Here is a 72,089-nt window from a genome sequence, read left to right as displayed (position 1 = left end):
TACTTATCTCAGGGCCACTGTTGAATTTTGTATCCTGAATCCCAATTGAACCTAATCATTTACCAAGAGAAGTCCTATTCAGCAATTCTCAGCAAGCAAGGCAAGTGAAGTATGGAAGGCAAAAAACACAAATTATATTCTTCTATCTTAAATTTTCTCCTTCAAAAGAGAGAAAGCAAAGGGTTAATGCTTTCGTTGCTTCTATAAGTTGCTTGGCAAGATAGATAAGAAACGAGAGGAAGGCTGTGACAGGCCCGGCTGCAAGAGGGGGTTCTGGGTTTCTGTTTCCTGACAAGCGAATTCCTCATCCTGAGAAATGGACCCAGAAAGTCCTGGGTCAGCATCAGAATAGGGCCATAAAACTGTAACAGGCCCAGGCTTCGGGAAGGGGGTCTGAGTAGGCATCAGAATAAGGCCATAAGTGTCGCGCCCACGTGTCTTACCGCCCAGCAGTAAGAGGCAGACGCCAGTGAAGCCTTCTGCGGTAAAGTTTATTGCGCGCACAAAGATGAGGAAGAGGAAGGGGGCGGACCCCGGCAGTCTTTCTGCTCTTATGTGCTGACTGGCCCCGCCTCCGCCGATGATAGGTCGGCGTCATGATCACGCAGGGTCCTGGGCGACTGGATTCGTCAGTCCCCAGTGTTCACGTGCCGGCCCCGCCGCAGCTCACTGCGCATGCGCTAGGCTACGTGACACGCACGAAGGTGTGGCTTCTCCGGCCGGCGCCATTTTAGGCACAGCATGTGGCCAGTGCATACAGATGCAGCTTGCAACATCTCTCCCCTTCTTACACAATAGAAAAAATAAGCTGGTATGGGCCTGTCTTAGGTTGTAGACTCAAGGCGCACGATCCGTCATAGGGAGGCTGCGTAGCTTGACGTAGTCCCTGTCTTAGACCGATAATTGTCTGGGTCTATCTTACCCGTCATGGGCTACAACCGCGGTGGTTGTAAAGAGCAATGTCTTGACAAGGCAGTTATAAGAGTGACTACCCTCTCGCGTGCAATGGATAAGTCCTGCGAGGTGCAAGGGCTAGTCAGGTGCATCATGCTCGAACTCAGTGCAATGCCATAATGGCCTGAGGTGCAGGAGCCATGATGTCCATGCTCTTAACTAAACCCGTTGAAGCATGCTCAACCATACCATGGGGGAGTCACCATACTGCATGGCTAGTAGGGCTTGATGTATTACCACACGATCTCGCTGAGCGCGGTGTCTCAGATGACACAGGCAAAAAAGGCATAAGGCACAGCCTGCACACAAGAGCAGAATCAGCACAACCACTCCCACCCATTCCTTAATATGGGAAGTGATGTTCCAAATCCAAGTGGCCAGGGTTTCAGCAACAACAGGATCCACCCATGTAGAATTAATCTGGACAATGGCAATTCTCAACTCCGACTGTAAAATATCAAATTCTCTCGTCCAATTTCCTAAAAGATAAGAAGAAAGCTGGCAAGAAAGATTAGCAGCCGTTGAAACATTTTGAAAAGGAATAGAAGTAACACATAAACCTTGACACTAAAATTCTCAGGAAATGCTTGAAAATAAAGCGTGTCCTGTAGGGGGAATAAAAAATTACTCACATTCTCCTTAATATCATCATAAGGGAGAAAAGGCAAATCCAAAGAAGAAAAAATCAAGGAAACACTCGGGCTGAGTGGGCGACCGGTAAGGGTCGTAGAAAAACACTCAGAACTCCTCATCGTGGCTCAGCAATCACGGTCTTCACAAGCGCCATACAGACCATTAGTTGCACCATCAGCCGTGTTTGCACTGGGCGGGGCACCATTGTCCTGTGGGATTGTAGGAGGAGTTTCTGATTGCGGGGTTGCATGAATCTTCCCCAAGTCAGATCCTCGTGCAAGCGCTCCAGCGGTTGCAGAAACGTCAGAGGCGGTGATGGACAGGAACGAGTCAATCGAGCTGGAACCCAAACCGGAACTGGGGCGTCCTGTGGAAACACACAAATGGCTCCTCGAGCCTGCCTAACAACTGGGTCTGGGCCCTTCCATTTGGACTCCAGAACATCCTTCCACTTGACCCAAGATTGCTCTTGCGCTGTGTTAAGGGAATGACGATCTGCAGCACTAAGGCCTTTCTCATCCAGCTGTAAAAAATTGATGGTGAAGAGAGCCAGGGCTAGAGTGGCCCGAGGGCTCTGACTGGCGAGGCCAAGCGATTCCCAGGTGGTTTTTCGTTTTTGCAACAATTCCTTAATAGAGCGGTGAGCACGTTCGATTATCCCCTGACCTTGTGGATTATAAGGGATGCCAGTCACTAATTTGACGCCCATCTTCATGCAAAAATCACGAAATTTGGCTGAAGTATAGGCGGGACCATTATCAGTCTTAATACATTCAGGTTTACCCCACTCGGCCCATGCCTCCAAGCAGTGTTGGATTACCTGCGGGGCAGATGGCGTCACAGCAGGAGGAGCCATTAGTGTAATGGCTCTAGAGCCCTGAGGCCATGGGCCGAGCGTGGCCGGCGCAGTAGCACCGCCATTCTCTTTCTTCTCCTTTTCTGATCCTCCTCTGTCTCCTGCGGGTTTGCGTTCTAAGCGCCTATGCCGCCTATCCCGCTTGTACCCTTCCTCCGCGTCGGACGTCTCCGAACTTGATGAGGAAGATACTGCTTTCAATTTCACCTCTATTTTTTGCTTCAAACCGGTTCTCCTCTCCCGCTCTGTTTCTGAGAGACTATCCTGGGCAGACTGAAGGGCTTTGTCACTCTCTCTGACCGCTCCCCTACGGAGGGCATAAACCATCTGCAAAAATTTCACCAGAGAGATCTGTGCGCCCATGTCTATAACCAGAAGCGGTGACTCATATACCTCGCTCCTAGTCACCCGAAAGTTCTCCCTCTCAGAGCTCCTTACCTGTCTTTTGGCCGCAGTTCTGACTTCCACCCGTTCGAAACGGGAGGCCCCCTCCAGGTCCCGGGTTCCCGGCACCAGTTGTCGCGCCCACGTGTCTTACCGCCCAGCAGTAAGAGGCAGACGCGAGTGAAGCCTTCTGCGGTAAAGTTTATTGCGCGCACAAAGATGAGGAAGAGGAAGGGGCGGACCCCGGCAGTCTTTCTGCTCTTATGTGCTGACTGGCCCCGCCTCCGCCGATGATAGGTCAGCGTCATGATCACGCAGGGTCCTGGGCGACTGGATTCGTCAGTCCCCAGTGTTCACGTGCCGGCCCCGCCGCAGCTCACTGCGCATGCGCTAGGCTACGTGACACGCACGAAGGTGTGGCTTCTCCGGCCGGCGCCATTTTAGGCACAGCATGTGGCCAGTGCATACAGATGCAGCTTGCAACACATAAGGCCTGTCACAAATGTATGTTAAGCTTGTAGTGTGTGCCTATAAGATGCCTGTACTCCCGGAGCTCAGGGCTTCTCTCCCCTGTTGGAGTAGAGGCCCATTCACGAATGTCAATAAAATCCTCTTGCTTCTTGCAGCCTCTGACCTTGTTCTTGAGCTCTTGGGCGGTGACTCTCGGGGTCTGTAACCGACTTTGAGTGGAGTATTTATTTTAGGTGGAACATAGGAATAGTTCAATTTTTACATGAATTTCCAGGTGTCTCAGAACATTGTTTTTTGAAGGAAAAAATTTCACAGCGTTAAACACACAGTAATGATAAGGAGATAAAAATGTTGATAACCCTAATAATAACAGTGCCTATTTAGTATGTGTTTTGACCCATACAATGCCACAGATGGTATTGTTTTCCTGCAGGACCAGTGCAATCCACGGAACTCAGTGAGTTCTCGTGAGCTCAGCACATGCACAGTTCACTGTTGTCCCCTGCTATTCTAAAGCTATTGCCACAGTGTACAAAATGGCACCCTGATGTAGCACTAGTATAGTTTTTGATCTGCTGGCCGTCAGATCTGAGGGCTACCCAGACATGTCTTGGGTGGGACCTGTAGAATGCCACATGGATGTAGTTCACTGAGTCAGAAATGAGTTTACTTCCAGCTCAGTGTATGATCAGTCCTTTCCTTTGCCTTTGCCTCTTTAGGCAAAATGGCGCCCAATTCGGCTCCAGGTGGCTGACTGGGCTATGAATTAATAATTGTTTTTCCATCCATTTAAACGTGTCCTTACCCTATTCCACCATCTTGATTTTCTGCGTCACTAATTTCACATAGCATCTGGTTTACAAAAAGCTTTCCCACACAAGCAATATTCAGCTACAGTTGAAAACAATTGCTCTTGCACCAAATAAAATGAATGTGCATGTGACTGCAAGAAGATTCTGTTTATTGGTGAAGTGCATATTCCCGAAAAAGCAACACAGGTGTTCCAATGGCTGAACTACTCCAGTGGGTCACTAAGTCGAAATAGCATCAGGATTACAAACAGCACTCCAGGAAGCTCTGTTATGTCACTTTCCATCTGAAGCCCATAGAGGGCACTGTGTTATATTGAAGCATGCTGAACAACCTCCCCCCCCAAAAAAAAAGGTTGTAGATAGTCACTCAACATGCTAAGACACCACATCCAGAGAGAATATCACTGTGCAAGGGATTTTCACTGAAAAAATTGCGCTGGCACCACAAATGCTGAATGTGCATGTGACAGCTGTGTTACTCAGATGAATGGCATATTGCCGAAAGAGCAGAACATCTACATTTGTGTAAATAATGTCACATACAATCAGGCCTACAAGCAACGCACCATGTCACCCAATTTTGTTTTTTCTTGGCTAATGTCCATAGAGCACAGTGTATTGAAAAGCAGCATGATGGACACCCCACAATAAGGATGTTGTAGATTCTGACACGTTGCACTGTGCTGCTTCAGGAATCCTGAAACTAAGACTTTAATAATATTTCTTACAGTCTACCATGCTGCTGAGTCTAATAATATTCCTACTATTACCATTAATATTGACGTGATCAGAAATCAGAAGGTTCCTTCATACCTTTGATCCACATTGACACCTTTATCCCGAGACCATAATGCTTAATCTAAACTTATCCATCATAATCTATGCAACATTGCCTTTCCTTTCTCAGCAACACTATCTTTTGCTTCTGTGTCCCCACTGTAGATTACACCTGACATACAGTTTATGTGAGTAATATACATTTTCTATTTCCTAAAATGTGTTTGTGGATGAACGGCATCTGCCAATTTATCTTTCTCCTTGACACACTGAAGATTTATAGACTTGACTAGTGCAAAGTCATTGTTTTGGATCCTTTTGCTGATTTGTTTTACATTTCTGTTGCCTAAGTATTTAGAATCATTAATACCATAGCTACTTGCCAGAAAGCATTTTTATCTAATTGTTACTATTCAGTCCCTGTGGTTATGCATTTTATGCTTTTATTTGAGTGAAATATTGTATTACTAAACAATTTTCTCTGAAGAAAGCATATTTGCCAGGTTATTGCAGAAGCTAATTAGGAACCCACATGATATTTTGGATGCAAGGACCCACCCTGTGTGTGCCTACATTCAGGTGTGGTTGACATCTCAAGAGTTGGGTGTGGAGGATGGAGTGCCCTGCCTTGAGTGCTCACCCAGCTGGGCTTCCTAAGGGACCCTGGACAACAGAGAATACCGGATAATGCAACACTGGGCTGAGCCCTGAATGACCCCTGTCACAAGCTTTGCTCGGGTACAAGCACTGGTTTCTGCACTGGGAGCAAGCAGGGAGGCAGAGCAGCAATGATTCATCTGTTCCTCTTGGCCTGTGAAAACATTGCATCAAGGGTCTGGTGCACTAGCCCAGTGGCTAAAAGTCTTTGCCTTTCACACACTGGATTGCAGATGGACACAATTTTATGTTCCCACAGTGCCACTTACCATCCAGTTCGCTGATTCTGGCCTGGGAAAGCAGTCAAGGACAGTCCAAAGCCCTGGGACTCTTCACCTATGTGGGAGACATGAAAGATGCTCCTGGATTCAGATCAAATCAGCTCTGGCCTTTGCGGCTGCTTGCTGAGTGAATCATCAGACAGAAGAGCTTAATATCTGTGTCTCCCCATCTCTGTAATATCTGCCTTTCAATAAAAATAAATAAATTCAAAAACAAACAAACAAACAAACAAATCAATGTGGTGTGGGAAAAAGATCACAACACAGCCCCTGGCACGTGCTCTCTGTTTAGTCCACATTTTAGTTTCATGTTCAGTAGAAATGGCCTTGTCCCTCCTGTCTCAGAGTAAGCTCATCTCCCCAGGTCCGCTGTTCAAGCTGTTCTCTATCTAGGCAACCAACCTGTGAGCCTGTTTTTCTGTGAGGTCTTCAGGTAAGCCTGCTTTCTTTCAATATATTAATGCTCCCTTACTGGGGTGATAGAGGCTGGGGGTGTTTCCTTGTGTCATCCTCAAAGATTTAAATGTACTGAGTGGGATCCAAACTTCACCCCAGGGCTGAAGAGGGAACTGGCCCTAAATGACAGGTGTAGGTGGGTGGAAACCAGACCCTTTGACCTTCCCAGTCTAAATGATGGGACTGTCAAGCTCTCAATGTAAACCCTTCACAGGTGATCTGATTATGTTAACAGGCTCTACGGAACACATTCCAATCTAATCAGTTCAGGGTTGGAAGGCCTTGGAGTTTCTCAGAAGAACTCACAGGACAATGTCTGTTTCTACACAAAAACTTCCAGGTTGAAAATACTGGGGCTGGGGTGAAGCTATTTGCACCACAGGGAGTAAATTGCATACACAGATGCAAGAAGTGGGGCACCCCCAGGTCTGCATTGGATGGCACCTAAGAGTGAAGAGGAGAGAGTCCAATCAGAAGAGCCACCAGCTGTGCCAAGCTGAGTCAGAGCAACCACTGGCATGCATGTGATCTATGGCTGGGAACAGGCCTGGTTGGGGAGCTAAGAGGACAACCCTAGCTGGGTTGAGGTTCCCAACAAAAGGCGTATAGCCTGGAATGGGGGCTGCATTCCGATTGGTAAATGATTGTAGTCTCCCTTGGCACAAGTGTGGCCTGGGATTGAATGCGCCGAGCCAGGCCAGACCTCAATACCCTCTGGTGTCCGAAACATCCAACAGCAAGGACCAGTTTAGGTTGAAGGCCAGTCAGGAAAAGCCACTGTTCCTGCTATGACAGGAGGTGACAGAGTTGGCTCATGGACCCGCTGGTATGCATGAAACCTGGCATTGGTTTTGAAGGAGGAACCTGGGCAACTCCTCTGGCAGGACGCAGACCCGGCAGGTAAGCTCAAGAAACATGATAGGAAACAGCCCAGAACAGGCCATGGAAAGTTACCCACTGGCATACATTTGGCAGAGGTCGGGGGAAGACCAGGCTGAATCTGTCCACATCATCCACTGGCAAATCCAGGCACCAGAACAGTGTGGGTTGAGCCAGGTTCAGTTGCAACAAAGACTAGTGCACAATACGGAAGTGTACAGGAAGTGACTGCAGTGACCAACCAGCAAGCATGAAAACAAGGAAGGGAGGGAGCAGAGCCAGCAGGGGAATAAGGGGTGGTTCCTTTGCTGGACAGCTACTCCCACTGGAGAGTGTGGACTGGGATGGGGGTAGACCAGACTAGGCAGGGCTACAACATGCATGCGCCTCATGTGACTAGATCAGGGAAAAGCCAGCCTGGGCTGATTATTCCTACTGGTGCAAACAAAATTGGAGTGGGTGAGGGTTGTTTGAGCTTAGCCACAGCATCAGCTGACAGAAGCTGGCACTGGGAGCTAGTTCTGTCAAGTCAAACCACAGAATTCCCTGGAGAGTGCATAATCCGGGAGTGTGAGAGGCCTGGGAGGGAAATAGTGGGCTCCTCCCTCTTGGGTTACCACTTCCACAGGAGGGCATAAAAGCTAGGACAGTGGCTGGGGTGGAATGAGGTGTGGGACAGACTGAACTACTGCTACACATACTGGCAAACCAGGGTAGGGGGCGGTCCTGGTGGGGGTTATTGTGGGTCGCTCTCACCAGGATGCAGCTCCCACTGGTTTATGCGAGGGTCGAGTGTATGCTGGGCAGAACCAGTCTGGACTGCAACACCCATTGGTTCCAGTAGAAGGTGGGGCTGAAAACAGAACCAACTGAGCAATTGCAACTACCAGCTGACCGGATGATGGACTGTACTGGGCCCTGTGCTTGCTGGTGCATACAAGTATCTGGCCTGGGAACACCTCAGACGAAGTTTCTTTGGTGATCCCCCCAATCAAAATGCCAGACTCAGAACCCTAGCCATGAAGGGACAGAAGATGGAACAAGTTAATCAACCACCTCAGCTATAGGTTGGCAACAAAATACCGGGCAAATAGAGACACTATGATGGACAATGTCAATTAGCGGATTTTTCAACAACCTCATCGTGTTTGGAGAGGCAAAATTGGCAGCAATTTCAAAACTGGTGACCTATTGAAACCACTTCAGCGAGTATCTCGGAGCACGCCCCACATGCGGGACTTGGGGTGAGTGGGAAACCGGTTGGGGCTTCTCCCTCAAAATCTCCCTCTACCTCAGATATATGAAGGAAACAATATGGAAATAATTGTCTTTCCCACTTTTCTGTAGCCCTTGACCCTTTTTGCCCAAATTAACTATGTAAAAATTGTCAAAAAAAAAAAATGGAAAAAAAAAAGCTGGCTGTGTCCTTCTGTGCCAGTTCCCTTGACTTATGCAAATGATATTTACGTGAAGATGTTGGGCCCATTTAGGATCATCTTTCTTTGTTAGGGTTGTGCAAGTTCACTTTGTGGGTTCCTGGGGAAAATATGCGACCTGAAGAAATGGGGGGCAGTGCTTGTTTGGCAACTGATAAAGTTTATTTCCAGGGTCTCCTTTTTTATACATTTCATGAAAAAATGATTCAGACATAACTCAGAATTAGATCATCTCTAAGAACACAGAGACAATAAAGAAGCTAACACGGCGACTTAGAGTTATTGAAACAGGGAATAGATAGTACTGTCTGTTCTTGATTGACTAGACAGAGCACAGATGGCTGCCTAGCTTCAGGGAGATCACAAAAACACATCCAAGGACTCACTGGGGGCAAGAGGACACTGTGGGTGAGAGGCCTCTGCCTACTCTTTCCTGGAGCCTCTTCTCAACAGGATCCCACAGGCCTCTGCTGTCCCAGCTTTCCTATGGGCTGGGTTCTGACAGCTAGTGTGACAGAGGACTTCTTCATGCAACAGACATCTGTGGTATAGGGAAATGGATTATGGATGGCCTTTAGAGACATGGGCCTGCTCATGGTATTTACATGCAAAAAGCATCTGTGCATGCAGGAGGAGCTGGGCCAACAGAAGCCATTAGGTGCATGGATGGCCTCTTGTGACAAGGACTTATGAGTGCAGGTTGCACTCATGTGCCATTGGCCTCTGGTTACAGGCATGGCCTTGTGCAGCATTGGCCTTTGGTTGTGGGGATGGCCTTGTACAACAGTGCCTGTGAATAAGGACAGCCTTGTGTGACTTTGGCCTTTGGGTGCAGGACAGCCTCATGCAATGGGGACCTGTGTGTGCAGGGAAGGCCTCATGCAGCTAAAGCATTTAGTTGTAGGGATATCTTCGAATAACAGTGTCCTGTGGGTGTAGGATGCCTACGAGGGACAGGAGCATTTCTGTTCCATGTGACAGTACCTGTGGGTGAGAACAGAACACTGGAATGACATTGGGCTTTGGTTGCAAGATAGCCTCATGCAACAGGGACCTGTGGGTGCAGGACATCCTTGTGCAACATTGTCCTTTAGTTAAAGGGATGGCCTTCATGATTTCCCAAGATTTCCCAGCTCAGACAGCTGTCCTCCATCTATACAATAGGTAGTATTAAGTCATTCAATAAAGTAGCTTCATTTTTCCTCTATAATAATGCAGGCCCACCTAAGGTTTTAGGCTCCCCAAGTCCTGTGGTCCCAGGTGGGAGGCCACAGCTACTGGGCAGTTTCTGTTTCAGGCCACAAGCAGGCAGTCATGTAAAAGTGCTGAACAGAGTCCTTACCAGTTAAGCTACACATTATTAAGACATCCCTTTCAGAGAATGGCAGCAGTTCACAACTGTTGAGCTATCAAAACCACTTTAGCAAGACCCTCGGAGCACGCCCCACATCAGGGATCTGGGCTGGGTGGGAGGCTGGGTGGGACTTCTCCCTAAATCTCCCCCTTTACTCCAGATACAGAAAAAAAAAAAAAGAATGTGTGAAAATAATAGTTTTATGCACTTTCCTGTAGCCCTTGAACTTTTGGGCCCCAATTAACCATGTAAAGACTATCAAAAATAAAGAAATTAAAAAAAAAAAAAAGACATCCCTTTCAAGAATAGCTTGGGCATCTACGGTCCTGTTCTATACTTAATTCACAGTGTTTTAGCATCCCAAATCCCATTAATGCAAGTGCTGCACAAAGTTTTTGTATTTACTTAGGTCAACCTAATCTGGGAGCTTGCTTATTCCTTCTTTCAGCTCAGCCTGCCTCTTTTTCTTCATTATTTTCTCCTTCCCACCCCCCACTTCTCCTTTTCTTTGTTCTCATCCTCTCCTTTTGCTACAAAGAATGCAGATGTATTATAAGGATGTGTTTTTGTCACCAAACTCTAAGCACCAGAGAAGTGAATCTGGCTTTCACTCTCCCTTTAACTGCCATCTCTGGGCTGATTTCTGGTAACGTGGTCCAGCTGTGGAAGACACTGCTGTTTTTCCTTTCTTGCTTTCTTTTCCTTTCCTTGTTCATTTCTCTTCTCCCCCACCCCACCTTTTCTTTCTTTCCTTCATTTTTAATGTCTCACATCCTGAAAAAGAACCTTGATGATGCAAAAGTTATGAAACTTCCAACATCTCCATTAGCACCCCCACCCCTGTTCCCTCCTCACCCTTCACTGGAGCAGAGATGGTTGTCTTCCCCTTCCCCTGTCCTCTGACTGAGACAGCCTGTGCTGGAGGCAGCCATGTGGTGCCCTGCTTGACTCTTGGCCCCATTGCTGTTCCCTCTCCAATGACCTCTCCTGCACCAGAATGAAATGTCTCTGCCCAGCTTCACTTGAAGCGGAGCCTGTGGATGCCTGCAGCCAGATGGGCGCCAAACGTGAGTGGCCTGATGGAAGTTAGAGCGAGCAGGAATCTGAGCACCTGTATCGGTCAGAGGGCCTATTCTTTCTGTCCCCCTGGCCATACACAAAATGGGGGCAGTGCTGGGGATGCAGGCTGGTGTGTGGATGGCTCCACACCTAGCATGGATCCAGCACAGCAGAAAGGGTGGGCCAATGTCCTGTAGATATAGATCTGGGAGACTTCACAGGGTGTGGACCACGGTGGCTCTGGCTTCACATCCTACTTCTGCCTCAATTTGTAGCATTGAACACACTGGCAGGCACAGCAGTGCTTTCTTCACTTTGCCAATGGTGTTCCCAGTGGACCCTGTATGCACTGGCTTTCTGCTGAAGCACCAGTTCCACCTGGAGCATCTAGAAACAGGAAAATAAGGCCAGCACCTAAGGCCTCAACTACATGTTGTGTGGTAGCCTTCCAGAGCTCAGCCAGCTGAATGAAGAGAGCACCTGGGTGTGGATCAGTTGGAGCAGTCGTTTGCGGAAGCACAACATGGTGGAGACATGTTCCATCAAGGTCCTTCGCAAAACTACAATATTGATAATTAAACTTACAGTTCATGTGGCTGAAGTTCAAGTGGATAGCAGCTTTAAGACAGAAGGGCAGCAGAGGCCATCAAGGACTGCATGGAGTAATATTAAGTGCAGCTTTAATTGGTTTTAGTATTGAAATGGTTCCTGTTTCAGAGGGACCTGAATGAGTTTTGACAGGTGGAGTCAGCTCGTGCAGCCTCACTCTGATGGCTATTAGCTTTCTCCAGTTGCATCCATGAATTAATGTCCAGAGACCTAATGAGAACCTGGGGATGCTTCTCATAGAATTTTTTGAATTCTATGGAAGAAATCTCAATTAGAAAATTAGTATTAGGATAAAAGAAGGTGTCTTTATCACCAAGCTCATGAAAGCCATGACCACTGGGTGCAATCAGGATGCTGTGCTAAGGAGTCCCTGCTGCAGCAAACAATGTTGGTAGGAACTCCTACAGCTCATGCAGGTGAAGTGTTCAACTCAACTACATTGTGCTCTGTAGTTTTTTCTTGCAGGTACCTGCAGAGGGAAGGGTACAGTCTTGTGGGAAACCAACAAAAGCTTTATTTCCAGGGTTTCTGTTTTCATATGTTAGGCAAAGCAAGAGTTCAAACTTAGTTCAAACAGGTTAAACTTCTGCAAACAAAGTTCCCATCATCAGTTTACATTACGATAATTTAAACTTAGGTTATGTCACTAGGATTAACCGAAATAGTTCAAATTCAGAATTTTGTCAGAAGAATTTATTGGCTAGTCATTTACATTTCTCATGTGGGCAGAAAGTTCCAGGGAAGTTAACAAAGGTATTCTGATCTGGGGTATAGTTTTGTTCTTGGCTAATCTATTCACTTGAGTACCGATGCTTATTGGGAAAGCATGAAAGCACCTCCAAGGTGTCACTGGGGGAAAAGGTTACTCTGGACAAGGAGGCCCTCTGCCCCCTCTTTCCTGGAGTCTCTGTTCAACAGATTCCCATAGGCCTCTGTCCTCCCAGCTATCTTGTAATTCCACAGTTCTTGGTCATGTCATGTGACCACTTATGAGATCCCACCCCTACCTATTTAGAAATGATCGTGAGTCACTAAGGAAGTGATCATCTACCACAGGTGGGTCAAGGTCCAGAACTGAAAACAAGGTCACCCTCCTCACAGGTGCCTGACTCTGTCCAAGCCTGGCTTCTCTCTTCAACTCCTCTTCACCATTTATGTTGTCACTCTCTGGAAACAACATTGATTCAGACATGCTACCTTTTACCACATCTAGTGCTTATCAGTTCAGTAAACAAGCATCGACTTCTCTGATGGCCAAATTAACCACTGTCTAGCCGACATCCCATAGCAAACCTCAGTCCATGCCTTCCAGAATGATGATCATGTTAACCAAACATCAGACCAGGTTCACCATACGTCTGCTGACTCTTGCGGTGGCTGCAGTTCCTTGTAGATAAGCTGCTGTCAAAGGGACTGCCTCACTGAATGTCCATCATTCATCATCCCCGGCCATCTCCTCCACCCTGTGTGCATCTGTATTGTAAGTGGCATAACAGCATGAAATTATTCATGAAAGGCTCTCATGGCTATTTGGAAGCTGTGGGCAGCAGAGGCAGGGGGTTCCCTGTGGGCAACTGGGGACACACCAGTACATCTGGAGGAAGAAAACACACACACACACACACACACACACACACATACACATGATAGCCTGCCTATGAGCCAGAGCAGACAGCGGCTCTGGTATACCCTTTACCCTAGCCTGCCCAATGGCCTTGGTGCCCATGGGGATCCAGAGCAGTGCCAGCAGGTGAGCCTGTGGCTGGGCCCACAACCATCACTGTGCATGTCTGTCTGTGTGATGGTGGTGTTGGATCCCAAGAACAACCTGTACTCACCAGTGAAGCCTTACAAGGCATGGATGATACCTACTCTCATGTTTGGTTGAAACTTTGGAACCTTTTTTCTTTATAAATATTGAAATTTATAATTTGTGCAATAAATTAGACTTTAAAATTTAATTTCATATTTTCACGTTATATTTAAGGAAGTGGCTTTTCTCTTTTAAAAAAATCAAGATCAGATCCTTTGCCAAGTTGCATTTTCTAAGACAGGTTCGTTGTGTCAGCTGTAGTCAAATGGGCATTGTCAGAGGTTCTTGGAGGCTTCAGTTTCATGATTTTACTTTTGGTCAGACATGAAGCTAACTGCCTAGAGGCTTCTGGAGGCTTCAGCCTCAGAGCTTGGGACAGGGTGCTTAGCTCATCCTGTTCTGACTGCAGTTCTAGCATTTTGATTTTATTCTTTCAATCTTGACAGAAAATAAAGCATTGAAAGTGCCAGCAGTATAGTTTCTTTTTTAAAAAAGATTTATTTATTTTTATTGAAAAGTCAGATACAGCAATCTAGTCAACTGTAACCCCAAGAGGAACAGATGGTCATTACCCTGAAGTCCATCCGTTAAGCTGAACAACTATATCTCAGCTTCCCCAACAATATGTTATCCTAAGAGACATACAACAAATAATCTGGGCACACTTACAAATCTGCAGATATTCACCTTTTCCTGGCTTCTCTGTCCACATTCCATTATTGCCAGGTCTCACCTCTCCTGGAACTCTCAAAAGTACACGCATTAGACATACAAAGCATCTTAGCATTAACATCTTCACTGTCCTGCCCAAGCAGTGAACAGAGGGTGAGGACTACAGACATACAGGGCCCATGCTTAGGTGTTACCTGTCCTCAGAGTCTGTCCTTGGGAAGCCAGAGAGCAAGCAGGTACTGGAGAGTGCCAGTGATGAGACACACAACCAAGAGAGTGAGCCCCTCCCTATCATGAGCCTTTATAGGGACTCGTGAGGGGGTGGTTATACAGCCATGCAATACTGCTCCCTCTCAGGTTCCAGGTGGTGAGAGCTGAGCATCACAGCTGGGCAGAAGGGAACACCTAGGTGGTGATGGGGGCTTCCAAGTTTGTGACCCTGAACTAGCTGCCTACCTCACTACAGATCATTAGCATTAAGCGTTAAAAAGGTTTTAGGAAAATTAAGCTTTTAATGAAGGAAACTGTTAGCAGAATAGAAAATAGTAATTTCCTTATAATTAAGATAGGATACCATGCATCTATAATGACCAGTATTACCAATATATAACCCTAGACAAGATGTCTTCTCACTTTGTCTCTTATTGTGAATGCATGAGCAGGTGTTGGGATGGGATTTATCCCACCGCCTTGAACAGAAGAGTTCTACACGAGATAATGCAAAGGCAAAGGAACTATTGCTAGAGCGCTAAGGTTCAAGACTCATCCAACACAGTGGAGTCTTGACAAGGACCCTGACCATATACTACATATAATTCATACAGGGTTTTGGCTGCAATTCTAGGAATGGGCCATTGATTCTACAAACAGACATTGGCAAGACTGTAATTGGTCAGTTTGTATCACTCGTGACCACTCTGGTGGTCAGTCTTTCTTATCCATGCCCACCCCAGTGGTCAGACTATCACCATGACCACCTGATGACTTGGGACCTTTCAAGTCTCCTCTGATTCGTTGGCTCTGATTTAGGGTGTGTGGTGGCCCACGTTGGGGAATCGGCTGCCTCAATTCTAGGGACGGAAACTTAGGCTTAGCCTGTCTGAGGCCTGCCAGAGGCCTGTCATGGCTTTATCTTGGTTCTCCTTACAGCAAGCGAAGCAAGCTCTCATTATGGCAGCCAGAATTAGTGGTTAGCTTAGCCATTGATCAATCAGCATCACTTTAATATCACTTCTCCTATATTCTAATTACCATTATTTATCCAACTCTGTATTAATTGTTATCTCTTAACACTTACATGTGTGCTTAAATTACCTTATTCCTAGTTACTCATTTAATGCTATCCCTAATGTTTTCTTCTAATATGTGCATATTTTTGCCGCTAAGTTGATTTTCTTTATCGCCATTCATTTATTTAACTATTTCTTAATACTACTCCCCAATATTGTTCCTTATTAGTATCATTCTAGTACTATTTATCTATTGCTTAGCACACTATTTTCTTAATTCATGTATCAGCACACTTCAGTACTACTTAGCTCTTATTTTAGTTTCTCAGTCTCACACAGGAAATTAAACAGTCAGGAAGTTGCATGCATAGTGGTCAAGTTTTAAGAAGTATAAATTTATATTAATAATCCTTTTATGTATGGAGGTAATCCAACAGAAACCAAAACCAAAAACGATGAGATACTTATGCAAGTTACTATGTACTAATACGAAGCAGATATGGAACATTAAAATACAGATCAGGAAATTAACACTAGTAAGATAAATGAGATTGAAAAGATTAACGTATACACTGCATTTTCAAATGTTCTTCAGTCCTGCATTTTACAAAGCCAGCTGGGCAGCACAGAGGCTGGCGCCACAGTGAAGCTGAAGTGGTGTGGGGTCCGGAGGGCACAGCCCACCCTCAGCAGCCCGGAGAGCGCCTGCAGCCTCCTGGGGTCGCCATCTCAGCCCTTCCCTCCTCCAAGCCATCAGCAACCTGCAGCCTCCTGGGGCCGCCATCTCGGCCCCTCCCTCCGCCAGCCCGTCCGCGGGCGTCACACCGAAGATGGCGGTGGCACTGGGCAATGCCCGGATGAAGGTGCCGGACCCTGAGGCCAGCAGGGCTCCAATCTCGCCTGGGCTACCGAGTCCTGAGGGACTCACCCGGCAGCGGGCAGCAGCCTGCGGAGGGCAGAGATGGGACTCGCGGAAGGAGGAAGAGACGAGATGAGTGCAGCTGCAGGGGCGGCCAGAGGCGGGCGGGAAGTGAAGCAGCCTAGCACGGGCCGAGGGCGGAGCCGCCGCCTCTCCCAGGCCGGGCGATCCCGGAGGGCCAGTCAGAGGCCGCCTCCCCGCCCTGGCCGACTCTCCCTCCCTGTCCCCGCGCTTCTCCCAGGCTCTCCCTTCCACTCTCCCCCTCTCCCGCCTCTCCCGCCGCACCGGCCTAGCATCACCCGGTGCCGCCTCCCCCCAGGCCCGCCCGCCCCGCGGAGGTGCACCTCTGCTTGTCGGGTCGGCCCTTGCTGTGCATTTCCCGCAGCAAAGCGAGACAGGAAATCCACCGGCCTGTGGTCGCTGGCCTGTCCGCGCCAGCACTGTCTGTTCTCACAGCGACCCTGAGCGGCCCTGGGAGCACTGGGGCCTCATGTCTCCCAGGCAGCAGCACTGGGGCCTCGGGTCTCCCAGGCAGCAGCACTGGGGCCTCGGGTCTCCCAGGCAGCAGCACTGCGTCCTCGGGTCTCCCAGGCAGCAGCTCTGGGGCCTCGGGTCTCCCAGGCCGCCCCGGCGCCACAGCGTCTTCCTGGGGCTCTGGGCGCAGGGCTCTAGCCAGGACCTGCAGTGCCTAACGCAGGAGCTCTGCATTTGAACATCTTTATTTCAAATATCTAGCAGGCATTTCCCGCAAAAAAAAGTCAAACGACCTAACGGGAAAGGGCTGATACAAAGGAGAAAGAATCTGCTGCAGGCTCAGTGAAGGTTGGCACACTTTTCGGAGTTCGCGGACAGACAGGGCAGGAGAGCCGCCGGCAGGCGGACTTCTCTGAGCCGACAGCGCCCCCTGCCGCAGGGAGGCTCAAGCTTCAGCGCTGAGGCAAATCTCACTCCCCCTCCCGCTCTCACACCCGTGTGATTCTGATTGGCTGCGCCTCCTCTGACCGTCTGCGAACGGTCCAATCACGCGCGCCCGGGAAGCCCTGCAGAAGCACTCGGGGTGTTGTTTCCTGGTGCCGCCAAACTCGACTTCCTGGTTCTGTTGTGGGAGAATCCGGGACAGTGCAGCCGCTGCAGCCCCGAGACCTGCTCTGCTCCTGAGAGGCTCCGGGCAGAGAGAAGCCCGGGCCAGTGCATCCTCTGCTGCCCGTGACCGTCCTCTGCCCGTGAGAGGCCCCAGGCTCTGCAGCCCCTGCTGCCCGTGACTGCTCTGCCCGTGAGAGGTCCCGGGCAGAGAGAAGCCTGGGACAGTGCAGCCCTTGCTGCCCTTGATCGAACTCTCCTCGCGAGAGGCCCGGACATTGCAACCACTCCCGCCCCGAGACCTGCTCTACTCGTGAGAGGCTCCAGGCTCTGCAGCCCCTGCTGCCCGTGACCGTCCTCTGCCCGTGAGAGCCCCAGGCTCTGCAGCCCCTGCTGCCCGTGACCGTCCTCTGCCCGTGAGAGGCCCCAGGCTCTGCAGCCCCTGCTGCCCGTGACCGTCCTCTGCCCGTGAGAGCCCCAGGCTCTGCAGCCCCTGCTGCCCGTGACCGTCCTCTGCCCGTGAGAGGCCCCAGGCTCTGCAGCCCCTGCTGCCCGTGACCGTCCTCTGCCCGTGAGAGGCCCCAGGCTCTGCAGCCCCTGCTGCCCGTGACCGTCCTCTGCCCGTGAGAGGCTCCAGGCTCTGCAGCCCCTGCTGCCCGTGACCGTCCTCTGCCCGTGAGAGGCCCCAGGCTCTGCAGCCCCTGCTGCCCGTGACCGTCCTCCAGCTCAGGCGCCCTGGGAAGGACGCCCGACTCCTTAGCTGCTGGGAAGTGGTGAGTGTGTGAGAGCGTCTCCTCAGGCCCCAGGGTGGGAGGGGGGCCAGTAGCCAGACCTTGGTGGCCTCACTCTCCATTATTGGCCTTGAGCCTTCAGGACTCAAATTTTTCCAAATCGTGCAGAGAGGAGGGGAGAGTGTCCAGGGACAGTTCCAACTTCATGTTGGGCTGGATTTTCACTCCCCCAGTGGCCAAAATGACCAGTGCTGGACCAAGCTGAATCCAGGAACCTGTAGCTTCCTCCAGGTGTTCCATGTGGGTTATAGGGGCTCAGGCACTTGGATGATCTGCCACTGACTTTCCCAGCTGATTAACAGAGAGCTGGGTTGGGAATGAAGCAGCTGATTCCATATGTGATAGTGGTGTTATAATTGATAGCTTTACATATTATACCACAATGCTGGCCTTGGCTTTTTTTATACTGATGACAATATTTTTCTTTTTATTTCTATGTGCTGATTCACAGCAAGTGTTTTACATATGGGACAATATTCTCACGTTACAAATCATGATAAATTCTGATGCTGTATAAAGCATTGATAAGATAGAAGGATTGGAGTTTCACAGTTCCTTCATGCACATTTATTTATTTTGTGATTCTTTAGGAGTTGGTCTGACTTAATTTTTTTCATCTAGTATTAACTGAATTCTCTGTGTGATAACTTTGCCAAATAGTTGCCACTAACTTATACTGTGAGCAGGAACTTGTACTGATTACTGCAAGTTGGTGTGCACTCACTTGTGTTTTATAAGATTTTCCTCTACATAATATGCTGCTCTATTTAGAATCACTGGGGAGAAGCCTGTGGTCCTCAAAATTATGTGTGAAAAGTTGCACCAAACATCCATGCCAATTCTTCCCTTCAAATTGTTATTTTTTTCTCATAGTTTTTACAAATATATATTATTCAGGTATTTTATTTATAAAAGTCTTGGAGACAGAGTGATCTGTCATTTTCTGGTTAACTCCTTAAATTCTTGCAAAGTTGTGCCAAGGCCTGGTCAAAAATAGGAGCCAGGAACTCCGTCTGTGTCGATGAGAGCAGTCGCAAAGACTCACCTGTGAAATTCGCTGATTGCTTCCGGGGAGTGCGGTAGCAGCAAGATGGAGTTTGTTGTGGAGTCATGAGACAAGCAAAGCAATTCCAGTGCAGAATGAGGATCTTCGGAGTGTTTTCTCAACCACACCACCAGATTCCCACACCTCATTTTATTTGAGCATCTTATTAGATTTCATTTTCTGTCATTAAGATGTAAAGGATGAGTGCCTCCTAAATTTTTATTTGTATAGTTTATGTAGAGTCTGCAATGTTCATTGCCTATAATCTAAACCCAATTTTAAATAACACTGTACTATTCCTTGGGAAGTTCAGGTATGTTATGGTCCCAATTTTTTCACCTATCCTGTATATAATTTCTGTCATTGAAATTGAAACAATGTTATTGCAAATTGAAACAATGTTGTTCATTGTTGGTGATATCACTTTGAATAAAGATGTATATATTAAATGATATGTAAATAGAGAATGTGAATGTACCCTCATTTGATGTCAAACACTCTTTTTGAATGACCTGACATCTAAATCATGTTGAACTTTTTGCCTGATTAATTTCTGTATTATTTGTTTAAAAGAATGTGAGAGAAAATTAGAATTCCAATTCACTGGTTTGCTTCCTAAGTGTCCACAACTGCCAAGTATGTCGCAGGGCTTCGGCTGGGAGCTGAGAACCCAGTGCGGGTTCTTCCTATGGGTAGCAGAAACCCAGTGCCTGAGGCCATCACTGCTTCCCTAGGTCTGCTTTAGTAGGAAGCTGGAATCAAGATCAGAACTAGGAATGCGACCCTGGTATTCTAATGTAAGCTAGAAGTTTCTTAACTGCTGGGCTAAACACTCATCGTGTGTGTGTGTGTGTGTGTGTGTTTATTAACTGAGATACATTAATTAAATTTTGTATACCTTACCTGTAATTTGACATCAGTATAAAAATGAATAAAACAGGGTAAGACAGGTATGGGTATGGTGGAGTGAATCCATCTCACTTCAATGCATTTAATTCAAGTCCTGGCTACTCCTTCCTTCCTTCCTTCCTTCCTTCCTTCCTTCCTTCCTTCCTTCCTTCCTTCCTTCCTTTTAAATATTTATTTCTTTTTTATTATAAAGGCAGAGATACATAGAGGGGGAGACACAAAGAGGAAGATCTTCTGTCCAGGACCTGCTCCACCCTTTCAGTCCAGCTTCCTACTAATGCATCTGAGAAGCAGCTGGTGGTGGCATAAGGGGTTGCAAATCTCCCACCCATATATGAGACACAAGAGGAATTGTGGGACTTGGAGTCAGTCTGACACAGACACAGCTGTGAAAACCATTCAGAAATAAACCAGTGAACGAAACATCTGTTTTTCTGTCATTCTTCCTTTCAAGTGAATAGATACATTATAACTAAAGAATGTAACTATCTCTCCACCTAAGTTCAAGGTTAGTTTTTCAACAGTGACACTTACAAAATGCCAGGTAACACCTTTGTAAATCATGTATGGGGTGAGCAAGAGGTTCAATGAGAAAAGCAACCCTGATTTTTGATTAGAAGAGTTTGTAACAGATGTGAGGTAGCATGTTACATTGCCAGCATGCCATGTAGTGGAATGGACTGGCTATAGTCTTATGTTCATTTTCTGATCTGGTTCCCTGCTAATGTACTTGAAAGACAGCAGAAAATGTCCCGATTCCTTGGACACCTGCACCCCTGTGGAGGAGCTGAATGGAGTTCCAGGCTCCTGGTTTGGGCCTGCATGTTGCTGCCTATTGTGGCCACATGGGGAGTGAATAAATCGAGGGAAGCTCTCTCAATCTGGCTTTGATTCTTACTCTAATGCTTACATTTAAGCAAATAAATAAATTGTTTTTGAAAAATTAAAAAGGGGCTGGAGTGATAGTCTAGTGGCTAAAATCATTGCCTTGAATGGGATATGGAACTAAATATAAAGAAAAAGAAAAAAAGTAATAAAGACTTAGAAGAGCACTAACCGTATTTTATACTCTGTAGATGGGAACTGTCAAATTTCGTTTAGATAGTGTGTGAAGGGGTGATTTCTGATTTTTTGAAAATTCTAGTAAATTTTGATCAGCATGTTAATGAATGCTACCATAAGGTACAGTGCAGTATTTGAATATATATGCAGCATGAGCCGAGTAAGCCGGGTAGCCATGCTTTCCATTCATCTTTACTGTTACGGTGTACCAGGCCTTTCATTCCATTTTCTGAAGTTTGTCAGATTGTGAACTGTAACCGCCACACACTGTGATGGATCACTGGATCTTGTTCCTTCTGTCACATGTTCTTTTGCTACCAGTTCCATCTCCTTCCTATCCCCAGTCCTCATTCTTCACCTGTAATAATCACATCATAATTTTGCACCCATTATTTTTCATGTTTGTATGTTCGCTAACATGCTAGATTCATTTCTGCATTTGCCTTATTTCATTTTGTAATATTCAGTTTCATTTTTTTAAAAGATTTACTTATTTTTATTGAAAAGTCGAATTTACAGAGAGAAGGAGAGGAAGATCTTTCATCTGCTACTTCAGTCTCCAAGTGGCTACAAGTGCCAGGCTGCGCTGATCCAAAGCCAGCAGCGAGGAACTTCTGATTCTCCCAGGTGGGTGCAGCATCCCAAGGCTGTGGGCTATCCTCAACTGCTTTCTGAGCACACAGGCAAGTAGCTCGATGAGAAGTGGGACAGCTGGGACACGAGCCGATACCTAAGTGGGATCCTGGTGCATGCAAGGTTAGGACTTCAGACCCTAGGCTACCACGCTGAGCCCTATTACATCCAGTTGCATCTATTTTTCAGCAAATAGTAATATTTTATTCTTTTTAATGGCTGAATGCCGTCTTAGCAGCCATTAGGTTTCACTACTAATACATTCAGGAGAAACAATACCTAAAAAACAAAAAGGATTGAGTATCTGCATTTCTGCTTCTGTGCCTTTGATTTCCTTCCCTTGCCTACCTCGTTTGGGAAAATATTAAAATGCATAACAGTAAAATGTTGGCATTCTTATTTTGTTGCATATTTTAGAGCTTTTGAATTTTTGGCATTCAGTTGCATGATGGCTATAGGTTTGTCATCTGTAGATACTTTACTGAGGTATACTTATACCTCAGTTGTGGTATATTGGGGTATATCTATAAATATTTGTAGATTTGCACAACTTACATATATGTATTACAAAATACTGAATTTTATTGAAAGTTTTCTAAAAGATTATTTCAATGATGCTTATCTTCCATCCTGCTTATGTGAAATATTTGGCTTGTTGATTTTCATTTATTGGCCCATTTTCTACATCCTGAAGTTAGATGCACCTTAATTATTATATGTGAGTTTATTGGTGTGTTGTTGGATTCTTTTTATGTATATTATGTTGATAATTTTACCTCTATTTTTATCAGGCATACTTTACAATTTTTTTTTAGCTATTCTAAGATATGAAAAGTTATTTCAGAAGAAGCATTAAGAAGTAATTTCATTGTGTCTTTCAATTTAAAATTGAATTTTAAATCTCCCAACAGCTGATTGAGTCTAGTTTTGGAATCTAAGTATTGTTGGGTGCAGTATAAATTTGGAACTTTTTTCCTTTCATAGTTTATATATATTTACCCCAATTAACTAAGTAAAGATTGTCAAAATATATATTTTATACATATTTTATTTTATATATTTTGACAATCTTTACTTAGTTAATTGGGGTAAAAAAGTTTAAGGGCTATAGGGAAGTGGATAACACTATTGTTTTCACATTGTTTCCTTCCTGTATTTGAGGTAAAGAGGGACATTGAGGGAGAAGCCCCACCCAGTTTCCCACCCACCCCAAGACCCGGATGTGGGGTATGCTCTGAGATACTTGCTCAAGTGGTTTCGATAGTTCACCATTCATGAATTGCTACCAATCTCACCACTCTAAGCACGATGAGGTCGTTGAAGGATCCACTGATTGACACAGCCCCTCATAGAGTCTCCATTTGCCCAGTATTTTGCTGCCGACAAATAATTGAGGTTGTTGTTTGACTTGTTCTGTCTTTTCTTGGTTAGGGTTCTGAGTCCAGCAGTTCAATTTGGGAGCTCCCCAAAGAAATTTTGAGGTATTGCCAATCCAGATTCTTGCGTGTTCTAGCAAGCACAGTAGCCGGCACAGTCCATCGCCCTAATCAGTTGGTGGTTGCATTTGCTGGGTTGGTTCTGTCTCCATCCCTGTCTTCTACTGGAACCAATGGGTGTTACAGCCCAGCCTGGTTCTGCCCTGCACATACTCGGCCCTCACATAAACCAGTGGGAGCTGCAGCCTAGTTGAAGCAACCCACAATAACCCCAACCAGGCCCACCTCTACCCTGGTTTGCCAGTGTGTATGGCAGACTAGTCCAGTCTGTCCCACATTTTCTGCTCTCATACATGTCAACAAGTATTGTAACCTAATTCCATCTAATCATCTCATCTATCCAGCCTTCACAGATGTTGTTGGGTGTCTATCTAGCCACCCCAGCCCCCGTCCTAGTTCTTGTGCCCTCCCGTGGGTGGTGATAATCCAAGAGGGAGGAGCCCACTATTTCCCTCCCAGGTCACTCCCACTCCCCGATTATGCCCTCTCCAGGTGATTCTGTGGTTCAACTCAACATAACTAGCCCCCAGTGCCAGTTTCTGCCAGCTGATGTTGTGGCTAAGCCCCAACAACCCTCACCCACTCTAATTATAGATTGTACCAGTAGGAATAATCAGCCCATTCTGGTTTTCCCCTGATCTGGTCCACATGAGGTGCACAGGTGCTGTGGCCCTGCCTGGTCTGGTCTGCCCCCTTCCCAGCTCATGCTCCCCAGTGGGAGTAGTTGTTCAGCTAGAGAACCACCTCTTATTCCCCTGCCAGCTCTGCCCCATCCCTTCCTGATTCTAATGTGTGCTGGTTGGGTGCTGCGGTCACATCCAGCTCAGGCAATACCACCTTGGCATTCCATGTTGTGTACTGCTTTTGTTGCGACCGAACTTGTCTTGACCCACACCTCTGTTCTGGCATTTGGATTTACCAGTGGATGATGTGAACCGATTCAGCCTGGTCTGCCCCCGACCCATGCCAAATGCATGCCAGTGGGACACTTTCCATAACCTCTTGGCTGTTTCCTTCCATGCTTCTTGCACTAACCTGCAGGGTCTGTGTCTTGCCAGAGGAGTTGTCCGGGCTCCTCCATCAGAACCCCTCTAAGTACCAGCTTTCGTGCATTCCAGTGGGTCCATGTGCCAGTTTGCCTCCTGTCCTAGCAGGAACAGTGGCCTTTCCTAACTGGCCTTCAACCCATTCTGGTTCTTGCTGTAGGATGTTTCAGCTAGTTCTAGAATCTTTGGTGTGAATTTGATAGAATTTGGTAGTGAAGACATCTGCTGTTGACCTTTTGCTTGCAGGTTTTATTCCTGATTCAGTGTTGTTACTTACTCTTTATTGTATCAGGCTTTTTTTTTTTTTAAGATTTACTTATTTTTATTGAAAAGTAAGATTTATAGAGAGGAGGAGAGACAGACAGATCATCTGTCCACTGATCCCCAATGGCCAGAGCTGAGCCCATCTGAAGCCAGGAGCCAGGAGCTTCTTTTGGGTCTCCACATGGATGCAGGGTCTCGAGTCTTTGGGCTTTCTTCAGCTGCTTTCTCAGGCCACAAGCAGGGAGCTGGATGGGAAGTGAAGCAGCTGGGATTTGAATTGGTGCCCATATGGGATTTCAGTGCATTCAAGGTGAGGACTTTAGCCTAGGCTACTTCACTAGGCTACTTCACTGCTGCCTTATCAGATTTTTAATGTCTTTGTGATTCTGTTTGGTAGGCTCCAAAATTCAACCATTTCTAACAACTTGTTTGTTTGTAATTTCTGTTAGCAGTCCCTAGCTTGCATTTCTCTCAAAAAATCTTTTAAAAAAAATTGTTCATTTTTATTAGAAAGGCATATATACAGAGAGAAGGAGATGCAGAAATATATTCCATCCACTGGTTCACTCCCCAAGTAGCCACAGTGGCTGGAGTTGAGCCGATCCAAAGCCAGGAGCCAGGATCATCTTCTAGGTCTTCCATGCAGATTCAGGGTTCCAAGGCTTTGGGTCATCCTATACTGCTTTCTCAGGGCACAAGCAGGGAGCTTGGAAGAGAAGTGGAGCAGCTGGGATAGAACTGGCATCTATATGGGATCCTGGTGTGTGCAAGGAGAGAACTTCAGATACTAGGCTACCGCACCAGGCCCAATGATTAAAATTTAAGAGCAATACGGTGATAGGCTTGGTTCCCCCTGAGGTCTCTTCTCTTTGGCTAACTCACAGCCTCAGTCTTTCTACCTCATGTGGTGTTTACTCTATCCATGTGCAACCTTTTCTAAAGGAACCTGAGTCAGTTTTAAACTGGGCTTCACAGTTTTCTATTATTTTCTGGTGGCAGCCTTCTTAAAACTGCTGTCTCAAAGTAGGGTCACATTGGTGGTCTACCCTTCATGATATAAAATTTAGGGGAACACATTTATGTCCATAGTAGTTAGACAGGAACCAGTAAACTGCTCTAAAGAAAGCCATCTCTGAAGTGGGTTAGTGTTATGATTATTCTTGACTTCATTGTGGAAAAACAGGTGCAGAGTAGAGTGCGGGGTAATGGTTAACTAAGTTTATACAGTGTCAGGCTCACCCACAGAGGTTCAGAACACCAGCCACTTATGAGCCTTACTGTGGGGAGTACAGGGTTAGGCAACATCCCAAGGGATTATAAAACATCCAACTCTGACGTCCAGTCTTCCAAAATCCACCTTGCATGTGAATGGGGGCAAAGGAGTCTTCTGCTGTATGGCTCTCTGGAATGTCTGCCAGGCATCCACACCAGCACATACTTAAATCAATGGCACTGGAAAGTAGCACTTGAGACTAAATGAAACATGGAATGATGCATTTCCAAAAAGAGAAACCTAATACCATTGTAACACAGTATTAGCTAATGCTGCTTATTTTCCTACATTATCTACTAAACTGACCCAATGATAAATCAATGAAGGTTTTCTGCTGTTTGACAAGTAGCTATTATACTAAGGCCTTCAAACTTATAGGTGCGTTTATCAACACATGCAATGATATTGCCAGTTTAGTGAACTAGGGGTGATATTTACAAGACTAAAAAGAATTGTGCCCAGTGTGGTGGCCTAGCAGCTAAAGTCCTCACCTTCAACATGCTGGGATCCCATAAGGATTCCAATACTAATCCTGGTGGCTCTGCTTTCCATCCAGCTCCCTGCTTGAGGCCTGGGAAAGCAGTCAAGGATGGCCCAAGGCCTTGGACCCTGCACCTGTGTGGGAGACCTGGAGGAACCTCCTGGATCCTGGCTTCAGATCAGTGCAATTCCAGCCATTGTGGCCAATTGGGGAATGAATCATTGGATGGGAGATCTTCCTCTTTTTCTCTCCTCCTCACCGTATATCTGACTTTGCAATAAAAATAAATAAATCTTTTTTAAAAAGATTAATAAGTATTTATATTCTAGTTATTAGATTAAAAAATTATATTCTTAATATAAAGCTTGGCCTGACTCAAGCAAAAGAAAACGTCACAAGGGACCCATCCTGCTCATCTCTCCCAGAGGAGCCCTGCCCACCTTATCCGCATGCCTCAAAGGGCTCTTCTTAGTTTAGATGGCCCCCAGCATGCAACCTTGTATGATAACCAGCTTCTGCCACAGCAGCTTGGATGATCCAGACCATCTCTGTGGCTCCCACACACAGATCATGTGGGTCATTAATTGGAGACATATCATTGAATTTAATTTTCTTTTATCTAATATGTTCTACTTGTGTGGCATTTAGAGACATGTAAATTTGGGGAATAGGCAAGCACACATGAGAGAGTGGAAAGGACAGCCAGACCCTTTATCACCAGGTCACTCCCACCATGAACCCAGTGTCTCCAGTTCGAGGCTTGGTCAGGTCCAATCCAGAGCAAGAAATCCCCATTGGGGCTCTCATGTAGGTATCAGGGGTTCAGTCTCTGATATCAATCACTGCCATTTCAGGGGTCTCATCAGGAAGTTGATCAGAAGCAGAGTGGCTGATGTAGAAACTGGTGCTCTGTTAACAGGATGACAGCATTACAAGTGGTGGCTCAACCTGCTTTGTCTCTATGACAACCCTGATTAAAAATATTTTAAAGAAAAATTCTCACAAAGCTTCTCAAAATGGTGTAAAAGAGAGAGCAAATAGAGACGTATTTGAAGAAAATTCAATAAAGGCAGCAAGACTCAATGTTATTTGAACTTAGAACTGATTTCTGTGTCCCCCATCATGACCAGGTCAAAGGAAACCTGTAGTCTCGGTAATTGCAAGTGAGACCACAGGACTCCCCCTCCTGCTGACTGCCAGCAAAAGGTGACATCACTGCCTTTTCTGAGGACATCACTGTCCTCAGTTCTCTGTGGCCAGAACCATGCTCTGGCTGAGTGGAGTGGAGGTTGGGCCCGGGGCCTGCAGGGGTGGTGAGGCTGTATATGAACGTGAGGACACGTGGATCCCACCTTGTCCATTTGCAGTTCCACTGTGGGTGACTGTATGGAAGCAGCACATTTGCAGTGATTTTGCATGAAGTATTAAAGGTATTAGGAAGAAGTCCACAGAGGACTGGGCGGCTTCTTTTTCTCCTTTTTTGAAATAAACATTATTTTAAAATTTATTTTGTATTTGAAAGCATTATGGAAAAAGAAACAAAGATGGAGAGGGATCTGCCATCTGCTGGTTCACTCACAAATGCCCTCATTAGCTGAAGGAGGGCTGGCCCTAGTTAGGAGCATGGAGCTTCTCCTGGCCCTCCCACATGGGTAGAGGGACCCGAGGACTTAGACCATAAATGTGATTTCCTGTATAAGCTATGTTGCGTATTTATATGTTGATGTGAGCGTAAATGTAACATAAGGGATAGTCACACACAAATTACATAAATTACAATCATTGTTTCAGAGCTAAGAGCTTTTGGAGAAAGGTGCATGTCTTTTTAAGAATGGGATTACAAAACGAATTAATTTGTTAAAGGCACATGAGAATGTTTTTAGTAGTAATGAATCAAAAAGACTAACCTTGGGCCTGGCATTGTGGTACAGTGTGTTAGATCACTGCTGGTCATACTGCATAGAATATTGCAGTGCCAGATTGATTCCTGGCTGCTCCTTATTCAGATTCCTGCTAATGTGCTTGGGAAGGCAGTGGAATTTGGCCCAGAGATTTGATCCATGTGGATGAATGAAGATAGAATTAATTGCTACTGCTTCCTGGTCCATTGATCTTGTCTCTGCTTCTGTACCAGTACCAGAGGCAGGCTGTATTGATTCTACCGCCTTGTAGTATGTCTTGATCTGGAATTGTGATTCCAGCTTCATTTTGTTATTTCAGATAGCTTTGACTATTTGTGGTCTTCTCTGTTTCCAGATGGATTTTTGTATGATCTTTTCTAGCTCTGAGAAGAATGTTTTCAGAATTTTGATTCATATCACCCTCAATTTGTATATTACTTTCAGTATTATGGATTTTTAAAAAGTTTATTTATTTAATATATATTTTTATCTTTATAATCTTTACACAGCTGACTAGGAAACAAAGGGTCAAGGCCCACAGGAAAGTTGGTAAGACCATTGTTTCCATATTATTATTATTTTTTCTGTATCTGAGGTAAGGGGGGAATTAAAGGGAAAAGCCCCACCCAGCCTCCCACCCATTACAGGTCCCTGATGTGAGGTATGCTCTGAGGGTTCTACTCAGGTGGTTTTGATAGTTCCCCAGTTCTGAATTGCTGCCAATCTTACCCTTCCAAGCACAGTGAAGTATCTCCAGAATGTACTGGCTTACATAGTTCACCTTAGAGTCTCCGTTTGTACAGATTTTCACTGCCAACACCCATCTGGGAAAGTAGATCGATTAGTTCCTTCCTCTGTTGTGGTACTAGGTATCCTCTGCAGGTTCCGATGGACTGCCATATCCTCCCTGTGTACCTGGATATGCTGTCCACGGCTCCGTCTGAGCCTCTGAGGAGACTTAGCTTTGACACATGCACTCCATGTTCAGACCATGTAACCTGCACTTCTCTTCATGTTGGGATTCTGAGATCAGCAATTCAATTGGGGGGATTCCCAAAGAAACTTCATGCTAGGTAATCCCAGATCAGATTCTTATGTGTGCATGCCAATACATGGTTTGGCACAGTCTTTCGCCCTAATCAGCTTACGTATATGCTGGTGGTTGCAATTGCTGGGTCAGTTCTGTTTCCAGCCGTTTTTCACTTGAACCAATGGGTGTTGCAGTCTAGTCTGATTCTGCCCAGCACATACTCCGCCCTCACATAAACCAATGGGAGCTGCAGCCTATTTGGAGCGACCCACAATAACACCCACCAGGCCTTCCCATTGCTCTGTATCCAAGGCTTGCCCATATGTATCACCGACTTTTCCAGTCTGTCCCACATCCCATTCAGCTCTCCTACGTATCAATGGGCATTGAAAGCTAGTTCAACCCAACCTGGCCAACCTTCCAGCCCACACACAGGCTGACAGGTGCCGTTCTGACTATCCACCACTGCCCCAGTCCTGGCTTTCAAGCTCTCCAGTGAGAGTGATAACCTCAGAGGGAGGTGCCCACTATTTCCCTACTGGGCCACTCCTACTTCTGGATCATGCACCTTCCAGGTGGTACTGCAGTTGAGTTTAATAGAGTTTGCCCCAGCCTCTGCCAGCTGATGCTGTGGCAAAGGCCAGCCAACCCTCACCCACTCTGATTTATGCTTGCCCCAATAAGAACAGTCAGCCCAGCCTGGCTTTTCCCTGATCTAGCACACTTGTGGTCCACGTATGTTGTAGCCCAGTCTGTTCTGGTCTGTGCCACTCCAACTCACACTCTCCAGTGGGATTGGCTGTCCAGGAGGGGAGCCCTCCACATTGCCCCTACCAGCTTTGCCTCCTCCCTCCCTGGTTCTCATGTGTGCTGGATGGGTGCTGCAGTCCAGTCTGCCTAACCCCCCCTCACCTTGGCATTTGCCAGTGGGTGTTGTAGCTTGGCCTGCCTGACCCACCCCCAATTTCAGCTGATGCCGGTGAGGGTTACAGCCTTGCCCTGCCCAGCCGGCCACCAATCCCAGCTGTAATGTGTACTGGTATGTGTCGCGACTGAACCTGGCCCGACCCACAGTCTTTTCTGGTGCCCAGATTCATCAGCGGGTGATGTGAACTGGTTCAACCTGGTCTGCCCCTGACCTCTGGCAAATGTATGTCAGTGGGTAATATTACCTGGCCTGGGTTGCTCCGTATTGTGGTTCTTGTACTTACCTGCAGGGACTGTGTCCTGACAGAGAAGTTTCCCAAGTTTCTCCATCAGAACCTCCCCCAGTGCCAGATCTTGCACATAGTGGTGGTTCCATGGGCCAACCCTACTTAGTTCACCTCCTGTCCTGGCAGGAACGGTGGACATTTTCTGAATGGCCTTCAACCCATTCTGGTTCTTACTGTTGGATGTTTCAGCCCAGCCAAGGTTCATCCATGACAAGACACAGCTCATGGATGGCTCAATAGGGACAGAGACCTGGTTTAGTCCCTTCTACCCCACTCTGGTCCTCACGAGCACCAAATGGTACTGAAGACTAGCCTGGCTCAGTGTGCCCCAGTCCCAGTCCACACTTGTGCTATTGGACACTGCAGCCATATCCAGATCAGAACACAGCTTCCACTCAGGTCCCCACACTCACCAGTGGGAGCCACATCCCAGCCAGTGTGTCCACTTAGCTCCCCAACCAGGCTTGTTCCCAGTCATAGATCATGTGCACGTCAGTGGTTGCTCTGACCCAGCTTGGCATAGCCCCTCACCTGTCTTGTCCTTTTCCTTAGATATTGTGACCTAGCATTCCTGATTTATGCAGACCAGTAGGTGTAAGAGCCTAGCTTGACATGACCTGTTCTTCATCCTGATTTCTGTTCTTGCTTGTGAGCTAAGGTTTGCTTGGTTCTGCCTAGTCTGTCCCCTTCTGTATCCAACCCACACATTAGCCATCTGTCGGAGTTACCTTTACCCAGCTTTCTTGACCCCCCAGGCCTAGGCTATGTGATCATCAACGAGAGTTGTGACCCACTAGGAGAGTTTCCCAAGTTCCCCCACTTGACTCACTCCCACCAAATCTTATACATGGCAGTGTGTGTTAGGCCAGTGCCCAGCATAGGCTGCCCTTCCATCTTGGTCTTGCATGAGCTGGTTAACTTTGTAGCCTGGCCCACCCCACATCCTAGTTTAGGATGCACATTTGGGTGCTGCTGCATTGGCCTGCTCAGACTGTTGTCAGATCCTTTACCTGTGAGTGATTGCAAGTTCCATGGTCACACCTAGCTCAGTCCATCACCACCCCAAGTCTTGAGCTAACCAGTGGGACTTGTATTTCCACAGGGTTTGGCTCATACATTTCACACAGAATCTACCCCTGGACCTGGTTCTCTTGTGTGTGGTGGTTAGTTTCATGGCCCTGCCAAATGTGACTCTTCCCCTGATCCAACTTCTGTCGGGTATTAGGATCTAGTCCTGCTAGACAGGCCTCCAGCCTTAGCTTTCACATAGACTGGCATGTGGTGGTCAGCATTGTTTGGTGATAACAAGTTCCATGCATGCAGGACTCACAAGTAGGCTGGTGTATCAGTGTGACCCATACAGATTGTCTGATCTCTTCTCTAAACCACCAGGTCTCAGTGCCCTTGCTGACCTTAAAGGAAAAATTACTCTGTCATTAGGAGTCCATCGGGAGTGATTCCTCACCCAGACGTACAGTGGCCTTATTCATGGACATACCTTGGCAGCAATTCCACACCCTCAAGGCCCCAGAGCTCACCGCTGGGCAGCCAGCAGGTGGGGCCTGGTGTGAAATGACACACTGGCTTCCCAGGCCCGGCTCACCACATGGTTGAGGTGACTGTAGTCAGGGCCCCAAGCATGGAGTTCAACCCAGCCTGGGTGCTCCCAACAGCCAAAGTTCCCTCTACCCGGATCCCAAGGTCATACTCCTCAAAATTTTTTTCTTTCTTTCTTTCTTTTTTTTTTTTTTAATTGGAAAGTCTGATATACAAAGAGGAGTAGAGACAGAAAGGGAGATCTGTCTGATGATTCAATCCCCAAGTAGCCGCAATGGCCAGAACTGAGCTTATCTGAAACCAGGAGCCTGGAGCCTCTCCTGTGTCTCCCACTCAAGTGCAAGTCCCAAAGGCTTTGGGCCATCCTCTACTGCTTTCCCTGGCCACAAGCAGGGAGCTGGATGGGAAGTGGGCCATAAGGATTAGAAACAGTGCCCATATGGCATCCTGGCATGTACAAGACAGGGACTTTAGCCACTAGTCTACTGTACCCAGCTCGCTACTATGGATATCTTAATGATCTTGACCTTGCAGAACAAGGAAAAGATAACTTTCTCCATCTTTTAATGTCTTCCTCTATTTCTTCTTTAAATGTTTTGTAATTTTCATTGTAGAGATCTTCCACATCTTTAGTTCGGTTAATCAATTCCAAGGTATTTAAGGTTCCTCTCCACTATTTTAAAGGGGACTGTACTTACAAGTTCACTCTCAGCCATGGGTTTTGTATATACTAGGGTAATTCATTTATGTTCATTAATATTGTATCCTGTTACCATGCCAAACTCTCATGAGCTTCAATACTCCTTATAGTCTTATATTTCTGCTATGCACAGACTCCTATCATCTGTGTATGCTGATAATTTGACTTTTTCATTTCCTGTTTGAATCCCTTTAATTTGTTTTTCTTGCCTAACAGCTCTGGTAACGATTTCTAATACTATATGGAATAGAAGTAATGAAAATGGCCAGCCTGGTCTAGATCCATATCTTAGCAGAAAAGCTTTCAGCCTTTCTCCATGTAGTGTGATGCTGACATTGGGCGTTCATTTATTGTTTTGATTGTGTTATAGAATGTTCTTTCCAGGTAATGTCTTGCTTAAGTTTTTAGCATGAAATTGTGCTGGATTTTATTAGATGCCTTCTCTGCATTGACTGAGATGGCAATATGGTCTTCACTCTTCAATTTTTTGATGTGGTGAGTTGTAAATCAGAATGCAGAGTTTTCAACCTTTCAAGGAAAAAAAAATGAGTTTGTTATGGAGCAAGGTGGCAACTATCTTGTAGGATAGTGCACTAAGGGGAAGGCAAAACAGTTTTTACAGTCAAAGAGAATAGACAGTCATGTTACGTGAACAACACCAGAGTGGTCACTGGTAGCTATCTGTTAATCCTATTGCAATAACATCTCAAGCAAAGTGAAAGTTACTGAAGTCAGCAGGCCCTCAAACAAACAATTACATTTTAAAAGCTAGTCCTGGTGTGGTAACCTAGTGGCTAACGTCCTTGGCCTGTATATACTGGGACCCTTATGTGCTCCAGTTATAATCCTGGTGGCTCCACTTCCCATCCAGCTCCCTGCTTGTGGTCTGGGAAAGCAGTTGAGCATGGCCCAAAATCTTGGGACCTTGTCATCCTTGTGGGAGATTTGGAGAAAGCTCCTGTCTCCTGGCTTTGGGTCAGTTCAGCTCTGGACATTGTGGCTACTTAGTGAGTGAATCAGTGGATGGGAGGTCTTTTCTCTGTCTCTCCTCTCTGTAAATCTGACTTTCCAATAAAAACAAACAAATCTTTTAAAACAAACAAAACAGCAAAATCTATTAAATAAGACAGGTTCTTCCAAGAGCCTCACCTGAACTGGCACCTTTGCAGAGTTCATGTTTGGTCCTGTTATCTCTTCTAGCTGATCGTTTGAAGCATACATATGTTGAACCACCCTGTGATTGTGTGCAGTTAACTTGAATGTGGAGAAACTTCTTTTGACTACATAAAGATAGCAAAAACATACAAAAAAAGTACAAATGATAAAAGTAATCCTCTTCCTCAATACTTATGGTTATTAAGAGACTAGGAGTTGAAACATCCTTATCTATATGTTTCAATAACTGATTGCCAGATATGAGACTTAATTAGGTTTGAAAAGCTGTCATAATACCAGATTGAAGCTTCTTTATTTGAGATGACATATAATCATGATCAGCCAAATGTCTGTTAATCTGTTCCCAGTTAAATTGTGTACACTGTATGGCACAGGAGTCATTCATACAGTGGAATAATTCCAGTCACATCTTAGGGATAGTTGCTGGTTGATGAATTTTATTTGGTCTCCCAGCCTAACAGTTGATTTCAAACTGGCCATCTCAGCATATAATTGACTGTCAATTTGTCTCTCTAACAGTTGATTTCAAACTGGCCGTCTCAGCATATAATTGACTGTCAATTTGTCTCTGGGTGAACCCATAAATCTTCTGAATCTTTTTGCCATTTTTGCACAAAACATAGAGTCTGAACTCCCTGATGCAAGGCTACTCCAGCCACAGCTGCGGCAACAGTAATTGCAATGATCCACATTGTGGCTGCAATTAACATTACTATAAACTGAGTAGCCTGCTTTTTAAGCTCTTGATTCAAGTTATGAAGAATGAACACAGATGCTGACTCTTCCCATTCTTTTTCTAGTCTAACAAGTATCCTCAACCCCACATGATCCCTGAGAAAGTATACAATTTCCCAGGGGGAAATTTGCAGTGTTATTTGTAGATAAATGAGTATACAAAAAACGATTCATGCATGACAGAATTCACAGATTGATTCCAATGTACAGACCCCACCATCAACACAAAAGGCAGTCTAACACAAGCTTGAGTTAAAATTTTTATAAATGACACTGACAGGTTTCCAGTTTGGCTGGAGACAGTCTCTATCCTTGACTCCATGGGTTCCAGAGCATTGATTTAATTTTCAGATGTGGTCATGATGGGAGTAGCCAGGAATAGATGAGAAAGGAACGACCATGCCACCTCCATGCCAAAGAATAGAATCAGATGATCTAACATGAATCTCACTGGTTTCATTAATCTGATTGAATCACAATAAACTTCCATTGAACTGGCTATGGGCAGAGCCCACAGGGTTTTGATCTATGACATTTTCATAGGAAATATGAAACGTCCTCCTTATTTCTGGTCCCACACAAGATACCCAAAATAGCCATGATATAATGGAATCATAAACTGGAGTGTGACAGTTATGCCTGACAGCCCTGTGTATTAACTATGGACTCAAGAAAAGCTACACCAGATAACAACAACAACAACAACAAAAACACAATTGTTTCTCTATGATCTTGTTGATTTTATTTTTTAGCACAGGAAGTTAAGCCCTTTGCTCTGGGTACAATCAGTGATAATGTGACCCTATGCAAATGGGAGTCCCTTTTGACCCCAACTCATAGTTATATTAAACTGTATCCCTTCTTCCTTTATTAGTGGTCCCTTGTCATTGAAATGCTCAGGAATCCAAATCAAATCATTGACATACCAGAACACTTGAATCCCACCATGTGACAGAACAATTTAGTGGGGAATGAGGAATGTAGGTCCAGTAAGTGTGATTATTACCCCAGCTTACAGCTGAAGCAGAGGACAGAGTGTGATGGCAACCATGGCTAGGAACAATGTCTCTGGAGACATTTTCCCCTTACATTGCACCATGTTGGTTGCTTCACGTGAGAGCTTCTAAAGTTGACCCCATGTCAGCAGCTTGGCAGTTATCACTGTGATAAATGGTGCCTCGGCTGTCAGCTACATCCTGTGAAATTCCCATTTTTAAAGGAAGATCCATTTTCTTTAGGGACAGGGATGTTTCCATGAGAACTGCTGCACTTCTCAAGCCAGATGAGCAACAGAGAAACCTGCAGTTTCTCTGGAGGATCAATCAGGAAATCCTGTGGGGACAAGAGCAGAACCTCTGCCCAGGGATAGTAGTGTTCTGGTCAGTTAGTTGTCTTACCAAGGCAGCGATTTAGAAGGCCACAATAGAGAATATTTGTTAACAGGAGTAATAAAGTCTTCTTGAGTGAAATTTTAAGAATTAAGTGTTAAAAATGCTAGGCATATAGTGTCTCTGGGGGGTATCACCCCTTTTATTTTTATTTTAAGTTATTTTTACCAGTTGAGTTTTTTTAGGGTGTGATGTGATATTTACATTTAATGATAGTTTGTTTTTAAAGTTTGTAAAGAATGCTTGTAATGTATAGGATGGATTACTCTAAGATGGTTTGAAAATTTTGCTTAGTATTTATAGGTTTATTGTGTATTTTAATAGTCAAGGGGATTTTCATGATAGGAAAATAGGTGAAAAGGAAAGATATAATAGTGCATTTATAACTCATAGGTTGTGTCTAGAGGAATTTACAGATGCTGTGAAGTAATGTCCATGAGGAGATAATTGTTACCTGTCCTTTTATGTGTTCAGGCATTACTACAGAATGATTCATTATTTCTATAGGGTATGGAGATCCTGAGAGGCTTTTGTTTAGAGTTTTAAGAGAGCATAGAGGAAAAATGAAGAAAAAGTCTGAGTCACAAGGTTGTTCAGTTTGAGGAACAATATTAAGTGAAAACTATTAAACAACAGTTTTAGAAAACATGTACCCAAAGGCTTGATATTTGCTATAAATTTAAAAGAGTATAAGTTAATAATTAAACTGAATTTTACATTATAAATACTAATCAGAAAATAACACGAGTAACTTGTTAGACTGGCGAACTTGAGCATAAATGCATTAATGATTTAAAATATTTTAAAACAGTTTATTAAACATTTAAATTATATAAAACAGAGATAATTTGTGTTGACTTTGTGATTTTTATTTAGGGCAGGACAATAAATTAATTTTAGAATCAGTTTAAAATCTTTAGATTTATGTTTGTTTTTAGCAACATGAATTTGTTAATTTTTTTAAAGAGTACTTACAAATATAGGTAGCATCAGATTTTAAAGAGTTGTGGCTGGAACCATAAAACTCATTAATGAATGAAACAGCTGTTATTTCTCTTAGCTTTGTCCAATTTATACTTAGCTGTACCAAGATGACTTAGGAAACTTGTATAACATCTGTTCTTTAATTTTTTTTTTGTTATAGAAAACTCCAAAATTTGGCTTAGAATAGGTGAAAGGGATATATATATTTTTAAAGATATAATATTTTTTGACCAATAAGCACAGACCGTAATGCGTGTTAACCATTTAAAATATTTCTGAAATAACTGACTGGAAAAGTGTGGCATAAAACTAAAATTTGTCATGAAGCCATTTTTTATTTAATCTCAAGGAATGTAGAGGCCAAGTAGTGTTACTGTAAAGCAACACCCATTTTTGTTTTGTAAAATACATGGTAGAAGACTGTAGGAATAGAATTTGGATTAGCAGTTGTTATCTCTCCACCACACCTGTAGAATTCAACGGTTTTAGCAGAAACATAGACATCAAGATACACACGTGACTACCACACTCAAACAATTCAGAAACCTGATGGGCCATAACAGCATCTCCTGTGGAGCCTGACCTATAAAACTGTGTGGCATGCAGTCTTCCTGAGTCCAGGATGAGTACTCAGAAAAGAAACAGATCAGGTGGTGAGATACATGTTTGTGGTTAAATGACAGTGCTAATCCTGTGAGCCTGGATGCTGTAATCAACTGCCAGGCTGTGTTAATCATCTCGGTGCCCTGCTCCCCCGACTACTAAGCCTGGTTTTGGAGCTCAGGATGACCACTACCCTCTGACTAGGGTCTCCAAAATGCTAGATAGTGTAAGGGAGATCATGTCAGATGACTATAGGATGGACTAAGAAGTCTTTACCAACCAAGTTTGATAATGGCAGTAACCACTAGAAATTAGTAAATGAAAAGACACCATGATACTTGAGTTTGACTTGACTCTGAGATGAAAAAATGGTCATTACTGTGAAATATATCCATTCAACCTAAGACCTATAGTTTGTTTCTCAGTAATGTAAATTATCCTAAGAGATATGCATAGAACAACCTAGATACATTTATGAAACTCTAGACATTCATCGTTTTCTGATTTTTTGGTCTACATTTTACTAATAGGCTTCATCTGTTCTGAAACTCTTGAAAATACACAGAATTGAATTATGCTTCTATAATTTTTAGACAAAGGGAATGTTTAAACTAGATGAGAGTGAAAGTATGCAGTATGGGTTTGATTCAAGCTCAGACACTGAAGGGTGCTGTTACTCACCTATAAGGCCTCTTTGGTTTCAAAATGTTGGTAAAATAAATCTCCAGGGCCCAGCAGCAGCCTAGCGGCTAAAGTCCTTGCCTTGAATATGCAGGGATCCCATATGGGTGCCGGTTCTAATCCCGGCAGCTCCACTTCCTATCCAGCTCCCTGCCTGTGGCCTGGGAAAGCAGTCGAGGACGGCCCAAAGCTTTGGGACCTGCACCTGTGTGGGAGACTGGGAAGAAGTTCCTGGCTTCAGATCGGCATAGCATGGGCCGTTGCACTCACTTGGGGGGTGAAACATCTGACGGAGGATCTTTCTCTCTGTCTCTCCTCCTCTCTGTATATCTGACTTTCCAATAAATAAATAAATCTTAAAAATAAATAAATAAATCTCCAGATTTCCAGCAAGACCCCTGGATCTTTTGTTTTTCCACTATGGGACAGGTGAATTTATGGGGTGCTATAATGTCCTCTCAGAAAACGAGGTGTTTTTTACATTGCTGTGTGATGTACCTTCTCAGTTTCTTTCTTTAGCTTACAGAGCTTTATAGAAAACTTAGTTTATTAAGGCTGAGGGTTTTATGATGGCTGTTAGAGTATGGATTAAGATTCTTCCTTCCTTTTTAAAAAGTTAGCGAGAGAGAGAGTGATCAATCTTTTATCCACTGGTTTAGTTCCCAAATGGCTATAATGTTCAGAGTTGGGTCAGGCCATTGCCAGGTACTAGGAGTTTCTTCTACTTCTCCCTCTCCCACTCAGGTGCAGCCTCCAAGTACTGGGCTGCTTTTCCATATGTACTAAGAAGGAGCTGGATTAGAACTGGAGAAGCTAAGGGCTTCAGTTGGCACCAACATTGAATCCTGGCATTACAGGGAGAGCTTTTTTCTGCTTATCCACAGCAATAACACAAATCCTGTTTCCTTCCTAACACGATTACTCATGCCAAAGGAAGCAATAAGCGTTATGAAATGGAATTCACTTTAAATAGTGCTTCACTGCCCAAACTCTCTAGTGCTTCATGCTTCACAGTAGAGGCAAGGGAAACCTGAAGAAGTGAGGAGCCTTCCTTGCATTGCCTGAACAACCTTTTTTCCCTTTCAGATTGATCAGATTAGAGCAATGCTACATCACCTCATCTGTAGGCTTCTAATAAATGGATGATATTAGAAATTTTGTAAGAATATATGAGTCAAGAGGACATCAAGTACCAATGGAGGGTAGAACAAGTTGGACAGCTCTCCTGGACCAAGGTCTGGGAGGATCAAAACTCTAAAGTGAACTATGTGAGCTAACGGATCTTGGAAGGGTTTCCTCAACCTTGGAACAATGAAGAAAAGGAGATTGCAGGTAGTTCTTTCATCCCCTTTCTCCCATTCCATGAACCTCCTCACCATCATTGGTGGTGCGCATGGGCATGCACCCCTCTCAAGTATGTAAATATCATCAAAAGTGAAATGAATTTATTTTTAAAATATATATGTGTCCATTGAGCAGGATAGATAAGGGCCTAGAAAAATAATTGAAAGGTTCTTGATAATGTTATTCTCAGTGAAGGGATTAGCTTTCATATCAGAGATTCTCTATCACTGCCTAGCACATTTCCATTACTTTGCTACTCTCATTTCCAGAAACGGTTCTCATGTTTTATATTTGGAGATAATGTTAATGCCTCATGTGTCTTGATAGCTCTGTCAAGGCTCAGCAATTGTTAAGATTTTTGTACAAAAAAGATGCAAGGAAGTATATTTTAAGAAATTTGCTATGGACAAATGTTGAGTGGTAAGTAGATATTATTGTGCCTGAATGAACCAAAGTGGACAAACACCACACACTGATAATATGTCAAAATCTCTTATTGTTTTGAGATTAGTTTTTACTTGAAAGGGTTACAGAAAGAGAAGGAGAGTTAGAGAGATCTTCCATCCACTGGTTTGTTAACCAGCTGGTCATAAAGGCCAGAGCTGGGCCATCCAAACCCTGGAATTTCTTCTGGGTCTCTCACTTGGATAAAGGGGCCTGAGAACGTTGTCATTTGCTGCTGCTTTTCCTGGTCATTAGCAGGAAATAGGCAGGAGTAGAGCTGGAATTGATATGAGATGTCTGTGCCTCAGCTGGAGAATTAGCTTGTACACCACACTGCTGACAGTTCAAAGTGCTTTTTCTTTTTCAGTTTTTTAGATGGAGGATTATTTTATTTAATATTTTTTCATCTAATTTCTGTGTTTTCCCAATGCTTTCTATATATACATATATACTTTTATTTTTTATAATGCTGACACAGTTAATTACATGGGATTTTAATTTAATTCTTTTCATCTAGTTTCTGTGTTTTCCAAATACATACACACACACACACACACACACACACACACACATATATGTATAATTTTATTTTTTAATGCTTAAGTAGTTCATTATACTGGAGGGGTCGACGATTAGGGAAAAGTGTTTGAGACTATTATTTCCACATCTTCTTTATTCTTCTTCCTGATTCTGAAAGAAAGGGAAAGATAAGGGGAGAAGCCACACCCAGCCTCCTAGCCACCTCAGTGCCTGGGGAAGGAAAACAACCATCTCATCATCTCAGGGTCTCTGATGTAGAGCATGTTCTGAGGGTTCTATTTGAAATTGTTTCAGTAGTTTTGACATGCTGTCAATCCTATAGATTCAAAGATGAAGGAATATTTTCAAGCTCCATTGGCTGTCATAGTCTCTCTTAGTCTCCAGTCACCTAGAAATTTGCTATCAAGCTTCAATGGGGTAGTTAACTAATTTGTTCTACCCTTCTTCCTCTGCTATGGCTTGCAGTTGCCATAAGTCTCCAGACTGCAGTCTGCAACGGACTATCACATCCTCCATATGTAGAACTGAGGAAACCCAGTTCTGACAAATGTACCCACTGTCAGATCAGAGGTCCTGCCATTCTTCCCATAGTTGGAGTTATGAGTCCAATGATTAAGTTGGGGGGACCCTCAAAGAAATCTTATCTAAGGCGATCTCATGTGTGCCTCCAGTACAGGGTCAAGCTCATTCTGTCATCCACATTGGCCTGCACAAACACTCACTGATAGTTACAACTGTTAGGGCAGATCTATTTATAGCCTCTTCTCTCATGCAAACCAGAGGATGCTGTGGCCCCGCTCAATCCTGCCCACTACACACTTGGCTGTCATGTGCATAATGGGAACTGTGGCTCAGTCATCACAACCTCCAAGAGCCCTCATTGGGCTGTCTCCCAACCCTGGTTCCTGTGCTTCCATTATGTACAGTGGATTGGTCTAGTCTGTGCCACATCTCATTCAGTTCTCATACGCATCATTTGGCATTGAAGCCTAACTCAACCCTACTGACTCTATCCTCCATCCTTCACTAGTGCTACCACTTGTCTAGCCAGGTCCACACCCAGTCTTGATTGTCATGCTCACCAGTGGGAGTTGCAGCCCATCATAGAAATTCCCACAGTTTCCCTACTGGACTCTCTCCTGACCTTGGATCTTGAAAGCTCCAGGTGGTTCTGCACTATAGCTTGACAGAGCTTGCCTTCAGTCCCAACACTTGCCAGCTGATGCTGTGGCAAAGCCAAACCAACCTATACTTACTATGCACCAATGGATGCAGTTAGCATAGCCTGGCTCTCTAACCCAGTTCACATGCAGGCCAACACTAGTTGTAGCCTTGCACGGCCTTGTCTGCATCCATTGGGGCTGTGGTCTTGCTCTGTGGCGAGCATCTGGGAGTTTGGATGAGGGAGTGGAGCAGTGTTCCAGGATGACCAAGTAAGCATGTGGATGAGGATCTGGAAGGCAAGGCAGCATGGCCTTTAATTTATGCAATGTGATTGATTTTTTTAGAACTCAACCCTGAGTGATGGGGAATCTGAGAAAAAATCCAGGAGAGAGATTTTCAAGTTGATGTAAGGGACAGTCTCTGAAGCCAGTGGGTAGCAGGGCTGTTGACAGTTCTTGAAGTGTTTGTTTGTTTGTTTATTTCCACATTGTTTCCTTCATGTATCTGAGGTAAAGGGGAATATTAAGGAAGAAGCTCCACCCAGTTTTCCCCCCACTCCAGGTCCCTGATGTCAGGCATGCTCTGAGGGTTTTGCTCAAGTGATTTTGATAGTTCAACAGTTATGAATTGCTGCCAATCTTGCCATTCTAAGCACTATGAGGTTGTTGAAGAATCCACTGATTGACATAGTCCATCATAGAGTCTCCGTTTGCCAAGTTGTTCACTGCCAACATATGGCTGAGGTGGTTTGTGACTTGTTCTGTCCTCTGTCTTTTGATGGTTAGAGTTCTGAGTCCAGCAGTTCAATTGGGGAGCTCCCCAAAGAGACTTTGCCTGAGGTGTTCCCAGACCAGATTCTTGTATGTACTAGCAGGCACAGGGCCCGACACAGTCCATCGCCCTAATCAGCTGGTGGTTGCAATTTCTGGTCAGTTCTATTTCCAGTGCTGTCTTCCACATGAACCAATGGGTGTTGCAGTCCATCCTGGTTCTGCCTAGCACACACTCAGCCCTCACATAAACCATTGGGAGCTGCAGCCTAGTTGAAGCAACCCACAATAACCCCCACCATGCCCGCCCCTATCCTGATTTGCCAGTATGTGCAGCAGACTAGTCCAGTCTGTCCCACATCCCATTCAGCTCTCTTACATGTCAATGGGCATTGAAGCCTAGTTCAACCCAACAAGCCTGACTATCCAGCCCTTTCTGTTCTAGCCACCCAAGCCCCTGTCCTGGTTTTCGTGCCCTACAGTGGGGGATGGTAACCCCAGAGGGAGGAGCCCACTATTTCCCTTCTAGGCCACTCCTACTCCTGGATCACGCACTCTCCAGGTGGTTCTGCAGTTTAACTTGACAGAATTAGCCCCCTATGCCAGCATGTGCCTGTTGATACTGCAGCAATGCCATAAAACCCTCACCCACTCTGATATGCTTGCACATCAGGAACAGTCAGTCCGGCCTGGGTTTTTAGTAGTATATGTGCTGTCAAAGTGAACACAAGCCTGGCTTTTCCCTGATCTAGCTCATATGAGGCTCACAAGTGATATAGCCCTGCCTAGCTTACGTTCTCCAGTGGGAGTAGCCATTTAGCACAGGCGCACCCCCATTTTCCCCCTTCCGGCTCTGCACCCCTTTTGGGTTGTCACGTATGCTGGTTGGGCACTGCAGTCACATCTGGTACAGGTAACCTCACATTGGCATTTGTAATGTGCACTGGTTTTTGTCACAACTGAGCCTGGCTCGACCCACACTCTGTTCTGCTCAGATTAGTCAGTTGATGATGTGAACTGATTCAGCCTGGACTGCCCCCAACCCATGCCAAATGTGTCAGTGGAAAATTTTTCCATGGCCTGTTCTGAGCTGTTTCCTTCCATGTTTCTTGTTCTATCCTGCCAGAGGAATTGCCCAGGCTCCTCCATCAGAACCTGTCTCAATGTCAGATTTTGCGCATACCAGAGGGTCCATGAGCCTGTCCTACTCAGTTTACCTCCTGTCCTAGCAGGAACAGTGGCTTTTCCTGACTGGCCTTCAACCCAATCTGGTTCTTACTGTTGGATATTTCAGCCCAACTATGGCTCGTCCATACCCAGATACAACTCTCACATGGCTCAGTAGGGGCTGAGACCTAACCTAGTCTGCCTAGTCTGTCCTACATATACCCTGGTCCTCCAGAGCACCAGATGGTGTTGGAGTCTGGCTCAGCTTGGTGCATCCAGTAACAGTCTACAGTTGTGCTAAGTGAGACTATAACTGTATCCTGATCAGAATGCAGCCCCCATTCCAGCTTCATGCTCCTTGGTGGGAACCTCCATCCAGCTAGCGTGTCCCCTTAGCTCCCCAACTGGAGCTGTTTCCAGCCAGTGTTCAGCATGCCAGTGGTTGCTCTTACTCAGCTTGGCACAGCCCCTCACTTTTCCCGACCCTTGCCTTACGCTGTGGTTTAGCGTCCCTAGCTCATGCAGACCAGTAGGTGCAAGAGCCTTGCTCAGCATGACCTGTGCTGCATCCTGATTTCAAATTTTGCTTTTGGGCTAAGTTTTGCTCAGTCCTGCCCAGTCTGCCACATTCCATTACCAATCCACACATTAAACAGCCATTGGAGCTACTTTGCCCAGCTTGACTGACCCCCAGGTCTAGACCATGTGTTCACCAGCAGGAGCTGTGTATGACCTGTCAGGGGAGTTTTCCAAGTTCCTCCACTTTACCCACACCCGGACCCAGTTCTCATACATGCTCTTGGGTTTTAGGCTAGTATCCGGCATAGTCTAGACTTCCATTTGGCCTTGTATGAGCTGGTGAACGTTGCAGTCCAGCCCACCCCACACCCTATTCAGGATGCACATTCGGGTGCTACTGCCTTGACCAATGCAGAATGTTGTGGTTTCCTTTACCTGTGAGCAATGGCAGGCTCCTTGGTCACATCTAGTTTAGTCCATCACCCTTCAACCCTTGAGCTAACCAGTAGGTCTCATTTCCATGGGGTTTGGCCCCCACATCCCCCACAGAATCTACCCCCAGATATGGTTCTCTTGTGTGCCACTTAATTTCATGGCCCTAACAAATATGACCCATTCTCTGATCCATCATCATGTCAGGTAATAGGATATGATCCTGCTAGACAAGCCTTAGCTTTTGCGTGGACTGGTGTTCAGTGACTACAAGTACTACACAGCATTTAAAGGAGTTTGGTATATCAGTCTTTTTTTTTTTTTTTTAAAGATTTATTTTTATTATTTTTTCATTGGAAAGGCGTATATACAGAGAGGAGAGACAGAGAGGAAGATCTTCCGTCCGATGATTCACTCCCCAAGTGAGCGCAACGGTCGATGCTATGCCGATCCGAAGCCAGGAGCCTCTTCCGGGTCTCCCACGCGGGTGCAGGTTCCCAAAGCTTTGGGCTGTCCTCTGCTGCTTTCCCGGGCCACAGGCAGGGAGCTGGAAGGGAAGCGGGGCTGCCGGGACTAGAACCAGCGCCCATATGGGATCCCGGGCGTGCAAGGCGAGGACCTTTAACCACTTGCGCCACCGCGCCGGGCCCGATCAGTCTTATCTATAAAATTATTTGGTCCTTCTCCTCCAAACTACTAGGTCTCATTGCCCTCGCTAACCTTCAAAGGAAAAGTTACTCTGTCATTGGGATTCTTTAGTATTGATTGACATCCCAGAAGTACAGTGGGCTTGCCATGCAGATACCTATGAAGCAATTCAAAGCCGAAAACCCCAGAGCAGGCAGCTGTTCAGCCAACAGGCGACCCTATCACCAAATGACAGGTCACCACGTGGACATGGTGGCTACAATTGGGGCCCCTCCCCAATCCCATGCACAATGCCAACTTGGTGGTGGGTTGGGCCCTGGGCCGCCCTAACCCTCCAAACATCCCCCTTTGGTGTACTCACCATAAAGGGAGCAGTCTCTGGAGTTTGGGCAGGCCCTGGAACAGGTCACCACATGGACGCCGTGGTGGGAATCAGGGCTCTGAACTTGGAGAAGATCCTGACATGGTACTGAATACAAAGATTTTTACTTTGGAATTATTAATGCTTTAGAGTTGCTAATCTTCCATTGCGCAGTCTCTTCTGTGGATTACAGAATGTTTTGGACATGATTGGCCTTCACTCACTAGATACCAGTAGTTCCTGTCCATTTGTGACTTCTTAAAATGTTTCTTTCTTTCTTTTTTTTAATTAATTGCATTGTATTATGTGACACAGTTTTATAAGTACTGGGATTCCCCCCCACAATTCACCTAACACTCCCCCCCATGGCGGATTCGTCCACCTTGTTGCATAACCACAGTTCAAGTTCAGTTGAGATTCTTTCATTGCAAGCATATACCAAGCATAGAGTCCAGCCTCTTATTGTCTAGATAAGTTCAACAGCTTGTTGGGGAGACCTTCTCTGGTCTGAAAGTAGAGCCAGCAGAGTATCATCCCGATCAATTAAAAGCCCCAACATAACACCAGCAACAATTTAGAACATTATGGAATTAATTGACATAACCAATATGAGTAACCAATATGTTAAAAAAATGCAAGTTCTTAGCCACATCCTGTGACTACTGCATTGACATTTCTATTTTGGTTTATATACAACCTGGTTCTATACATCTTAAAATGACTATAGATCACTGTTCAGCTGTTATGTGTCTATTTTCTTTATAATATTTAGCATTTTATAGCATTGAAGCATAATTTTGCTGAACCTGGCTTTTTTTCGGGAAGTCTAGACTGGCTTATAACTCTAACAAGACATATGTCAACAGTTTAGGTGCAATACAGTTTGAGGAGGGGTGTGCAGAGAAATCCTCAATATCCTAGTGAGGAGTAACTAATATTTCACGTCTTCCTCACACCTTCTAGGGAGATGGAAGATTTCTCCACTCTCTCGCCCCATTATGGAATAACATAAGATATTAAAAGTATATTATGTTTTACAATTCTTTGATGTAGATCATAAGCAGTCTGACTCACATTGATTGTTGCTTCATTGGTTATTTCACAATATCTTATTGTATGTGAGATTGGCAGTTTGAGGTTGAGATAATATTACATTTTACAGATACTATTTTTCATATTGACATCATTTCATCTTAAGGCAAACATGTGGTATCTAACCTTCTGGGATTGGCTCATTTCCCTTAGCATTATGCTTTCCAGTTGGGCCCATTTAGCCACAAAGAACTGCATTTTTGATTTTTTTTTAATAGCTGTTTAGTATTCCATGGAGTGGATGAACCATAGCTTTTTTATCCAGTCTTCTGTTGATGGGCATTTTGGTTGCTTCTAAGTTTTTGCAATTACTGATTGTGCTGCCATGGACATAGGGGTGCATGTTGGTTTCTCGTGTAACAGGTGTTTTGGATGTATTCCTAGGACTGCTATTGCTGGGTCATATGGAATGCAGATTTTCAGTTGTTTGAGTGTTCTCCACACTGATTTCCATAGAGGCCGTACCAACCTGCAGCCCCACCAGCAATGGAGAAGGGTTCCCTTTTCCCTGCATCCTCACCAGCAAGTGTTATTGGCGTTTCTTTGTATGTGGACCAATCTTACTGGCATTAGGTTGATGTTTTAATTTGGATTTCCCTTATTGCCAGAGAACTTGAGCATTTTTTCATGTTTGCCATTTGGGTTTGTTCCTTTGTGAGATGTCTGCCAATTTCCCATGCCCATATCTTGAGTGGCTTGTTTGTTTTGGTATATTGGTTGTTTTGGAGCTCTTTGTAAATTCTGGAGATTAGCCCTCTATCACCTATGTAGTGCGCAAAGAACTTCTCCCATCCTTTGGGTTGCTTTTTTTTTTATTTTGTTGATTGTTCCCCTTGCTGTGCAGAAGCTTATTAATTTGATGAGATCCCATTTGTTTATTTTGGTCTTGATTGCTATTGCTTTTGGTGTTCTTTTTAGGAAGTCAGGACCTAACCCTAGATCTTGCAGGGTATTTCCAACTTTTTCTTCTAAACGTTTGAAGGTTTCTGGATGTAGGTTTAGGTCTTTTATCCATTTAAATTTGATCTTAGCATATGGTGAAAAATGTGGGTTTATCTTTTTGTTTCTGCAGACTATCAATCAGTTGTCCCAACAACATTTATTGAAGAGACCTTCCCATTTGCCTGGATTGTCATTTGTCTTTTAGTCAAAGATTGTTTGACTGTATTTGTGTGGGCTTCCTTCTGTTGTTTCTATTCTGCTCCATTGATCCTTCTCTCTATCTTTGTGCCAGTACCAGGCTGTTTTGATAACCACTGCCCTATAGTATGTCCAGAGGTCCGGAACTGTGATTCCCCCTGTTAACATCCTATTCTTCAGAATGGTTCTAGCTATTCATGGTTTTTTATGTTTCCAGATGATCCTTTGTATAATTGTTTCCAATTCCATGAAGAATGTTTTGGGCAATTTGATTGGAATTTCATGGAATGTATATATTGCTTGTGGTAGTATAGACAGTTGAATGATATTGATTTTACCTATCCAGGAGCATGGGGTATTACTCCATCTTTTGAGGTCTTGTTCAATTTATTTTTTAAATAGTTTGTAGTTCTCTTCAAAAAGGTGTCCTACAGTTTTGGTTAGATTTATTCCTAGATACTTCATAATTTCCTCTGTTATTTTGAATGGTACCTTGCTGATTAGATCTTTTTCCATCTTGGGGCTGTTTGCGTACACTATGGCTGTTGATTTTTGTTCATTTATTTTGTACCCTGCCACTCCACCAAACTCTTGTATAATTTCTAGCAGTCTCTGTATTGATTCTCTTGGTTTTTGTATGTAAACAATCATGTCATCTGTGTATAGTGAAAGCTTGACTTCTTCATTTCCCATTTGAATTCCTTTGATTTCTTTTTCTTGTCTTATGGCCTCAGCAAGTACCTCTAGGACTATGTCAAATAGCAGTGGGAATAGTGGACCTCCTTGTCTTGTTCCAGATCTCAGTGGGAAGGGTTCCAGTTTTTCTCCATTCAGTATGATGCTGGAATTGGATTTTTCACATATTGCTTTGATTGTTTTGTGGATTGATCCTTCTATGCCTGCCTTGGTTAGGGCTTTTAGCATGAAGTGATGTTGGATTTAGTTGAAAGCTTTTTCTGTGTCTATTGATACTATTACGTGGTTCTTGTTTTTCAGTTTTTGGATGTGGTGTATTACATTTATGGATTTCTGTTTGTTGAACCATCCCTGTATCCCAGACATGAATCCTACTTGATCTAGGTGAATGATCTGTCTTATGTTTTTTTTGAATTCTATTGGCTAGGATTTTGTTGAGAATCTTAGCGTCAATGTTTGTCAGAGAGATAGGTCTGCAGTTTTCCTTCTCTGTTGGTTCTCTATCCGTTTTTGGGAATAAGGTGATGTTGGCTTCATAGAATGATTTTGGAAGGGTTGCTTCCTTCTCTATTGATTTGAAGAGTTTGTAGAGAATTGGAGTTAGTTCTGTTAGGAATGTTTTGTAGAATTCTGTAGTGAAACCATCTGGGTCTAGGCTTTTCTTTATTGGGAGATCTTTAATCATTGATTCAATATCTGCTTCGATTATGGGTTTGTTCAGGTCTTTTGTTGCCTCTGGGCTAAGTTTTGGTAGGTGGTGAGAGTCTAAGAACTTTTCCATTTCTTGGTGATCTTCTGATTTGCTGGAGTACAGTTCTTTGTAGTAATTTCTAATTATTTTCTTAATGGTTGCAGTGTCTGTTGTTATGTTGCCTTTTTCACCTGTGATGCTGTTAATTATTGATGTCTCTTCCTTTTTCTTTGTCAGTCGGGCCAGTGGGGTGTCTATTTTGTCTATCTTCTTAAAAAACCGTCTTTTCGATTCATTGATTTTGAGTATGGTTTTTTTTTATTCCTCTTTGGTTTATGTACTCCCTTGTTTTGATAATTTCTTTTTTCCTATTTTGTGTGGGGAGCTTCTGCTGCTGTTTTTCCAATTCCTGGAAATTTTTTAATTCCTTCATTTGGCACCTTTCTTGGATCTTGACATGAGCTTCAATTTTGATGAACTTACCATGTGGCACTGTTTTGGCAGTGTCCCACAAGTTATGGAATGTTGTATCAGAGTTTTCATTGGTTTCCATAAATTGTTTGATCTCATCTTTAATTTCTTCTCTGACCCATTGTTTGTTTAATCACATATTGTTCAACCTCCAAGAGTTTCTGTATAACCTGGGGCATTTTGAATGATTGATTTGGTTTCATTCAACGGTGGTCTGAGAGGGTACATGGTATGATTCCAATCTTTTTGAACTTATTTAGATTTGCTTTGTGTCCTGTTCAGTACAGAGTTCGTGTGTCACCTGTGCACGGGAGTACAGGGCACAGAGGGTTCAAGGCACTCTCTCAAAGCATCTCCTGTGCGTGGTCCGCAGCGCTTGGGGTTGTTCCAAGGTACAGTTTAGCCAGGTTCAAGGAACTTGCCCTGTGGCCTCAGTTGCGGGGATCTCTGCATGGAGGGGTGGGGAGAAGAGCATCAAGGAGCCTTGGGCTTTGTGCGTGCCCTTGAGGGGCCGGCTCAGGGAACTGCTGACCCACTGCCACCCCTACCTGGCTCACCGAAACCTCAGGCTCTCTTGCAGTCTGCCTCCGCCACTGGTGATGACCTTCGCCAGTGACAATCCCTCCAAGCTTCCATATCCTCTGGGTCAGCTGCATCTTCTGTCCGCTGTCTCTCCCGTTGGCTGTCCTTAAACATGACTCAGCAGGTCTGGAGCTGGATGCTGTCTTCCCTGTCTTTGGTTTGGTTTGGTTTCTGGTTGCTCTTCCAAGTTGTGTGGATCTTTTTGGCTCCACACTGTCCAGAGAACTTCACGCACCTCTCCCCGCGGCTCTTTGCTGCTCCACTTATGCTTCTATGGCGTTCTATCCCTCTTTCGCTCCAATCTCCCTCACATCCATCCTCCTACGTTGACCCTCTTGTGATTTCCCCTGACAGCTTAAAATGGGAAAATGTCTCTGGATATTTTGAAAGGTTTTCCATGTAGCAAGATTGCCCATGGTCAACTTAGGGTGACATCTTTCAAGGTCATTATTAGTAGGAAATCTCTGACTCTTTGACACTGTGCTGAAGTGATAATCAGTTCTGGATATGGAATCAGAGGGAAAAAAATCTGTGCTTGAATCCTGGCTCTACTGCTTATGAAATATAAGACTTTGAGTAAGATGTTTAGTTTGTCTGAGAATGAATTCCTAGTCTGTTAAGTAGAGATGATAGTGCATAATTTCTGAGATGAATGAAAACCAGGGAAACCATATGTATAAAGAATATGGCATGTGATAACATACTCTGTAATATGTAACCTCATTGTGCTTACTAATATACAAAATATAGCTTAAATTGATTTTAATTTAATTAAATTAATTTAAATTAATTTTGGTTAATTCAAATTGGTGGAGAAATACAAACTTTCCTGTGGTTCCCTGTTAACATATGGTATGTAGTTCTGGTTTTACAATTTCTCTCTTCACCTGAATTTCCATCCCAGTCATTTAAGAATGAATTATTTATGACTCTAGAAATGAATTATTTATGACTAATGGCAAGAGACTGGGAAAGTGGAAAAACGAGTGGTGAGAGATCTGGAGAGAGGTTTCCTGGAGGGATCGTCTATTTGAGTGCTCCAAGTACAGGCGTCAGCAACTAATTTAATTTCCTGATGTGACCGTGTGGAAACACTATAAAGGACACTGTCAGCCTTCCATCATTCTGATCTCCATTCTCTACTGACAAGTGCCAAATCCACCTTTTTTCTTTTGCTTTGGGAGACAGTGACATTGATTTTATTATTCAGGAATGTGGCTGACAAAATATTAAATTTGTTTTCCTAGGAAGCTGTTTAGAGAACAGTCAAAATGACTAGCACAATTTTCTTGTTGGCTCTTCAGTCTGAATTTCTTCTGTGCTGAATCTCAATTTAGAAATAAGACCAGGCTCACCAAGACACAGTCGCGATCAAACAGTTGGTTAATGCTATAGTCGCTGACATCCCTTTTCATCCACCACATTCAGAGCCTCCCATGTCGGAGAATCAAGATGGCAGAATAGGGTAAGGATACATTTAATCAGATGGAGAAACATTTAATCAGGATGAAGCAGAGAGGACATATTTCAGAAAATGGGAAAAGACAGAACAATAGCAGAGGGGTACCTGGAGACTGACAGACACAGAAAAGCAGCAGGCACAGCTGTGTAGTGTTGCATTGAATGATACTCCAGCATGGCGATCTGAACTCCAACAGCAGACGGAACTCCACTAGCAATCAAGTGGGAAGGGACTTTCACTGGGAGCTTGGGAGGTGAACCCAGACAAAACACTGTCCATCCTGCTGGTCCCTTTGATTTGACCAGGAGCAGAGACAGAGCAGCAAATCTGTGGCAGTGTGAGAACAGAGTGAATTTCATAGCCCAGTCAGCCCCCGAGAGCTGAATTGGGCGCTATTTTGCATAAGGAGGAAAGGGCAAGGGAAAGGACAGAGCATGGGAAGTGAGCTCATTTCTAACTCGGTGAACTGCAACAACGTGGCATTCTACAGGTTCCATCCAGGGCAGGTCTGGGTAGCCCTCAGATCTGACGGCCAGCAGATCAAGAACAGTTGTGGTAGCACTTTGGGCGCCATTTTGCACATTGTGGCAATAGCCTTGGGACTGCAGGGGACAAGAGAGAACTGAGCATGTACTGAGCTCATGAGAGCTTGCTGAGGTCCCACAGGAAAATAATACCGACTGTGACATTGTACCGGTCAAAATAGATCCATGTGGCACCCAGACCTAACGTCCAACAGGTTCCGACAAGATCAGTGCCACCAACAGCCTAACTAGATAGGACATCTGGTGTCTCTCTAATCCTGGAACCCACACCAACTGGAAGAGGGAGAAAGGTTGCAGACAACGGTGCAGCCTCAGCACGGTATCACAGGAGGTGGAGACCACAGTGGATATCTGACGTAAGAACCCAGACCTGGAACTCTCTGGAAGTTATGGCACAACTGGCTGCAAGCAAAAAGTTGTGTGCCAACTGCAATAAGTAAAATCACATTGTAGACCTGTGGATGACACAGCTTAGAAACCTGCCCCAAGGAGAAGACTGCTAACCAAAAGTACAATGATCAAGAGCAAAACAAGAGACAAAGGCACAATGAAGATTACTGAGCACTCCCCTGCAAAGAAACAAAACCCTTTGCCAACCTCAGAGTTAACTGAGGAAGACATTGAGAAAATGGGGGACACAGAATCCATAAGACTCATTTTGAAGATTCTGGTCATGCAAGAGTTCAAAGAATTTAAGGATGCAGTAAAGCAAAGCAAGGCTGGTATATCAGAAATTAAGAACACAGTAGAGCAAATTACAAGTACAGTGGAGAGTCTCCAAAATAGAATGAAGCAAACAGATGAAACAATCTCAGAATTGGAAGATATTTCATGTCATCAGGGAGGAAGCAAACAAAAAGCTGGAAGCAGAGCTGGATCAGGCCAAAAAAAGTATTCAAGAATTGAAAGACACTATTAAGAGGCCAAATATAAGAGTTATTGGAGTCCCAGAATGTGCAGCAAGAGAAGCTGAGTTTGCAAATGTATTTCATGAAATAATCTAGGAAAAAATCACTAATCTGGAGAAAGAATTGGAAAACAAGATCCAGGAGGTGCACAGAACTCCCAACAGGCTTGATCAAAAGCGATCTTCATCAAGACATATGATTATCAAACTCTATTCAATTGAACATAAGGAAAAGATTCTTAAATGTGCACATGAAAAACATCAATTGACATATAAAGGAAGGCCAATTAAACTCACAGGAGTTCTCTCACGGGAAACTCTACAGGCAAGAAGAGAATGGAGTGACATATTCCAGATACTAAAAGAAAAAAATTGTCAGCCTAGGATAACATACCCCACAAAGCTTTCTTTCATCTTTGAAAATGAAATAAAATTCTTCCAGAGTAAAGAAAATCTAAAAGAATTTGCCTCTTCCAAACCTGCCCTACAAATGATACTTCAAGATGTTCTCTTGACAGAGAAGAGGAATAGCACCTACCAAAACCAAAGGCAAATGGGAAGAACATCCCAGTAAAAGGACAAGAGAAGACTAAATCAATGAGCAACCCATTCCTAAAATGACAGGACCAAAGTACCACCCATGTATATTTAACTCTAAATGTAAATTGCTTAAGCTCAATGAAACATCTTAGATTAGTAGACTGGATTAAAAAGCAAAACCCATCTATTGTCTGGAGGAGACACACACCAATAAAGATCAGCAGAAACTCTAGCATGTGGGTTTTGTTGTTTTCTGTTGGTTTCATCTCTTCAAAACACTTTCTTCTGATTAAATCATTCAATGACTCGTAGATCATAGAGTGGCATCATTTTCTTCAAGAAGGCTCTTTATTTTCATTTCTTCAGCTACACGTTAGACATTTAATAGCATGTTTAACTTCTTGATGTTGTTAATTTCTTTTTTCTCTCGGATGTTGATTTTGTTTTGTGGCTCTTCATTTAAGGGAAGCTATAGTAGTTGTGTAATGGAGACTGTCATATCTAGTGACATGTAACTGCACTGCATTGTAAATTTCTATTTTTCTTTCTATTATTGATTTTGTATCATGACTTTTCATTTCAGGGAATGTACAGTAGTTATGTAATGGAGACTAACAACCAGATGTGAGGATGCAGTGTGGTGTGCATTTCTCTTTTCCAGACAAAGATGGACTTACTGTGAAAATGTTTATATTATATTTTGACAATAGGATTCTGGACTCTCTGCCATTGTCCATGCCCGCAATGATGAACATATGACTGAGTATGAAGAATTATATGTTAGTATTGATATAAAGGAACTGGGGGAGGGAATTGGGGAGGGGATAAGGGAATATGGAACTGTATCATAAAATGATAGCAATAATAATAAAATGTGGGGAAAAAAAAAGAAAAAAGACAGAATGCATCAAGACAAACTTAAAAAAAAAAACAGAGCCTCCCATGTCTACTACATGCTGGCAATTAAGAACCTCTTTTCCAATAGCAAAACAAAACACATACACTTGCTATTGTTTTTTCTGAAATTGTTCTTTCTGAGTATTGGAGTTTCACTCATTTATGCAACTCTCTTTTCCTTCTGTCTGTCTTCTTCCTAATTTTTGTAAGTTTCATCATAGAACCCAAGGTTAGAGATAGATACAAGAGACCTTCAAATTCATTAGTTGATGTGCATCCAAACCATTTGTGATGTGTTATATTGTCCTGTCATTGAATGATTTAAGGGATGGAGCTCATTGCTACACAATGCAAGATGCTCAACTGATGAACAGTGGGTTCTAATTGGTAGAAGTACAGCTCCTTGCTCTGTTTTACAATTAGTGCTCCTTCAACAATTGCCTGTTTGAGGATCTAACGTGTCAAGTTCCAGATATGAAAAGAAATATTGTTAACCCTTTCCAGTATTATTTAATTCAGTATAAACTCTTTTCAGTTTGCTGCCACAAGCCAAAACACCAGATGTAGCAAGCCATGCAGGTTTCATTCCAACAGGGAACATGGTCATGAGGACAAGTGCAGAGGCAGAAAGAGGGAACTAAGACATCTTCTGCCATAGTGACAGGAATGGGTTCCAGGGGAAGTAGGTTAGAGGGGAAGAGCAAGAAGAAGCATGGCAAGCATATGGGAATGTGCCATTACGGCTGAGGGCAGGTGCCAGGGGCCATTAGGGATTACTAGATAGGGACGTGAGTGGGCAACAAGGGGTTGGTGGATAGAACTGTTGGGGCCACAGGGAATTGGTAGATACAGAGGTGACCAAGGGCTAAGGGGAGGAGTTGCAGTGGATTGACAGATAGGGCCTTCAGGAATGGTGCCATGAGGTTACAGTGACAGTGTATTGGTGGGAATAAAATTATGAAATTACAGTGGATTGGCAGGCAACAAAATTTGAACCTGAAGGGCATATGAATCTTAAGGAAGCTGAGGTTTAGAGGAAGCAGATATTTAAAATTGTGTTGATTCCAAATGGCTGGGGTCTTAGGGCCAATGTTCACATCACTTTTCATAAATAAAGTCTTTCAAGGAGTAGATTTTTATGATGGTGTGCTAAGTGGGTATACATGATTAATTTAGGAAATAAATTCTTTTTTTAAAGATTCATTGGACCAGAGTAGGCCTCAAGCAGGGAGCTGAATGGGAAGTGGAGTTTCTGGGATTCGAACCAGCACCTAAAAGATATTCTGGTGTTTGCAAAGTGAGGATTTTAACCACTAGGCTACTGTGCCGGGCCATTTGCTGATCTTAAGCAATGAAAACCTGTTGAAAGGCAGAAAACACAAAGATTAATTTTATATAAAAAGCACTTGGATATAAGAGGCAGTACATTCATATGTCTCATATTTTAAGACAATTCAACAGTGCTAGAGTTTACTGGAGCTAGGTAGAAAGTCTTGTTATTTATTAGGTAAAAGCCCTTTAACCATTTAAAAATCTTTCAATAATGTATGTATTTTAAAACTTGCTTTAACAGAGGATCAAATTTCTATCACATGTATCAATGATAAATGTTTAGAAAATGTTGCAAATGATAAAAAACTATAATCAATTATATCACATAAATTTTCTTTTATAATCTTCCTCAACAAGAACACATTTCCATGTTTGTAACCATTTTGCATCTTAATATATTAACTAACAGAGAACATGGGTTCATCTCATATATTGAAACTGTTTAAGGATTGATTATATTTTAATTTTATAGCAGTTTATCTTTGATATAAACATTGTATTTTTTAGAGAATGCTTTCAGTGTTATATTTAATTATGCACAAACATTGTTCATAGTGTACAAGAGGCTAGATATTAAGTTTATATTCAAAGATTTTCCTCTCTGTTTCTCCTCCTCTCTGTATATCCGAGTTTCCAATAAAAATGAATAAATCTATTCTTTAAAAAAGAAATATCTTGCTTAAAATTTAAACTCTGTAAAGATCTTTAATTGAGTATACATTGTTTTTGGAGGTCATTGCTACAGCAAGTTACTGAACAAATTTGTAAGGAATAGTTGTTTTTTTTTTTTTCTTAATTGTTTTCAGCCCTACCCCAGTGAGTGCATTATGGGTCGGGAAGGAACAAAGAGATGGGGAAGGAGAGTGTAGTGAGGGACAGACAAAGGAAGAGGTGAGTGAAAGCAGAAGAATGGGAAGGTATAGAGGTGGGTATTGGGAGTGCAGGGCTGCAGGCATGGCAGATGCAGATGTAAGTGGACAAAGGGGATAATTACCACAGGACATTCATTGGTGAATAGAGCTGTAAGGTATCATGTCATAAAGTACAGAGGATTGGCAGAGAACACAATTTAAAACCTAAAGGGCATGAAGCTTACAATTGTGAGGGCCTAAGGTGTTCAAGACCTAGGAGCGGCAGGTATTTAAGGTGGCACATCTGCTTTAGTGGCCACTGTTCCAATCAGTCCTTACAATAAAGTAATGAATAGATTGAAATTTTTCTAAAGGTATAGAATATCTAAAAATACTGCTTATTGAACAGAGTGAATAATGATTCTTTACAGAAGCTGGCTTATGCTGCAGGCATAAGGACAATTGACTTTAATGATGTGTTTTAAATGTAAGATTTTTAAAGTAGGTTAATGCAAGGATGAATATGGGTCCCAGTCATGTAAGGTGTTCAAACTGTAGCTAACTTACAGTGCCATGATCAAGATCTGAGATACATAAAAGCAGGCATAGCCAGAGGCACATAGGGCTGGATACAGAAGGAGAGAGGCAAGACTTGTTAGTATAGGTTTCTGAAATACAAGAAAGAGTACAGAGCATACCAGATAAACTGGCACAGTAGATGGGGCCCTGTGTTCATTTATAGTGAGTTCATCTATAGCCTCAAGTGTTTGAGTGTACTAAAAATCAGCTATTGTGACAATTCATTAACAGCTACCCGGAATAGGGCAAGACCACCCAGTGTCATCCAAAGATCCGTATCATCTACTCTCTTCCATTTCTCAACCTCCCCACTCTAATCGGTGGTCCTCATGGCATGCATCCCTCTCATATGTAAATATCATGAAAAATAAGATTTACTTAGTTTTTAATTAATTTTTATTGCAAAGTCAGATATACAGAGAGGAGGAAAGACAGAGAGGAAGATCTTCCATCCACTGATTCACTCTCCAACTGGCTGCAATGACCGAGTTGAACCGATCTGAAGCCAGGATCCAGGAGCTTCTGGGTCTCCCACATAGGTGTAGGGTCCCAAGGTCCTGAGCCATCCTTTACTGGTATCCCAGGCCACAAGCAGGGAGCTGGGTGGGAACCAGGGCTGCCAGGACATGGACTAGCACCCATTTTGGATCCTGGCATGTGCAAGATGAGGACTTTAGCCACTAGGCTACTGAAACAGGCCCATAAAATTTACTTATTTCTAAAAAAAAATGTATGAATCAGGTTCAAGGATCCAGGCCAGGAGACTTGGCATGCACTGGACCCCATGCCCAGGGGCTCACCTGAGCAGCATCCACCATGTAGGTGGGCCCCAAGAGATGAGCCATGTGATCTGAGCCCCACTGGACCCCTTGCCCCCGAGGCCCAAGACCTGGCACCCAGTGTACAAGCAGATTCAAGGACCTAGAACACATGACCTGGTCTGCACCTGACCCTGCACACATTTTGCAAGAAGGCCCAAGGGCCTGGGCTATGCACCCTGACACCACCGGACCCCTGCCCCCTGGAGCTCACAGACCTGGCACTCACTATGCAGGTGGGTCCAACGTGATCCAGTTCTCACTGGACCTTCTCTCCCCAGGACTCATGAACCCAGCATTTCCCTGCATGTGGGCTCAAGGACTGGGCTAGACTATGTGGTCCTCACTAACCTCCTGTCTCTGAGGCTCAAGAACCCAGCACCCACTGTGCATGAAGGCTCAAGTATCTTGACCAGGTTACTTGAACACCACTGGATCAGGTCCCCACCACACAGGTGAGCCCAAGGACCCCGACCATGTAATGCTGGTCCCACTGAAATCCCCGTCCCCTAGGGGCTCACTGACCCAGCATCCAACATACAGACGGACCCAAGTACCCAGTCCAGTTGACCGAGGTCCTGTGATCCCACCGCTCCCAAGCCTCACAGCCACTGCCTTTCCACCCCAGATCGGCATGGCTTGCCTCGCCTTGGCATCAACCAGTGGATGCTTCAGCCTGGGACATTCCAGCCTGGCCACAGTTCTAGCTCCTTTTGGTTGGTGCTGCAGCCTAGTTGGTTGCAGCCAGCCCCGGCTCCTCCTGCAAGCTGGAGGAGCTGCCAGTGGAGTTCTAATGGGCCTGGTGCTGTAGCCTAGTGGCTAAACCCTTGGATATACCTGAATCACATGGGTATTAATGTCCCAGATGCTCCACTTCCCATCCAGCTCCCTGCTTGTGGGCTGGGAAAGGAGTAGAGAATGGCCCAAAGCCTTGGTAACGTGCACTTGTGTGAGAGACCAGAAAGAAGCTCCTGGCTTCAGATCAGTTTAGCTCCAGCCATTGCAGCCACTTGGAGAGTGAATCAGCAGGGATCGAGACCTTTGTGTTTGTCTCTTCTCTGCAAATCCTTTTTCAATACTTTGGATTGTGTGAATACAATAAGTTTATAATGCAGTTTTTCTTACTTAGCATGTTATTCATTACTGACTGGTAAAAGTGCTTCAGATTTTAGCATGAATCAGTTTTCAAGTATTTAAGTATTTAATTTTATTTGAAAGCCAGATATAAAGAGGAGAGACACAGGATAATCTTCCATCCATTAGTTCACTCCCCAAGTGGCCTCAACGGTAGGAGCTGAACCCATCCAAAGACAGGATACAGGAGTTTTTTCTGATTCTCCCATGCAGGTTCAGGGACCTGAGGCTTTAGGCCATCCTCTACTGCTTTCTGAGGCCACAAGCAAGAACCTGGCTGGGACAGGAACTGGCTGGATAGTACACAAATCAGTTGCGGTATGGGATCCTGGCGCATGTAAGGCGAGGACTTTAGCCACTAGACTACCACACCAGTCCCATTTTCAGGTGTTTGAAAATATATTTACCATTTTACTACTACTAATAAAATCATATTATGAATAAATCAAACTAGAGTACCCAAATACCTGAAAAAATAATTTATAAAAATGTCTTTGTGAAGTTCTATTTAATTGAACTTGAAATGTAATTCCTTATTCCTCACAAGATATATCCCCAAATCAACCTAAAATATGTAGTTTTAGATATAATATATTTCTTTTTAATCACTTTCCTTAATACAATATTTATTTGAAAGGTAGATTGCAGAGAGGAGAGATATATTCCATCAGATGGTTGAGGGCTATGCAATGCTTAGCCCAGCAACAGGAATCATTTAGGTATGCCAATAACCCATTTAGTATGCCACCCACTGTGTTCCAGGCACAATAGCAGGATACTGTGTTGAAAATGTTGAATAGCCAGTAGACTTAAACAAGGCAATTGAGTATCAGATGTGATCTATCCCAAGTAGCAGCCCAACCTCCTGTATCATGACATTCAGTCATCTCAGTCCGATGGTTTTCTCCAGCTGTTGCTATAAGTATTTAATGAAGTAAAGTAAAAATACATGTCAAACTATGTTGCTGTCAAATTTATGGATGTCCTATGGACTAAGGCAAATAAAATGGCAAAGACAAATGTCATTGAAGGTTTAAAAGCTGGGAAATGTCATTGAAGTCTTAGGAAGTTTCAGTTGGAGCAGTTACTAGAAAGCTGTATAGAATAAATATGTATTACATCAATTTTTCCTGATACAATTTCCAGATACAATTACTCTAATTGTAAAATGTCTGCCTTCAACAGAGTTTTTAGTATTAACAGCAGTAAATATTCTAATGGAAGTCCTTATTTGGAGTCCTATGCAGCTCATCTGTAGAAATAGGCAAATGCGTAATACCTCCAATTATTTTTGAGTAGCATAAATTTTAGTGATAATATGTTTTTTATGGTATGTTGTAATTTAAAGAATAGTTGTTGAAAAAGATAACTTTTTGCTTGGCAGTAATAGTTTTATGTTTAAGTAAGTATAAAATGTTTGCTTTAACCTAATAATAACTTGAGTTTAATCACTGCCTATTATTGAACTTGTTTATGTTGTTTCTGGGAAACCTTCATGGCACGTGGCATCTGTAATGCACTATTCTGCCCTGGGAAGTTGATTGTCTTTGTTTCTCTAGCCGTTGTGTCTGGTTCCTGTCTTGACATCACTTACATAATAGGAAATAATAAGGAAACTTGGGAAAGCAAAACCAATCTGTAACTCCTTCTCCGCCTTTTCTTCCAGGTGTATCCCTGAAACCCACTACATGCTTCCAAGTCTAGAGAACAGAAACACGCTTTCAGTAAGTTATATGTTTATGTCTCAGTTTGTTTTATATTGTGTTGTAGGAGGTTTATGCTGGTTTTCTTAAACTGAAACAAAGAAATGAATATGACAAAAAGAAGGTAAGATTTTCATAACTAGACATTATACTTTATGCTTGGTACATGCTTGCAATGAAAGAATTTGAACTGAATTTGAACTGTTGTAATGCAACAAAGTGGAGGAATCCAATGGGGGGGGGGTGTTGGTAGGGAAATCCCAGTGCCTATAATAAAACTGTGTCACATAATGCAATGTAATCAATAAAATAAAATAAAATAAAATAAAACTTTCAATGACATTTTTAAAAAAAGAAAATATCTAACCTAACATAGAATATTATCAAATTTTTCAGACATTCCATATTATTTGGTCCCTCTGCATTATCATTCACACAATTCCCTCTTTCTCTGAAATGTATTAAATACACAATCACAACTTAAATAATTGTTTCATTAAATATTCTCAAACCAAAATGTCATATTATGGGAAAAAATTGAAACTGAGAAATTCTTAATTACTGTGGGATATCAAGTTTGAAATGATATTTATTGATCTTACAGATGATATAATGAAAATCATTTAGTAACAACCTGAAAAAAGCACTCAACATTTGGGAGTAGTAAGAGTTTCCAAATACAAAAATAGTTATCAAGTTTTCAATTTTGCTTTTTTGGAGTTGCTGAAATTGTATGGTGCCTAGTAGCATGTGGAGGTTTTATTTATTTAAAAAACTGATTTAAGACATGTCTGCTATCTGCTGATTGATTTTCAAAATGTTCACAATGGTCAGGGCTGGACTGTGTCAAAAAGAAGAACCAGGAGGTCCAACTGTGTCTCCTAGATGAATCTCTCACCCCAGTGCTTGAGCCATCTTCTGCTGTTTCCACTGCATATTAGCTTAAAGCTAGATTGGAAATGGGGAAAGTGGTAGCTTAACCTGATATGCCACAATGCCATTTCTTTCTTTCTTTCTTTCTTTCTTTCTTTCTTTCTTCCTTCCTTCCTTCCTTCCTTCCTTCCTTCCTTCCTTCCTTCCTTCCTTCCTTCCTTCCTTCCTTCCTTCCTTCCTTTCTTCCTTCCTTCCTTCCTTCCTTCCTTCCTTCCTTCCTTCCTTCCTTCCTTCCTTCCTTCCTTCCTTCCTTTTCTTTCTTTCTTTCTTTCTTTCTTTCTTTCTTTCTTTCTTTCTTTCTTTCTTTCTTTCTTTCTTTCTTTCTTTCTTTCTTTCTTTCTGATTTATTAGTTTGAAAGTCAGAGCTACTAAGAAAGAGAGAGAGGTGGAGAAAGATATCCCATCTCCTGGTTCACTCCTCAAATAACCGGAATGTCCAGAGAAGAGCAAGTCTTAAATCATGGGACAGGGTTTTTGTCCAGGTCTGAAACTTGGCTACAGGAACCCAAGTGTTTGAGCCATCCTCCACTTCTTTCTAGGCCTGCTATCAGGGAGTTGGGTCAGAAGTCGAGCATCCAGGATATGAACAAATGCCCATGTGGTATTTCAGTTTCTTTATCCACTAAATGAAAGGGCTGGCTCCTGCTTCACATGTTTTGGTTTTTATTTAAAATGCAGATTTATGGAGAAAAGATGAAAGAGTGAGTGAGCTAAAGATCTCAGTAGGTAGTGCTTAAAAATTTGCCATTAGGGAAATGTAAATCAAAATCATAATGAAATATCACCTCAACCCTGACCAAATGATTTTTAATACTTAGAAGAAAGGATAACAATTACTGGTGAATATGTGGAAAATGAGAACTTTTATACAATGTTTATGGGGTGATAAATTAATTCAATCACTGTATAAAATTTCTGAAATGGCTATGCTGTATGCCCTAAAAGTATGAACATATTATATAAAAGATATATCTGTAACCATCTTGTTTACTGTAGCAGTGTTCATAATACAGAATATATGGAATGATCTGAGGTGTTCATAATTAGATGAAGCAATAAAGAATATGTGCATATGTACAATAGACTATTATTCAGCTATGAAAGCAAAATTTTGTGGATTGCATGAAAATGCATGTAACTAGAGTATAAGGGGTTATATATACTAGTTACTGATATATAAATATTCCATATTCTATTATATAGAGTAACTTGAAAAATCAAAAGGAACAAAAATAAAAGGAAGAAACACCTATGTTTATCAATATTGGTGCAAATGCAATCTTCACAAACAAATGGTGAAGCATGATATTAAAATAAATAAATTAATTAATTAATTAATGGGCCCAGCAGCATGGCCTGGTGGCTAAAGTCCTCACCTTGAATGCACCAGGATCCCATATGGGCACCGGTTCTAATCCTGGCAGCCCTGCTTATCATCCAGCTCTCTGCTTGTGGCCTGGGAAAGCAGTCGAGGATGGCCCAAAGCTTTGGGACCCTGCACTCTTGTGGGATACCCAGAAGAAATTCCTGGATCCTGGCTTCAGACCGGCATATCATCGGCTGTTGTGCTCATTTGGAGAGTGAATCATCGGATGGAGGATCTTCCTCTCTGTCTCTCCTCCTCTCTGTGTATCTGACTTTCCAATAAAGTACCTAGAAAACAAAAGAGATAACTGGTTAATTTTAAGTGGCTTGCGAAGCACAGAAGCAAGTTGATTTATAACAGCTTGGCGTTTGCCTTGCATGTATATTTTCTGTATAATTGGCAGCCTATGACTGGATGTGAGTTAGCTACCTGTTACAAGAAGGTAGTTCTGAATGAGCTTGTAATTTATTTCCCTACTAAGTTTGAAGTTCACTGCATTTAAAATTTAGCTTAATTTAAAAGTTTTACTTTTTTATGAAAAGTTTTTTCCTAAAAAGCAAAACAAATAAAAAGCAGAAAGGATTTTAATATGTACATCCTCCAAAAAAATATCACATATGTATTTAAATCCAGAGTAAGCTGTAGGAACTATTCACTCATTTGTACAAGTTTAATTTAAAATTTTTTCCAATATTTCATTTTTCAAGTTGAAATAAGAAAATGTCCCTTCCAGCAGGACAGTCAACGGAGGTCGTAGCCAACCTAGGAGAGAATGGGGGACAAGAGACACAAGAAATGGACAGCAAGTCAGTATGTCTGATCATGCTGGCCGATTTTATTTTTCACACACAAGGCTTTATATTCTGCAAAACAGGATCTATGGGTGAGGGGAAAGAGGAAGTAGGGTATTGGGTATGGTTTCACAGCTCTTTCTGGATAGCTAACCCTAAAAACCCCTTATGCTTGCAAGAGGTGGGCATGGTTTCACAACTCTTTCTGGGTTGCTATTTCTAAAACTCCGTTATGCTCACAAGAGGATGCTGGCAGTTAGAGCATAAGCCAATATCCTGTCATGAGCACCAAGGGTGGTCAGGGCAGGGTAGGTTGCTAGATGACTTGTAAACTGCAGGGCATCTTAAGACTTGGTTTCTCTTGCACTTTGCTAGCTGGTGTTTTCCACTGACCTAGATCTATATTCAAAATGGCTTCAGTATGGTTATAATATATGGCTCCCAAAAAGAAAATTGAATTTTATTAATGTCACTTTATAAGATTTTTTAAGTATCAGCTTGTTTGAGAAAAACATCATGAATTATTCAAAAATTTTCTCACTATCCTATCCAGTACTAAACGTGTCTTTCTTATCCAATCTAGCATGTTATTTAGCTCAATATTCATAGTTATACCTACAGATTACACAGTGCACCTATAATTATTAGAGAAAATAATCTTACTAAATGATAAAGTAATTCCATTGTAACTTCAGAATTTCAAATATAAAGTAGGACAAGATGTTTTTATTTTGTATTTACCTTATATTGCCATATAAATTATAAAGTCATCTGTTGTCTCTAGAAGATGCAAAGAATAGTAATCCTGAGCTGAAGTTTTAGTCATATCCCTCAGAAGACTGAACATGAGATATCCATGGGTACAGATTCTGTTCTTATTGTATGGTTTTGAACAGAGAACAGACTCAGTTCCTAATCCTATGCCTTAAGTGAGTGATCCAGAAAACTTTCCCCTGCTTCATAGCTGAGAAATCAGTAGAGAAGCCCCCATATACCTTTCTGATAAGAAGAAATTCTACAGAAAGAGAATATAGGGCAACATGGCAGTTGGAAAAGACTCAGCTTACTATTTCAGGCACTGAGTTTATATTTTTGCTCAGTGTTAAAATGCTTATTTATTTTAATTTAATTCAAAAGCAGAGTGACAATAACAGGGGCGAACAGAGTGATATCTTCTACGTGCAGGTTTATTCTAACAATACCTTCAACATTTAATCAAAATCAGAGTCATTAGAGGAAAGAATCTGTGACAAAATAATAAGGGATAGTGTATTGTAGTTTTGGAATTGTAAAAGTAATGCAGAATGCATGTTTTCATTTTGCTTTTACTCTATAATGCCATATAGATTATAAATCAAGCTACATTCATATGTTGCAAATCAAACATATGTAGAAGAATGTACTGTCAGTCTTTCTATTTAGTGATCCAGAACTGAGGAGACATGTGCTGTTTCAGATGTTGGTGTCATTTGAAGATGTGGCTGTGGACATTACCCAGGAGGAATGGCAGAACATGGACAATACTCAGAGGACCCTGTACAGGGATGTGATGCTTGAGACCTATAGCAATCTGCTGTCCGTGGGTGAGTGATAATCTGTCATGCCCAAGCAGAATACTATCTTTATACTTGACAAATTAAAGAATTTATAAAGTTTAGTACCTAGTAGGACTAGTATTTGAGGCTTTAAAGAATCTTAATATCTACTATTCAGATAATGATTCATATTAGCCATTTTGTGACACAGATTCTAGTTCCAATCTTTTCTTCTTTAAGCTCCAAGATAGTGATTTCACAAAATCTCTATTATTTCCAATTAACAGGGTATCACATAACAAAACCTGATGTGATCTTCAAGTTGGAACAAGAATCAGTACCATGGATTGTGGAAAAATCTGTACACCAGCAGCTTCCAGGTAGGGCAATACATACTGGGAAGGCAAGTTGATAAGTATCTCAGTAAATATTCACTGAAATACATGCTGATTTTTTAAAATGTTTATTCCAAAATCAGCTTATGTCATGCATGAGACAGACACTCTACAGTCTCCATGCACAGTTCTATTCTAACAATGCCTTCAAATGTTAACATTTATCAACCTGAAACCAAAAATGTAAAAATAAATATTGATCTTTTATGTGATCCCAGCAAAACAAGACAAACTGGAACTGTTATGCGATGTAATACATCCCAAGCATCAGTTTGAATTTCTGTACCATTTTTTCTGCTCTGCCCCTATCAACTTAAAATGGAAAATCCTAAGTAATTGAAAATGGATAAACAAACCCTATTTATTGTGTTAATGTAGTAACGTAAAAAGTGTAAAGATCATAAATGTGTCCATTTTTTGAATATTAAAATCTGTTATATCTAGAATGGCAAGAAACATCATTGTCTTTCTTCAGCATTTAAAAGAAATATTTAGGTGTGATTCATGGATGGTTATTCTTTTTCCTCATTTCAGATCCTTACAGAAAGAATGAGCTCCTTGGAACTAATCAGGAAAATCAAGAAACCACTTTCAGGCAAGTTGCAATCACAAAAGTTGTGTAACTTCAAAAAGAGTTACATTGCCATAGATGATTAATTTAAGCTCTGGCCATAATTGAAACATGCTATGAAAAGGAAATTGTATAAAAAAGAAACTAAAAATATAATTTCTTCTTTTTATTTTTTTAATTTTCAGAGAAGTTAAATTTGTAAAGGTATCAGGTGAATGTAGAAAGCAGACAGAATGGAAAAGGACCAGCTTGGAGAGAGCAGGAAATGGAGTACCTGTTTAGTGAAAAGAAGGGGATACACCAGCATTTTTCGGAAGGGTCTTTGGTTTTTAAGTGTTCCATGACTCTTCCTTGTCTGCACAGGAATTTGTGGGAAGAAGCTTCCTATTGGTTGTCTCTCAACCAATAGCTCTTACTGTGTAGTTTCAAGTGTACCCCTACTGCTCTATGGCTGTTCAGGTCTCTGATTTTGGAAGCCGCATGGGTGATAGAATTGAGACAGGAGACAAAATAAAGGAACTGGTCTTTTCTCAGTTCATCTCAGTGGTGTAAATGGGGTCTTCAGAGGTCCATATGAGTCATTTCAAATGATCAAAACCAAGCAGAATACTTGTGGGAGTGCCATGCGTCAGTCCTCTTTCACTAAGGATAAACCAACATGAAGCATGAGAAAGCAGTTTGGAAACTTGGGTACCATGCCAGGTGGTCAGCATTTAGACTTCATCTAGGGAGTTTCTCATCATGCAAAAAAGTAGCCTCTGACAGGGACTGTCAGTCCTCCATCAGGTTTCTTCCAAACATACACCCAGAGCCTTATTCTCAAAGGGGAAATTCAGATGAGAGGAAACAGCAATTCATCCCCCTTAGAAAAAAAATCTATTTGGAGTTTCAACCAGAGCTAGTTCGTGGACAGTGGATGGGGTGGAGGGATCCATATTTATGCAGAGCCATGGGGTATTAAGAGTCATTTTCAAGGTTCAGTTCCACTTGAGGGAAAGCATACCAATACAGTAAATTCTTCTCTCTGCTAAGTCAAGCCACATGACTGGTATAAGAAGCCTTTTAAATGCCCTGTGTTAGGCGCCAGAGAAAATGTTACTAGGAAATCTCAATGGCTCTTTCCTCAGCTTAGTATAGGAACAGAAACTGGGGCTCGGTTGCTTACAGAAGGTTTCCTTCTGAAATGACTAGGTGAACTTAGAAAAAAGAGGGGAGGTGGAAAGTGTGTCCCAGGAAAGATCTCAAAGTTGGGGTACCTTTTGAAAAGAGAGGAATGGACACTATAATTTATTTTAAAATGTGTTTTTTTCCTAGGAAGCCTGATGAAATGTCACTTGGGAAAAAGCATGCCTCTAATGTTCCTGAGAATAAATTCCAATGTGGGGAAAATCTCAGTCAGCATTACAAGATGTACACTTGTAAGCAATCTTTTGAATACAATAAGAAAGAAAAAAATTTCAGCAGGAAGATGTTCCTTAAGTGTGAGAAAATTTGTATCAAAGACTCATGTAATTGCCATATGATTGTAGGAGAAATAATTCAGGTTGATAAGAAAATGCTCCATAGCAAGCATCAACTAACACACTCAGGAAAGAAACTCTGTGAACCTTTCAAGAGTGAGAAATGTCCTATTTATAAAAGAGATCTCAAAATAAATCAGATAATCCAAACAGCAAAAAGTAACTATATATGTCGCTACTGCAAACAGTCTTTTACCTGTAATTCTAGCTTTACCACCAAACAGAGAAGTGACATAGAAGAAAATTTCTGTGTGTGCAATAAATGTAAAAAAAACATTTACCAGAAGGCGGAATTTACTAAAGATAAGATGCTTCCCACTGAGGAGAAACCATATGAATGTAAGGAACTTGTAAAATCCTTTAGTGCTCAATCAGGTCTCCATACACATCAGAGAATTCATGCAGGGGGAAAACCTTGTAAGTGTACAGAGTGTGGAAAAGTTTTTTGCAAGCCATCACTTCTCATTAAACATCAGGGAATTCACACAGGAGAGAAACCTTACAAATGTAATGAATGCGGGAAAGCTTTTTGTTACAAGTCATCCCTAATCCTACATCAGAGAATCCACACAGGAGAAAAACTTCATAAGTGTAGTGAGTGTGGAAAAGCTTTTTGTAAGCCATCACTTCTCATTAAACATCAGAGAATCCACACAGGAGAGAAACCTTACAAATGTAATGAATGCGGGAATGCTTTTTGTCACAAGTCATCCCTAATCCTGCATCAGAGAATCCACACAGGGGAAAAATCTTATAAATGTAGCGAGTGTGGAAACACTTTTTTTCGGAAGTCATCCCTAATTATGCATCAGAGAATCCACACAGGAGAAAAACCGTATAAATGTAGTGAGTGTGGAAAAGCTTTTTGTCGGAAGCCACAACTAATCATTCATCAGAGAATCCACACAGGAGAAAAACCTTATGAATGTAGTAAGTGTGGAAAATCCTTTCGCAGGAATTATGAACTTGTTGTGCATCAGAGAATTCACACAGGGGAAAAACCTTATAAATGTATTGAGTGTGGAAAACGTTTTTGTCAGAAGTCAAAGCTAATTGCACATCAGAGAATCCACACAGGGGAAAAAGCTTATGAATGTATTGAGTGTGGAAAAGCATTTTACCTACAGTCAAGTCTCATTAAACATCAGAGAATCCACACAGGAGAGAAACCTTACAAATGTAATGAATGCGGGAATGCTTTTTGTCACAAGTCATCCCTAATCCTGCATCAGAGAATCCACACAGGAAAACTTTATAAGTGTAGTGAGTGTGGAAAATCCTTTTGCCAGAGTTCTGGTCTTGTTGTGCATCAGAGAATTCACACAGGGGAAAAAGCTTATGAATGTAATGAGTGTGGAAAAGGTTTTTACAAGAATTCAGACTTGATTAAACATCAGAGAGTTCATACAGGGGAAAGGCCTTATAAATGTAGTGAGTGTGGAAAAGCTTATTGTCACAAGTCATGCCTAAACACACATCACAGAATTCACACAGGGGAAAAATGTTATAAATGTAGTGAGTGTGGAAAAGCTTTTTTTGAGAAGTCAAAGCTAATTATACATCAGAGAATCCACACAGGGGAAAGGCCTTATAAATGTATTGAGTGTGGAAAAGCCTTTTGCCAGCAGTCTGGTCTCATTGTACATCAGAGAATTCACACAGGGGAAAAACCTTATAAATGTAGTGGATGTGAAAAAGCTTTTTCTCAAAAGCAATCCCTAATTACACATCAGAGAATCCACACAAGGGAAAAACCTTAAGAATTTACTGAGTGTGGGAAAGCATTTTGCCATAAAAAAGACCTAAACAATAATCAGAGTTCACACAAGGGAAAAACTTTTTCAGTATGATGAGTACGGGAAATCTTTTTGCTAGCAGACAGTTATTACATAAGCTAAGTTTTATGTCTGAACAAGTGTTGAAAAACTCATACAAAAAAACATGGATTGCAATAGAAAGCAAAAACAGACATGGAGCAACAGTTCAGTAACATATCCATAGGAAGGAGCAAAAATATTATATTGACTAAAAATCATTGTTCTGAATTCAATCCTCTACAGATTTTTTGAAGTTCAGAAAAACAAAGGTATGTAAACAGAAAAACTAGCTACTGTAAGGCTGCTGTCACAGTCAAATCTTATAAAGCCCAAAATAAGCATTAGTAAAATTACAGATAGAACTCATTGTAAAATTGCAATAAAATGTGGAAAAATACTTTGAAAGTTGCAGTAATTATCAAATAATAAACATGAGGTATGTCATATTTCAGGACAAGGCTATGTGTTGCTAAAATATTTGAGATGGAATCTGTACTTGATCTCAATGTTTTGTAAATAAGTTCTGGTTTCACATTTTAATTTTGAAAATAAATATTCTGCATATAACACTTGTTTTGAATTCCATATAGCATTTATGCAGTTATCTAGTATAGCTTCTTTTACAGTGTTAATTTGCCAATATTCTATTACAGAGCAATATGGAACTCACAAGTGTCAACTGATGCATGTGGCAGTTGTAGTGCTAATCACCCAGTTTTGAAGGACTTGTGTTTTGTTCAGAATGAGGAGTGATTCATTGGTGACATATGGCAAATTGATCACTTTTGGCCTTTGTCTAATCATTGTATACTTTTAGAGGTATATGCAAGAGTCATAAGAATTGTTTGGCATCAGATTTGGGGGTGTGGTAATGGCCTCTCGATTTTAAATATCAGCTGCCACAATTGCTGCTCACTTTCATACTGATGGCATGCACCATGGCTTCCCACAGCACATTTCTTGCCAATGGATGCCAACCTGTGTCTAAAGTCTTTCAACTATGAGGATTAACATCAGATACAGCCTGATAGCATAGTAGAGTAAGCTTCTGGTTACCCTACTGTGGTAACCTAGGGCACTACTGGTTTATGTCCTAGCTGATTCACTTCTTATCTAGCTCCTGGCTTCTAGCTTCACACCAGCTCAACTACTGTTGTTGCAATCATTTGGGATTTAGATCAATGGAATAAAGATCCCTCTCTGCTTCTGTCTCTATTATAATTTCATGTGAACTAAAAATGTTAGGTGTGGGCATCATGACTGATACTGATATAAATCAAATAATAGTATTAAGCTCATTGGCATGGTCCCATCTGTGACAGCCTTCACTACTTTTATTACTTACTATTTAGGGGCATGACCCTATCACGATCCAAAATGTTGAGCATCAAGTACAAGAAAGGCATCTTTTTCTGTAGAATGTATCATATAACATATTATCAATGCCTTAAATCACAGAATGAGGTTTGTGTACTTCAAAGTGATTTACACCAGCCTTCTCATGATTCCCTAGCTGTGATCCCTCTGATATTGATACTGACCAGATACTGGCCAAGGTCCTCCCTAGGAACTCACCTCAGAAAATACTTTGCAGGGAAATTTATTTAATGTTTTTCAGCTTACATTTTCAAACATTCCCAATCACTCTGACAGCATGCTAATGTCCTTTGATTCTTTTCATTGCCTCCTAGGTAGGTGGAATAGGGGAAATGAAGGGATTTGTGAGGGTTGAGATAAAATAGTATTTATGTATTCAGGTTATAGATCCTGCTTTAGTAACCATGGGTTGGAACAAGTTTCAAAAGTAATGGATCCACTTTCTGTATCTTTCCACCCCTGTATATGAGCAACAGAGACTTACTTTAAATCTCCCTATTTTGTCTTTTTCATGTGCAATTACTGTTGTTATCTAATTTTTTCAAACTGGTTTCTATGTCTTAAAACATTGTTAATTTTGTACTTGAGTGTAACAACATTTAAGTAGGTATTAAGTAAGATAAAACCCATTTTTTAAATTTGGAAAGTCAGATAT

At 42.9% G+C, this 72,089-nt stretch overlaps 1 protein-coding gene and 1 long non-coding RNA gene across 5 annotated transcripts; both read left to right on the top strand.

Annotated features, from left to right (window-relative positions):
- Positions 1 to 17,271: 17,271 nt before the first annotated feature.
- On the top strand, positions 17,272 to 65,699 carry LOC121161267. 4 transcript variants are annotated; one of them, XR_005884670.1, is made up of 4 exons: positions 17,278 to 17,531; positions 17,652 to 18,104; positions 61,093 to 61,150; positions 65,676 to 65,699. It is a non-coding gene; the product is annotated as an uncharacterized LOC121161267 (long non-coding RNA). The 4 variants fall into 4 exon arrangements; XR_005884672.1 differs by lacking the exons at positions 61,093 to 61,150; positions 65,676 to 65,699 and adding an exon at positions 21,646 to 21,683 and having other exon boundaries at positions 17,280 to 17,531; XR_005884671.1 differs by lacking the exons at positions 61,093 to 61,150; positions 65,676 to 65,699 and adding an exon at positions 19,902 to 19,944 and having other exon boundaries at positions 17,280 to 17,531.
- Positions 65,700 to 65,707: 8 nt separating this feature from the next.
- LOC121161268 (zinc finger protein 2 homolog) lies at positions 65,708 to 69,743 on the top strand (the record flags this gene model as incomplete). The annotated part of the gene is made up of 4 exons (XM_040987575.1): positions 65,708 to 65,802; positions 66,042 to 66,134; positions 66,684 to 66,744; positions 68,035 to 69,743. Coding segments are annotated over exons 1-4 (1,933 nt in total), but the record flags the coding sequence as incomplete, so codon positions are not given.
- Positions 69,744 to 72,089: the final 2,346 nt, after the last annotated feature.

Source organism: Ochotona curzoniae, unplaced genomic scaffold (genome assembly GCF_017591425.1).
Source record: "Ochotona curzoniae isolate NIBS_2020 unplaced genomic scaffold, NIBS_Ocur_1.0 contig_4791, whole genome shotgun sequence".
NCBI classification, from domain to species: Eukaryota; Metazoa; Chordata; class Mammalia; order Lagomorpha; family Ochotonidae; genus Ochotona; species Ochotona curzoniae.
The sequence above is the reverse complement of the archived record's forward strand: the minus strand, read 5'-3'. Positions and strand labels throughout refer to the sequence as shown.